Source organism: Hesperophylax consimilis, chromosome 20, assembly GCF_061612785.1.
Source record: "Hesperophylax consimilis isolate HC1 chromosome 20, BYU_Hcon_1.0, whole genome shotgun sequence".
Classification (NCBI taxonomy): domain Eukaryota; kingdom Metazoa; phylum Arthropoda; class Insecta; order Trichoptera; family Limnephilidae; genus Hesperophylax; species Hesperophylax consimilis.
Genome location: NC_142855.1, coordinates 2,336,847 through 2,408,935, shown reverse-complemented (window position 1 = coordinate 2,408,935; position 72,089 = coordinate 2,336,847).

Here is a 72,089-nt window from a genome sequence, read left to right as displayed (position 1 = left end):
CGCGGCCAGATAAATACTAAATTGTCGAGGTGCGCGTCTAGCTCGCGAGCCCCGTCCCCCGTTGTCCAGAGTTGCCATAGATGCGGAGTTGTAAATAGAGATGGGCAGTGAATAATGCTAATGCTCTGTAGCGGGCAGGAAATGACTGCTACAACTGATATTGTAATCCACAGTACATAGAATCATCCATTTACACCTAAGCACTCCACATTCCATTCAATGGTCCATCGTTTGGTCACAATTCCAATGTCAGATAATAATTTTGCTAATGAACTAAAAATACTTAAAAAAAAATAGCGGAAAATAAGGGCCAAGAATCATCTTTTATACTAACTAGTAATTATAAACTAAGCTTACACTTCTCAAATTATACCGAATCCATTAAATTTCATAATTTTAACTCCCTCCAAACACGACGTCTAATTTTTGATCAAAACTTATTATTTAAAATCCTAACTAATGGTCTGGACTCACCAGAACTTACCAATTTAATAAATCTTCATATTCCTTCTAGATCAACCCGACAATCTGATTTATTTTATCTACCCTCTTGTAGAACAAACATTCGAAAAAATTCCCCAATTCCTCGTATATGTGCACAATATAATACAAAATTATACAGCATTGACGTTTTTGGTAATAACCTAAATAAATATCGATATAAAGTAATGCGTACGATCGATTATTACTATAAGAGTATGGAATGTATCGGAAGGATCTCCTATCCTCTTCCTATTTTCCCCTTCCTCTCCCTTTCCTAACACCAAATTAATTTTAAGATACTAAAACTTCATTTTTTATGCACTCTAACATAAGAAACTTCTGTGGCTTGACTTCAGTTAACTAGTATATTTATATCTATCGTTGTATATTATATAAAATCTGTTTGTTTCTTACAAAATAAATAAATATATTAATTAATTAAATAATTTTTTCAAACCATTTTGGCAGACCGCCTTTATTAGAGTTTTATGTCGCCTCCACTAACCCAATAAGTACACTAAATTAGGGAATACATTTGCTAATATTAATCTTGACTGAGCGAGTGTGGCGACTACGTCACATCTCGCATACCCAGTGACCACTAGCAACCTCAGTCAATATATGAACGAGCTCCTTAACAGACGCGTCATTATTATTACTCCCCATTTTGTATTGACTCCCACATACATCAACTTAATGCATACCTGAAATGGAGACCCTGACGCGATTACAAAGAGTGTGTGCGAACCATGGAGTGATAATCTTTTGTCAAAACGCACATTTCTTCGATATTGTTATCTAACTGAAGTCGCTAGTGGTTACTGGTTAGTTGCTGTACAGACAATGTTTATGTAGGTGTAGCGAGATGTGACATAACCGCCACACGAGAAATGATTGATCTCATTTTCACTTATGAAGATACGGAATAACGTCTTGGGGAAACTCGTGCAAGACAAGTATAGGTTACATTCTAACATTCCAAAACTACGACTAAGCTTTTGGTAAGCAAAGTATTTTGCACAAAGCAGAGATATAAAATTATTAAAATTATTTAGTTTTTTATTTAGTTATAAAGAAATCCGTTTTATATCTTTTATAAACCATTAAGAATTACTTGTTGATACCATTTACTTCTATTGCGTTTAGGCACACTTAACACTTAATGTAAAACTTATTGTTTTTACCATTAAGGCATAATCCAAGAAAAGCTGCAAAGCTTTTAGGTTCTTTAACATCCGTCGGAAGTGCATTGAATATCTTGAACCTTTGAAATAGAGAAAGTTTTGGGTTCTCAACAAATTTGTTTGCGGAAGTCGAAAATCTCCACAATTTTTCTTTATTTCGAAATTAAAATTTACTATATAACTATATTTTTGAACTTAATTATAATTATTTAGCTCAAAAATAATGGTCTCACATTTAACAAGGGATTTTAGCAACTGTTCGTATTTTGGTAAGCAATTTATTGGTCTACACCCTTCAAATTGTTTTTCGTGTGATTTTGGGAATTGGCGATGTAAAAGCAGTGTGCAGTATGCCAAGAGTACTGTTCGAATGGTCCCTATGGTCTTGGATGCGGACAAATGCATATAAACGACACGACCTCTTGTCATTTATTGGTAAATGTTTTAGTTCGATTAAGTAGATATTCCATTGACCATTACACCGTGAGCTCGTTTGTAAATCTGTTCGAGAATCAAAGGTTTTTTCGTCGGTGAATACATCGATACCAGAAACGGGCATCTGGACTCCTTTTTATTAAAAATATTAACCCTTTGTTAACTTTCCATAAACCTTATATATCGTTTGTTATTACAGGTAGCACTGACTTGGAGACTGTTCCCATGAAGGAAGAACCAAGACAGGATGAAGGGGGAACTTCTTATACGGAAATAGACATAGATCTGCCGGATGTTAAAAAAGAATGCTTAGAGCACTCTGAAATAATTGCCCAAATAGCAGGTAATTCGACTTTCAAACGAATCTTTGTAAATTCAAAATTTTTGTCCTTCATTTAATGTCTGCTGTTATGATTTGATTTTTTTAACATTTGTAAAACTTTGTCCGGAATCTTTTTTAGACTTAGTACCAAACCTGAAGAGGCATCCCGGGATAGAACGATTCTCTTGTAGCTATTGTAACTACTCTTGTTCAAGTAAGTCAGTGGCAGAATGGCACTTGCGTACCCATACTGGAGAAAAAACATTTTCATGTTCCGACTGTAAGAAATCATTTTTACAAAAGGAAAATTTGACAAAACATATGTTGATTCACAGTGGAGAAAAACCTTTTTCATGTTTCGACTGCAAGAAATCATTTTCTCTTAAGGGAAATTTGACTAAACACATGTTGATTCACAGTGGAGAAAAACCTTTTTCATGTTCCGACTGCCGCTCTTCATTTAATCAAAAGGTATCTTTGAAGAGGCACATGCTGACTCACAATGGAGAAAAGCCTTTTTCATGTTCCGACCACAAGATATCATATTCTCAAAAGGAAAATTTGACTAAACACATGTTGATTCACAGTGGAGAAAAATCTTTTGCTTGTGTTCAATGTACATATTCATTTTCTCGAAAGCAAGGTTTGATGAGGCATATGCTGACTCACAGTGGAGAAAAACCTTTTGCTTGCTTGAATGTACAATGTACATATTCATGTTCTCGAAAGCAAAGTTTGATGAGGCACATGCTGACTCACAGTGGAGAAAAACCTTTGCTTGTGTTGAATGTACATATTCATGTTCTCAAAAGGAATGTTTGAAGAGGCACATGCTGACTAACATTGGAGAAAAACCTTTTGCTTGCGTTTACTGTACATATTCAAGTTTTAGAAAGCAATGTTTGAAGACGCACATGCTGTCTCACAGTGGGGAAAAACCTTTTGCTTGCGTTGAATGTACATTTTCATGTTCTCGAAAGCAAGGTTTGAAGAGGCACATGCTAACTCACAGTGGAGAAAAACCTTTTGCTTGCGTTGAATGTACATTTTCATGTTCTCAAAAGCAAGGTTTGATGAGGCACATGCTAACTCACAGTGGAGAAAAACCTTTTGCTTGCGTTGAATGTACATATTCATGTTCTCGAAAGGAAAGTTTGAAGACGCACATGCTGACTCATAGTAGAGAAAAACCTTTTGCTTGCGTTTACTGTACATATTCATTTTCTGAAAAGCAACGTTTGAAGAGCCACATGCTGACTCACAGTGGAGAAAAACCTTTTGCTTGCGTTTACTGTACATATTCAAGTTCAAGAAAGCAATGTTTGAAGTCGCACATGCTGACTCACAGTGGAGAAAAACTTTTTGCTTGTGTTGACTGAACATATTCATGTTCTGGAAAGCGAGGTATGAAAAGGCACATGCTAACTCACAGTGGAGAAAAACCTTTTCTGTTGTATCGACTCCGCATATTCATGTTCTGAGAAGGGACAGTTGAAGGAACATATGATGACTCACAGTCGAGAAAAGCCTTTTACATGTTCCGACTGCAAAAATTCATTTTCTCAAAATAAAAATTTGAATAAACACATGTTGATTCACAGTGAAGAAAATCCTTTTGCTTGTGTTGAATGTACATATTCATGTTCTCGAAAAAAAGTTTGAAGACGCACATGCTGACTTACAGTGGAGAAAAACCTTTTGCTTGTGTTCACTAAACATATTCATGTTCTGGAGAGCGAGGTTTGAATAGGCACATGCTAACTCACAGTGGAGAAAAACCTTTTGCTTGCATTTAATGATCTTATCCGAAAAAACATAATAATTCAAATAATAAAAGAAAAACAAAATCACAGTTTTTCAACTGAAAGACGTACTCGTAAAAAACATATATTTCCAATACAAAAATGTAACAACTCATTCGCACAACATCATTTCACATTCCTAGGCAAAAAAAAACTTTAATAACCTACCTGATTATATCAGAAAAATCGAAGACGACAAAACCCTACTCAAAGCGATCAAAGAACATTTCAACGTAAAAAAATCAAAATAACGAAATTCGTCAAATAAATAATGTAACGTTGTAAATCGTTAAATTGTGCATTGTTGATATACATTTATATTTTTAATTTTATTAACTCCTTAAATTATTAATAAGAATACTTACATAAATACTGTTCATCTCGATACTCAGCATCTCTTTTAAAGACAAGCGTCTGCTTCCATAAAAGAGTAACATCAAAAAATTTAAAAAAAAACGTGAAAATTTATATTTTATATATCATTATTGTAAGCAAATATTATTATACATGGTCAACTGTTTAATTATTAAATAATTAAAAAAAAAAAATTAAAAAAAAAATTATTTAACACTGCAAATTATATTAATTTGCAGACTTATATATGTATTTTTTCATTATTATTCTAGTACTCCATAAGTTGAGCTCCAGGAGCTCGTGTTTATTGGGAGGAGTATTTACCTTTAGAGGAAAAATAATGATTTTTGAAACATTAATCAAAAATTTATGAAATAAATACAAACATAATATTAACATAGGTACACAAATAAGAAAAGTGTTTTTTAAAGACAATTAAAATAATATATCTTTATACAGATAAGTAAGTGTAAGGAAATTAAGGGTTGAATATATCAGGTACACAAATAAGAACAATAGTGTTTCAAAGAATATTAAAATTATATATCTTAATATTTGGCTAATTTATATACCTAGCGCCATTTTTGTGAGAAAAAAAAACAACTCAAGGTTACAGATTAAGTAAACGCAAGCAAAATTAATGGTACAATATATCTTGAATTAGTTTTGTATGGGAGATACTATCAAATGCCTTACGTAAATCAATAAAATGCCCAGGCATTTGTGTTTTTATCTAATGCACGGTATATAGTTGAAGTTCTGCAATGGCATCATGAGTGCCTAGTTTCACTCTAAATCCAAATTGGCTTCGACTAATTATTTTATTATTTTAAATATAGAACAAGAGTTGCTTTTTTACGATCTTTTCGTAAATTTTCGCAATGTTTGAGACAAGAGATATAGGTCGATAATTCGATATCTCTTCAGGGCTGCCAGATTTAAAAACGGGTGTTACAATAGATTTATTATAAACGGAGGGGAATATTCCTCTATTCAAACTCATGTTTGTAATTGGAAAGCTTAATAACTCATTGTATTTTTTCAATATTTCTACTGTGACTCCATCAAACCTTGGTGCAGATCCACTTTTTAATTCACTAATAATATTTTTTATGTTATCTGTTATTACCGGCTGAAAAACTGACAGATTATTATGTTTAAGACAGTCCTTAGCGAAATTATCTATTTTATAATTTTCATCATTCATTGTAGCTAAATTTTGACCGACGTTAGTGAAATATTGATTGAAAGCATTAGCACATTTTGTTGGTTCCATCAATAGAATTTTTTCCGATTTTAATTTTTTTAATTTGATGTTGTTTGATTTTCTACTGTTTATTTCATTTGTTGTTTTCCATATATGTTTTACACCAGAGGTTCCCAAACTTTTTGTGTCGTGGACCCCCATTTTCATTTCATGGACCCCCATTTTTTTCGCTGACGTAGACCCCTTACAGGTTGTCATAGACCCCTGGGGGTCGATATAGACCACTTTGGGAATCACTGTTTTACACTATGTTTAGCCGCATGAATTTCATTTTTGTAAAAGTTTTCTTTAGTTGTTTTTAGAAAAACAGTTTAATTTGTTCCTAATTTTTTTAATATTAAGTTTATATTATTTTATCTAAGGGAAATTTCTTTGTCTAGCGATATAACTCTTCTTTTTTTCTAATAGACACGATTAAGAAAAATAATAATATCGAAAGAAAGTATCAATATTGGATTCACAAGAGCACACGTAGAAGACTGTGACCCACTGATGCAATGCTATCATTGCCTTGGTTACAGACACATCTCACTGAGATGCCTCGAAAACTGAAGAATCCCATATGCCTCAACTGTGCAGAAGAGCACAAAATACAACACGAAAAACAAGAGCCTGCCAAATGCCACAACAATGATCATGCAGCTAACAGTCCCAATGTGGATTCCACAAGAAAATGTTACAAAATGCGAAATTTCACTGAGAAATACGATAAAAACCTTCATATTTCGGAATATTTTTGTCATACTTTAACACTAGAAAGACCGAAGCGGTCATTTTGACCGCTTCGGTCAAAATGACCGCTGTTTTTGTCATTAATTTTACATATTTGGCTCTACAAAAGGCCGGGAACCTCGGAGCATAGTGAATCTTTCCTCTTTCGGAGCGCTATGTTACTAGAAACCTCGGAAAAATACTGTCCAAACATTTTTAAACATTTGATCGCTCAAGATCAAATTTATAATTTTTATATACAAACATTTCTTATTTTTTGTCGTATCTTGACAAACTAATAATCTAGTTGTCAAGATACAAATTGTATTAACTATAATGTCATTAACTATATGTAAATGTAATACAGGCGAGCTTGCAAAATCTTTTGCAAATCTCAAATTTAAGCGTCCACCTTCGGCAAGCCCACCGCGAAAATGAATAAGCAACATTATTCGGTGGCTTATGTACTCTCATGTAAAATCCCTTTTCGGTCGGCAGCTACATGTCGCATGAGCGTCAACCGAATAAGATATAAGCGGGGGCATAATTAACAATAAATCCTTTATAAACAAACAAGCGTTTTATTACCTTTCTACAAGTGACTCCTGCCCTTCACCTGCCTCGCCTTGCCAAGTCTTCTGCTCCAAATCTTCTGGTGTTTACCGCCTCAAGATAAGCCGGCCCTGTTAGGCGACCGCAAAACGCGAGCAGAGACAACAGCACACTCAGTGCCCACCATTCACCGAGCACCGGGTAAGGGAGGCAGACAGCAATAAAGTTCATTCACTTTTTTTTAAATATAATATTTATTCAAGAAAAATTTTTACAATGTGTGATATACATATATATTTCAGTAGTAATAAGATAAAAGATATTATGATACGATTATTATTTTTCAATGTTCTCCCATAATAAGCAATTTATTTTATTTATTTTATTTTATTTTATTTATTTTACATTAGATACATTCAAAGGATACATAACAGTAATAATATAGCATAATGAGATCATATATTTAAAATGAGTAGGTAAAAGTGTTATTACGTTTTTTTGGGTCGAATTTAGTTCCTAGCTAGGCAGATTGCCTGTTCTAAGGAACCAAATGTTTTTGAAATGCCAAATGTAATTTAATTTTTACTCTTTTTTTAAATAAAGTATACTTATATTAAGTTTTTACTAAATGTGACATTAATATGTAAACATGTATAGTTTTAAGTGACATTAAATAATAGTTTTTCATTCTTATATTAAGTTTTTACTAAAAGTGACATTAATAGTTAAACATGTGTAGTTTTAAGTGACATTATATAATAGTTTTTCAGTCTTATATTAAGTTTTTACTTAATGTAATAGGTAAACATTTATAATTTTAAGTGATATTATATAATAGTTTTTTAGTCTTATTTAGTCTTATATTAAGTTCTTACTAAAAGTGACATTAATAGTTAAACATGTATAGTTTTAAGTGACATTATATAGTACATAGTTTTTCAGTCTTATATTAAGTTTTTAATAAATATGACATAGGTAAACATGTATAGTTTTAAGTGAGATTATATAATAGTTTTTCAGACTCCTCCCTACCTAAGCCAATCAACCATTTAGTTATTATTGCACCGATGTAGGACATTTTGCATTTTTTTATATTTAAATCTGGGGGGATTTTATTATATAATCTCGGTCCCAGATATGTATATGTTTTTTGATATGTTGCCGTATTGCTCCCTGGGACCACGAGATCTTTTCTGGAGTGACTTCTTGTACTATATTTATGATCAATTTTATTAAAGTATTATAGATTTTTGTGCACATGGATAGTAATCTTTTTTATGAAGTTTTGACGAATATCAAGAACATTAAATTTTTTGTAGAGTTCATCGCTTGAGAACCTGTAGGGTTTACGCATAATGACTCTAATTATGGATTTCTGGGCCTTCACAAGCGGATCTAAAATTGTTCTTCCTGACGCTCCCCAGCCAATGCAACCATACGTTAAGATGGGGTTTCACAGTCCGAAATAAATTTTTCTTAGGTCTTGTTGTTTAATTATGTTGCGTAATGCTAAGAATATGTGAATTAATTTTCTTACCCTAATTGAAAGGTTGTCAATGTGATGTTTCCAATTAAGATGGTTGTCTACAATAACACCTAGATATTTGATGTTGTTTACACATTCCAAAGCTTCACAGTTGCAGTTAAAGTCCATATTATATGAGATACAATTAGTCTTATGAGTTTTTATTATGTATGATGTACTAGGTAGTCCCTTTATAGTTGAGCTGAATCTTATGTATTTAGTTTTTGCTATATTTAGTGTTAGTAGATTTTTGTCAAGCCACTGCTTTATCGCATTGATTCCACTTTCAGCATGTTTATGAGTTTCAGTCCAATCTTCTCCTTCAAATATAGCTACCGTATCGTCTGCAAACGTAATAATTTTTCCGCCTACTGGTAGCTCGCATAACTCATTGATGTAAATTATAAATAGAAGAGGTCCCAGTGTGCTTCCCTGTGGTACACCAAAGTTGGTGTCTAGTGAGGTACTCACTGTTTTGCCTATTTTGAGTTGTTGGCTTCTACCCGTTAAGTAACTCTTTAACCATTCGTACGGCATACCTACCACACCAATATTTTGTAATCTTTTGAGAAGTAATTTATGAGAAATTGTATCAAAAGCCTTGGCTAAGTCTAAAAACAGTGCAATATTTTTCTTTCCGCGATCTATATTTCCAGAAATATGTTCTGTAAGTTGCGCTATAGCGTCGTCCGTTCCTCTCCCCGGCCGAAAGCCAAACTGATTTTTGCTTAAAAGTTTTCGACTCTCTACATAATTACTTAATCTATTTTTAAACATTTTTTCTATAATTTTTGAGATTGCGCTCAATAGGGATATTGGCCTATAATTGCCCACTTGGTTTTTGGGTCCACTTTTGTAGATTGGTACTACTATAGATTTTTTAAGATGGTCGGGGAAAACCCCAGAAGAAAAACTTTTATTGAAAATGTTTGATAAAGGCGACGCGATATTGTGTTTGATGATTTTTAGTATATGAGTGTTAAGACTATCAGGACCTTTTGAATGTGTAGTGTTAAGATTGTCAATAATTTTTATAACCTCTTCATTTGACGTAGGTGGGAATTTGAAGAAAAAAGGATTTTGTTTTGGTTCTATTGCAGATGCCAGTGAATCTTCAGTTTCCTTGGTGACACTTAGGATGTTTTCCGCAAGCTTAGACCCAACCGTCGTAAAATATTGGTTAGTGTGGCAAGCAATTATGTCCAAATCAGTGGTGGCTGTGTTTCCAATCAAAAGTTCGTTAATATTAGCTTCAATTTTATGTTTAGTATAGGTAATTTGTTTAACGATGTTCCACATATTTTTACTAGATGGATCTCGGTCAAGTTGAGACTTATAGTACCTTTCTTTCGCATTACGCATAACATTTTTACAAATGTTACGATATCTACGGTAATTCTGTTGTTTAAGGGTGTTTTGTGGGTCTTTTTTTGCCACTTTATGTAAATGATTTCTTTTGTGTATAGCTTTTACAATACCACTACTAATCCAAGGAGTAAGTTGTATTTTTTTATGTGCAATGCGTTTATCTTTTGAATTTTTGGATATGTACTTGTTAATTTTATTAATAAATAAGTTGAGTGCATTGTTAACTTCAGTCTCTCTACATACATCTTGCCATGTTTCACCATTTAGATCCTTAATTAATCCCCATAGCAGATGGATGATGTAGTGTGGTTAGTTTTTACTTGTTTTTTAAGAGATGTGTCTGGAATGCTTATTGCGGTTGTATAGTGATCAGTTATTGTATTGTGAATAACAAATGAGTTGGAGGCCGTAATATTTTTGGTATTTATGTGATCTAAACATGACATGCTATTATCTTGAACCCTGGTAGGACCTTTAATATTTATTTTGAAGTTGTTTTCTGCCATGGCGCAGAGGTAATCGTGACATTGTCTGTGTATATTTCCAAAGGTGTTAATATTTATATCCCCCATTACTATTTGTTGTTTGAAGTAACTACACTTTTTGAGTTCAGATTGGAGATTATCCAGAAATTCATGAATGTCATAGAATGATGGTGATCTATAAATGGCTAAAATACATAAATATCCATTAATGACTAATTTCAGACAATTTGACTGACTGATACGAATTTCTTTAACTTGAGAGTGGATGTCTTCGCAAATGTAAGTTACTACTCCACTGTTTTGATTTAATTGTTGTGTTGTATGATATTCAAGATAACCTGCAATTTGTTTTGTGAGATATGAGTCATTCAATCTGCATTCTGTTAGTATTATTATATGAAATCTCACAGTCGACTTAATACTGTCTAAAAATAAAAGAAAGTCATCAAGATTTTCCATTGTACGGATATTTTGATGTATAGTATTTATTTTGTTTAAACTCCAGTTAAATTCTTTGACTTTATCTATTTCATCTAAGGTGAATTCAGTGTTTGATTCTCCAATACTATCTATTTCTAAATATGCGTTTAAAACCATTTTATTTGATGTTTATTATGTATCTTAAGATCATTGAGTACTAGGCATATAGTTACAATTGCAAAGGGGAAGATTAAACAATAATAATATGGTAATTTATGTTGTATGATGGAAGTAGATGGAGATAATGCTTGTGTTTGGTTCATATTGTACAATGTTAATAATAATAATAGTGCAATAATTGATTCGTGTGTTCTGTAAATGGCAATAATGTGATATATATATTTATCGAGTTTTATTTCGGTTTGAATACAGTTAGTGTGTATTATTGAGTGTTCTAAAATCGTAACAATACTGAATTTCCTGTGGACGAATACTGAAATTCCACTATTTTTATTTGTATTTATTTTTGTCGGAATGTATGTATAGTTAGGAAGTTGATAAGCTGGTGACTCATCATTTGTGAATGTCTCTGTTGATATTATACAGTCTGGTTGAAATATTAAGTTATTGATTTTAATAATAATAATAATAAATTCATCAAAGTTCCAGAAAATACGAATATTTTGGTGTAGTATGAATAAATCGTTAAATTTGTTCGATGTAGTATTTGGTAGATAAATGGTTTGAAGATTTTTTAGTTTTTTTTGGTTAGAATTCGAGTGGTTTGTACATTCAGGGGGGAACGTACGGTCCAGGGATTTACATTTCCAATATTCAATACATATTCTCAAATATCCGATGTTAATCTGTTGTTGAATTATAGTTATTACACATAATAAAAGTATAACAGTATAAATAATTATAATATAAGAAGAACCTAAGAAATAAAATTGTTGTTTATGATATATATTATCTGTTCGTATTTCGTTTAGTTGATGTTCAGGATGTGACAGCTGTTTAGTTCGGTTGAAAGTGGTAATATCGTACGAAAGAGTAATAAAATGACAGATAGTCATATTTTTGATAGAGCCAATTCGGAATCTATTAGGAACGGCCGTGTATTGTCATCCTTCTTAATGAATATTTGACCGGCTTTAGACCAAATGTATTTGAACTTACATTCTGCTGTGAACTGTCGTGCTAGGTACCATAATCGTTTAGCGCGTAAGGTAAGGAGTTCAGAAACATAAATTGGCGAGCGGGGACCCGATAATCCAATTATAACATTATTTAGTTTATCACTGTTTTGTTCACAAGATCTGTTATATGTTTTAATATCGTTATGTAGTTGTTCTTTTAAAGCCGTTGAGTTACAACGAATTATCACTGTTCTGGGTTTCACTGTTGGAGGTATATTTTTATTTCGCGGAGTGACTCTGTATATATTCTCTATGTTGTTAGTGTTGAGGTCGCATTTCACTAATTTGCTGATGTTGAAGATTATGTCCTTCAGGGATTGTGTTGTTTCCTCTTTGAATTCCGGAATTCCTCGGAATTCTAAACATGTTTTATTGGATTCTCTATTTCTTCTTTCTTGGTCTTTTTCTATTTCTGTTATTCTTTTTTCTAATTCTTCATTTAGTTTGAATTTGGATTCATCTTGAATTGATTTGATTGTTGATTTCAGGGAGGATACATCTTCTTCCAGTCGATCGATTTTGCTCATCGCCTGTTCCAATGATTCGAATCTAAGCAGAAGAAAGTAGATTACGAAGAGCTAGAAAGCAAACTAGAGATATGTTATTAAATAGCCGTAAATTGACAAATATCGAAGGTTTATTTTTCGATGGGCGCAAGGACAAAACAATGTTTATTATCAAGAAATGAAGTAAATTTTATCGACGAATAAAAGTTGAAGAACACATAACGCTTGTGCAGGAGCCAGGATCAGTGTATCTCGGACACGCTACGCCATCATCTGGTACTGCTAAAGACAGCAAAAATGCCATATGTTCTCTTTTGGAAGAGGAAAATCGTCAAATGGAGAAAATTGTTGCAGTTGGTTGTGATGGAACAAATACAAACTGGCCGGAAAAATGGAATCATTTCAAGAATGGAACAGAGACTTGGAAAGCCATTGCAATGGCTTATCTGCCAGCTGCACGCCAATGAACTACCATTGCGTCTGCTATCTTCATTAGATGGACTGACTAGCGGACCTGTAGCTTTCTCGGGACCAATCGGAAGAAACTTAAAGAAATTGTGAGAACATGAAAATTATTCGGTTTTTTCCATTCAATCATCCATACCGGAAAATATATCAGAAAAATTAAGCACGGACCAAAATTATTTATATGATATGTGTGAAAAGGTATGATAACTGTAGATTTGGCAAGGAAACAACCAGGGAAAATGTCTCATGGCAGGTGGCTAACAACTGCAAACAGAATATTACTGCTATATGTTGCAACGGAAAACCCAACAGAAAATTTGCTGATATTGGCCACTTTTATTGTGAGAGTATATGCTCCAACATTGTTTACCATAAAGTGCAATAGTTCTTGTATAGATGGAGCCCGTAATCTTTGGAAAATGGTTAGCATTTCCAGATATCTTTCAGCAGAATTAAAAGCTATTGTCGACCCCGTGATTCAGAGGAACGCATATTTTGGACACCCGGAAAACATTATTCTATCAATGTTAACCGACGACAATAAATGTATAAGGGAGCTAGGATGTAGAAGGATCAATAAATATAGGGCCCTTCAAACTTCAGGAGTGAGAGAGTTCATAATTCCAAAAATTAATTTCAACTGCAATAGCTACATAGAATTAATTGACTGGCAGGCCACAGATTTAATTCTGACAGAACCTCCACTCCTGAGCAACGTAAAAACGGACGAAATACTTAAATTGTGTGATGAAGGAAATGTAAAAAGGTTCGATTTTCCTAAATGTCCTTGCCACACACAATCAGTGGAAAGGTGTGTGAAGTTGACCACAGAGGCGTCTTCTTTTGTTGCTGGTTACAATGCTAGAAAGGTTATATTTACGCCAAGCAACATTCAAGAAACATAATGCCAAATTTTAATTCTATGCAATATTTTAAGTAATTACTGTTTTAACAATATGTTATCATTCAATTTTAAGCATCCATTATTTTTTATTCGTTGTATTTTGGTCAAAAATGTTGTTGTACGTTATTGTTTAGTATCTTGAATTTAACCATAAAAAGTGTTATTTTCCCCTTTTATATTTTTAACAAACACATCACATATGTATAAAAAATATTTATTTTTCGTTCTTTGTACTGCAGTTATGGAAATAAAATTAAGTGTTCTACAAAATATAAAATATGGACCCATTGTTTTATTTTTTTCCCAAATCACGAAATCAAATATTTTTCAAAACTTCCGGCCATTTTAGCGAGCTAATAGTGAACACCAATTTCATTTGTTTTTACGTTTTCGAATAGCTACAGATCAAACGCAACTTTTGAGACCCCAGGCGTTTAAAAATAAGGCAATTTTTTTCTCTCTATGGAGAGCGACACACGCTAGCGTACGCCCCACCGGTGGGGCATAACGCCTCAGAGGTGGGGCACCACGCTTCAGAGATGAGACAGGTAGCCATTCCACATATAAAGGGGAATACTCATCGGTCATACAAAAAAATGTTTGAGATGTGCAAAATTGAAATATACGCCAAATTGTACTAAAAATATAATGAAACCCGTTACAATTTTAATAAGTATCTAAAAAGACAGAAACTGTGCAGGGTGTAGATAATATACTGCTTAAATGTTTAATACACAATGTACAAGTATATTGACGAAATCTATAATTGGTTTCTCAGAAAATTAAATTGCACATGTATTAAACAACCAAGTTACTGTTAATTTTCCTTAAATAAAATATATAATTACAAAAAGAACATGAAACGTGATTTTTCCTAAGCATGAATGCGAATTTGTAACAATAGGCTGGATATCCGTGAACATGAATGATCGCAGTAAGAACATGATAATGGGTTTTGCTTAGTATGAGTGCGAATGTGTCTTCTTGACTTTTGTGAGCATGAATAGTTATCCTAAGAAAATGGGAACGGTTTATCAGATAAAGAAGGATAAACTTAATCCTAAATATGAGTGAAAATGTGTGTAATAATTATAGTAAGAATGTTTTTTTTTAAGAACGAGTGTTATTGTGTCTCATTAAACGTGACTTCCGTGAACATGAATTATCGCAGTAAGAACATGAAAATTGTTTATCCTTAGTGTGAATGCAAATGTGAGTCATTAAATTTGTCTTTTGTGAACATGAATAGTTACAGTAAGAACATGAGAATGGTTTTTTTTAGTATGAAAATTGCAGAAATTTAATTTCAGTTATAATATATGTATTAGAATTGGTTTTATTTAATTTCATTAGGAGTTCATATGTTTACAACCATATTACAATATGATTTGAAAATTTACCTGCTGTTTAATTAAAAAAGATGCCGGTGGGGCATCTGACTTTTGAAAAGACTACGGTGGGGCATGGCACAAAGAAGGCTGGGAAACACTGAGTTAGGCCATTCGGGTATCTATTCACCTTCTAAATTCGCCGACAGGACGTACGTGTTTTATGCCGCGCGCCGTAATTTTAATTTATTAAATACTTTACAAGTTTACAAGTTTATCCTAATGGATATCAACGAGGAAACGAATGCGCTTCGTTTGCTAACGATGGCCATTGAAGTTCTCTCGGTTAAAGTGGATCATTTAACTAGTGAGTTGAATGTTGTTAAAAATATTCTAAAAACGTCACCAGTAATTGTCGGTAGTTTGTACAATAGTGAAACTGCGGTTGCAGGTACATGTGTGCACAACATTCCCGTTCTCGCTACAGGCGACACACTCGGCCCGCCCGCGCCCCTCGTCACCGCCACCTCACCGCCCCCGCCCGATACTACCGCAGACAATACAACTGCAACTGCCGGGGCCGGTCCCTCCGTTCCGTTCCCCCCGCACGTCGCCCCGTCTACTAAGCCGACTCCTACCTCAGATGACGCTACAAGTTTGGCCGTCGGAAATATAATAACCCGCTCGCAGGCTGCAAAAGCCTCCCAAAGAGGGAAAAAAACGAGTAACGTTTCAGACAAGGGACCATCTTCCGCTTATGCTTCATTTCGAAGTACTCCTGATGTGACCCCCGTTGCATCTACCTCCACAGCGCCTACCTCCACGCCATCTGATAGTGATGCGCTGCCCCCGGTCGGCGGAACTGATGTGGATGCACCACCCCCGCCCGATGGAGCTAAACCAGATGCACCGCCCTTACGTCAAACTCCAGGAAGTCAACCTTGGACTTTGATTGATCGTAATCGTAAACGGCGTCCCATCACCGTACGAGGAAGTCAAAAGGACCCTGAGGAAGTGAAATACTTCCATCTTTACCCCTTGCATCCGGACACTTCAATTGATAACTTAACATCGCACCTAAAAACAATAAGTAAATCTGTCAGTATCTCCTCATTTAAGATAACGAAAATCAAAACGAGGGGACAATATGCATCATTTAAAATCGGTGTACCCGGGTCAGCCGTGGCAGAATTACTGCAGTCTAAGAATTGGCCTAAGCATTCATTCTTAAAAGAATGGGTCAATAAGGTAATAACACCACGGCTACCAAATATTAAACCTAGTTGACAGTAGGTACAATAGTTTTCATTTCTTTTACCAAAACGTTAGGGGACTGAAAACTAAATGTTCTCTATTTTATTCTAACGTTTTGGTAAACAATTACGATGTAATAGGGCTCACTGAGACTTGGCTAAACTCCAGTGTGTGCAACCAGGAGTTATTCGATGACAGTTTTCAAGTTTTCAGAAAGGACAGAGATAGTGGTAGTGGCCACAGACAAGGCGGAGGCTGCCTTTTGGCTGTCAAAACTAAGTTTAAGGCCGAACACATGCCTGATCTGGAAGCTGACATCGAAGACTTGTGGATAAAAATTACAATCGATTTATTTGTTACTTTTACATGTGTAATATATTTTCCACCGGCATCAACTCTGGAATCATATCAACTATTCTTCGATAAGTTTCACGAAAACGTGGATCTTCTCGGAGGAAGGAATATTATTGTTTTGGGAGATTTCAACATCCATTCAGCGCGTAGCGGCAAGGATGTTGAAAATGACCTCATTTTTTTATGCGAAGTGTTTGGGCTCTCCCAGAATAATGGCATTCCCAATTCTGAGTTGAGGATGTTGGATCTCGTTTTGTGTAACATTGAATTAAAATAATAATAAATTAAATAGCGATTCTCCCCTCGTATATGAGGACAAATATCATCCCGCATTGGAGTTCCGGTATTCTTGTAAAAAGCCTCCGAAGACTACCAAATTACCTAAAACTACAGACGGCAGGCACTTTGCGTGGATGGATTTTTGGTAGGGGTGATTTTGTCAAACTTTATCAGATGATGAGCCAATTGGATTGGCATGAACTTTGTAAATTCGATACCGTTAATGAGGCGCTACACCATTTTTATTCATGTATATATCATGTATTTGACGCTTGCTTCCCTAGGAAACCTCCCAACAGAGGTGGACGTAGATATCCGAAGTGGTTCACTAGAGATACCATCAGGAGCATTGAGATAAAACATGCTCACCATAAAAAAATGGAAAGCTACTGGTGACCAAAATGAGTATGAAATGTTCAGTAACCTCAGAGCAGTTGTTAGAAGAAATGTTCATATAGCATTCCGAACGTATGTCGACTCAATAGAGATGCATGAGAGAGAGCATGATCCCAAGGCATTTCGGGACTACGTAAAATCACTGCGCAAGGATGGTGGTATAACAGACATCATGATGCATGGTGATCGGGAAGTTAGAGGAGCGGATGTAGCCAATGCATTTGCAACTCATTTCCAATCAGTGTACAGTAATGAGCCTCCATTACTAAATCCCATTTCTGCTTCCAAGATGAATGTGAAGGGAGCTCAAAACATTGATATAAGTCATATAGACGAATCTGATGTTAAATATTCAATCAATAACATGAAACATACACATTCACTTGGCCCAGACTTTCTTCCAGTATTTTTTTTAAAAAGGATGTGTTGAATTTTTAAAAATGCCACTAAGCTTTATATTCAACCTATCTTTAGAAACTGGTATATTTCTTGATTCCTGGAAAGTCTCAAAAATTTGTCCTATTTTCAAAAGTGCATCAAAGACATCTGTCGAAAATTTCAGGCCAGTGGCAATACTTTCCGCCCCGGCTAAGTTATTCGAATCAATAATTCATAAACATGTGCTGTTTCAAGTAGAGCCTTTTTTAATATCGGAACAGCATGGGTTTAGGAAAGGCCGATCAACAGATACTAACCTACTGGTACTCACAGATTATGTTTCCAAATCTTTAGATAAGATCTTTAGATACCAAGTAGATTGCTCATATAATGATTTCTCGAAGGCATTTGACACCGTAAACCATGACATATTATTAAATAAATTGTCAACTATAGGTTTTTCTTGACGGTTTCTCATATTCTTTGCCAGCTATTTTACTGGAAGAAAGCAATTTGTATCTCATGGAATATTCTTGTCAAAATTATTCCTTGTACTCTCAGGCGTTCCACAGGGCTCTAATTTAGGACCGCTCCTCTTTCTCATTTTTATTAACGATAATACAGAAAATATTCTGCATTCCAGGTCACTTCTTTTTGCGGATGACCTAAAACTATTCTTGGAAATTAAAACTTTAGAAGACTGCATTCGACTCCAATCGGACATTAATAGAATTGTTGACTGGAGTAAAAATAATCGGATCGAATTCAATGTTTCATTCTTTCTTTCACACGGGCACGTCATACTTGATTTTACCGGTATACCATGAATGCCCGAAGTTTAAAACGTGTCTCCACTATGAAGGATCTTGGCATCATGTTTGATAGTAAGCTGACATTTCATACTCATATCGAAATGACGTGTAGTGCTTCACTGAAAATGCTGGGCTTCGTCCTACGCACTGCGAGGAATTTTAGAGACACCCGGGTTCTCCAAGTGCTATACATTGCATTGGTTAGGAGTAGGCTTGAGAGTGGGTCGGTGGTTTGGAGCCCACATCAGGTGAAGTATTCCCTCATGTTGGAGAGAGTGCAGAAGAAATTTCTGAGATTCCTCTACCTGAGGGAGTATGGCTACTACCCGTGGCTCTATCCTACTGACTTTCTCTTGGGCACGCTTGGTATGAACCATCTGCAGGTCCGAAGAGATGTGCATATTGTATCACACTTCTTCAAACTGATTCGTGGATGGTTTGAAAATCCGACTATCATGGAGAGTATTAGTCTCTATGTTCCTAATGGTTATCTCCGTCACCGACAGCATAGACTGTTTTATCTCCCGGCCTGCAGGACTAACTTGCCAATGGTCATGCCGGTGGGGAGAGCAGTCTTGCTATTGAATAGAATCAATTCGGATATCGACATATTTAGCATCGGTGAAGCTGCCTTTAAAAGGCAAGCTCTATTGATGCTGGTTTAGTTGATACACCGCTTACTTATTATGTAAAACCATTTTACAAACGTACTTAAAAACGAAATAAAATGTAATTTTGTAATGTTTTTAAAGGAATAAACTAATTGAATTGAAATGAATAAACTAAAATGCAACGATTGTCCTGCTTTCTACATAGGGAAAACAGCACGAAATGCCAATGTCAGAATAAAAGAACACTTACGATGTTTAAATGGCAAGGGTTTCTCTGAATTCGTAAACCACTTAATCTAAACAGATCACACATTTAATAAAATCTCAGGCACTTCCATGTTACATAAAAACAGTTTAGGTATTAAATTAGACAATTTAGAAGCTTTAGAAATTAGGAAATCCTTAAATACAAATATGTCTGAATTTTTACTTAATAACCAAATTAATTTATTTAATCAAAAAAATACACCCGATCTTTAACTTGTTTCCGACCATTCATCTCAGCCCATGATACTATGTATTGTTGTTCCGAGATGTTTAATTAGTACCCACTATTATTATTGTGTTTAATTTCTATGATAATGTAAAAAACCTCTATAATCTATAACCATTAATTGTTTGTAAAATTACTTGTAATTACACGTATATTGTTGTCTCCCTTCCATTTATTGATTATCCTTTGTATCTCTTTCAAATAATGTTGTCTTTGTCTAATTATATTATTACTCCCTCTGTCTGTCAACCTATATATATTATAACCAACAACTCTGTCTTAATATTTAGTTATTATTATATCTTGAAGAAGCTTGGTTTAAGCGAAACCGGTCGATGTGTAAAATAATAAATATTCGTGGTTAAATACAAAGTGTTTGTTTTATTAAAAAAAACATTATTTACATCTGGGAGGTCAAAATTCATATCCGTATAAGGCATTTCACCGCCATTGTATTCCCGGGGCACTGGTTCCGTCTTGATGGAAACACTCTCTGGATAAAGTAGATCCATGGCTCTGTTGTACACAAGACATATATCTGTGAAACTTCGTAAAACAGTACGTAATTATAACGGAACTCCAATTTGTATGAGCTATGATTATTGTTCTTAGGTTTTAATACTGTGCCAAGCATTGGAGTCTACAGTAAAAATATTTTCAAGTAGGGACATACTACTGACATTTATTTTATTTATTTGTTTATACGCCCATTGGGCTTTTACATAAATATTTCATAAAAAAAATAATATTCTGAAGATTGCAAATTCACAATAAAAACAGTAAAAATACATATAACCATGTCGATTTGACAAATTATAACAGCAAGTAAATAGTAAATGCATACAATAATTATTTGTAGGTAAAAACCTGAAGTACAAAAATAAGAATATGCCTACTCCTAAGGTATACAAACGTAAATTAGTTAAAAATAAATGTAAAGTTTATATGTACATACTAGGTAGTTGCAGCAGTAACATGATATCATACAACACATAGTGTATGAGACCTTTGAATTAGAAAGTTAACAAAATAAAAAAAAAATTGGCGGTATTGTTAACAAAATATAGAGCGTTTGAAAGGTTGTCGTGGCCTGTTAAATCGAGGGCGTTCGGTCTGCCATTTTAATTACATATTTTATGTAAAAAAATATTGTGAAGATTATAAATAGAGAATAGTAAAGTAATAATATAACCTTCACCATTTGAAATATAAAAACAAGAAGATAAGACGATTGAAATTCGACCATTCATCTGTTCTGAATGCAATTACTAATGTTATCCAAATTGACCCTGGTAATAAATTACATCTTTGCGATTTTTTCAAGGATAAAGAAACCATCCTGTCACTTCGAATGCAATCAACAATGTTCTCAAAATTTGTTTTGACAGCATCACCATTGCATTAATACAGTAAGAATATTATGTACTAAATACACAATTTGGCTGTCCTGAAACGGGAATCCTTCCCAGTTGGACAGACAAAGGTTCATTTTGTTCGTAATTTATATATATATAATACAATAAATAAATCGGTTGAGAGAATCGTTGTCAAACGTCGGTATACAGTAATATAACCCTGAATTTCAATATATCTTTATATAAAACGGTATAACTGTTTATTGGATCATGAATCTTCTTGTTAAATGTAGTGAATTTTTGTTGAATTAAAGACAATTCAATCAATGCCTACGTAATACAATGTAACTTTAATTGTCACCGCATATATTAATCTTACCATATTCCGGTGAAGAGACCATAGCTTTCAGCAATCATGGGTATTGAAATGAACACTCGGAATATCAATTGAGATATAGTAATATGTTGTATATTTAATTTAATACATTAAATACAAGAGCAAGGACTCACATTTAGAAAACAGAGGTGGTTGGCTATTAGAAAGCACCAACGTAATATGAATTTGGCTATGACATTTACTTGTAAAATTATATTAACTGAACATCTTAAAATAAGACATCACCAATGAGCGCCAGTCTAGAAACTAGTCTAAACAAATTTATAAACATGGTGATATCTAAAAAAATATGTGTCTATTTCATAAGGATTATTAAAATGTCTCACGTGCGTGAATAATCTCCCGACAATCAAACAGCTCGCCCTCAGGTGTGTTCCCCACCAGCCTCGAAAACCAACTGACGACTTCTCTGGAATTCAACGCCCAGAACAAATTTTAATCCTCCGAGTGACAGCTGTAATTCAATGCCAACGCGTGTCTAGAAGTCAAAATATGTGAGCGGACGGTTCCTACCGCTATAATAATTCTGAAAAAGGTAGACGTCGAATTGGCAGTTCAAACGTTCCTCAAACAAAACGTCACTTGGCGTCGGTCGGCGGTTTTGCCTACACACGAGTGGTTTATTTATGCTACAAACCATCCTGTTCAGTAAGTCGGATTGTGTCGCGCGCCTGATATTGCGCGCATACACTACCAGTGTTATTGTGGGAAAGGAACAAACCTACTGAAAACTGGGGTTTGCGTGTTCGTATAGACATATCGCAGTTGTGCATTTGTAGAAAATATCAACATTAGAACTTACCAATAACTAACACACGGGATGATAAATTTAACTGCTTCAGGAAAACTGAATTAGAGTTTAAAAATAAGATGTAACTATTAGCAATGAAAAAAGCATGCGTCTGCGGTAATTTTTAGGTTATATCATAAATAAAACACTCACTAGATCGATATCTTCGGGCTTTTTGTATGGAAAAAGTTTGTACACTTCTTAACCACAGATATTGCTAACAGAGCGGTGATGATAGACAAAGTAGTAAAACTAAAGTCCATTTAAAAAAGGTGCGACCATAGACAATATAATTGAACTCAGCAAATCATTATATTGCCCCAAAAACTATTTTAAAAATGAAAATGTCCTTGTAGCAGAAAAATATCGGTTAGTCTGTTAGTCTGACTAAGAAAATTAACTTTTACGCCTTATTTTCTGAAGATAAATCTTTTGTGTATATGACCAATGAAACCGATATGTCAGAAAAAACACAAAAAGACTTTTAAAAGGAAAAAAAAATTTTTTTTTTAAAGAAACAAGAAATTAAATTAAAATTAAATTATTATGCATTAATTCAGTCCATATTGCAGTACGGGATTATCGGGTGGGGACGGGCTTTTAAGGCTTCTTTACAGCCCATAATTACAATTCAGAGAATAATTATAAAAATCATCCTTAGGAAACCATATGACTCCCCTACTTTAGAGATATTTCGGGAATTTAATGTACCCCCTATCACAGAATTGTATAAGAGAATCGCCTTATATCAAATTTATAAAGAATATTTTATTTATAAAATTCACCCCTCAGATAGCATAAGCAATAGATTGAAAACTAATGGCTTAATAGCCATTCCTATGCTTAGAACGACCACGGCTCAGCACCACCATTCGTATTTAGGTGTAAGATGGTACAATATATTATTGTCCAAAAATAAAATTAGTGTAACCGAAACTGTGAATTATGAACAATTCAAAAAGTTAATTAAGTCCCTAAAATTGGATACTGATATATTGTACCCCTAATTTTCCTAATTTTCTTACACTTACTCAATTTGTACAAAAATATATATTAATTTAATTGTCTTTAAAAAAATATTTTTCTAATTTGTTTACCTGATATATTGTACCCTTAATTTCCTCACGCTTTCTTAATCTTTAAGAAGATATATTATTTTAATTATCTTTAAAAAGACACCTTTCTAATTTGTATACCTATGTTAATATTATGTTTGTATTTATATCAAAAGTTTTTGATTATTGTTTAAAAAATCATTAGAACTAAATGTAAATACTCCTCCCATAAACACGAGCTCCTGAGCTCAACTTATGGAGTAGTAGAATAAAAAACGAAAAATTATATATCTGTCTGCATATTGTTATCATTTATAATGTTAAATAATTTACAAGTAATAAATAAAAAATAAAAAAAATAAAATTTGAATTAATTAATTTGAAGAAATTGAAAACCAAGAACAATAAAGAAAATTTGTAAAACATGATTGTGCGACAGAACGACAAATGAATTCCGATAGATCTTGCTTATTTTTAACAGAAAAAACTCATTGTTAAATATGTTAAAAAATATAAATTTCTCCAAAACAATAAGATGAATAGGATTTTTTCAGTATTAAACTATTGTAGTACGCTTCTACCGCGAAAGCTTCAAATTTGATAAACTTACTAATTGCTTGCTTTGTATGTATACCTAACCAGAACCATAAATAATCTTAAATAAGCCCATGTACTCTCGTGTATCCTCGCTAACTTGGTTGTGTTGGGTAGATCAATAATTAAATAAACATTCCGTATATATTCTTGTTCAGTGTTGAGCTAAAACCTTGTAAACTCTTTGTAGGTTTCTATGAATAGCTCATTTATCATCCACCATATTTAGAGAGAGGGTCGCTCTCCCAGAGAGTTAGTGAAACAGTTTAACAATAGAACATGTTAAACACGTGGGCAAAGAAGCATCGTCAAAATAACCTCGTGTTAACAAACCTTGCATATTGTATGCATAAGCGCCACAAAATAAAATAACACTCGAATGAAAATATAAATGACACATTATAGTCTATGACTTTAATTTTGTCTATGTATTATCAGTATAACCGTTGCATCCTGTAGATAGCGCTAGATTATTGTATTCCGACGATTGACGAAGATTCTCTAAACCGATTTCAATCGTCTTATCTTCAATGTCACTAGTATATCCTAATTTGAAAATATTTTTATAGTAGATTGCATTGCTTGGGAAAATATTAAAACCTAAAGATAATATTCATATCTCATACAAATTGGTGTTCCGTTAAAACAACGTTCAGTTTTGGGAAGTTTCAGACATATGTTTTGTGCACAACAGAGCCATGGATCAACTTAATCCAGAGAATGTATCCATCAAGACGGAACCAGTGCCCCGGGAAGACAATGGAGGTGAAATGCCTTATACGGATATGGATTTCGACCTCCCAGATGTAAAGAAGGAATGTTTGCAGAATGCGGAGAGTGCTCGGACAGCCAGTAAGTTGCGTTGCACATTATTTTTGAAATGTAGCTTTTTAAATACTGATTTTCGGAATCCTTGTCCGTTTTGAAATATTGCACAGACAGGACATAATATACTTGTTCATAACATCCTCTCTTGCTGTATCTATATAAGTACTACAGCAATCTTTTAACTTATACTCACAAATCTCATGTTGCAACCTTACCTTATTTGGGATATAATAAAGTTCAATTAATTAAAATGCACTGAAAACACAATATTGATGCAATAAAGCATTATTCCAATGGCTGCAAACAACAAAACGCCGTACTGAAGGTGCTCAAGACGTTTTATCCTTCTTGAAGGATCACTCTTGAAGTTGAAATCTGGGGTCCTTCATATTTCTTAAATTAATTTTTATTATAACAGTTTTAGTAGTGTGCTCCTGTAGAAAAGGACATTGCCCACGTAACATGTAGATTGTTTTTTATAAAAATTATGTGATGTAAACAAATTTTTTTGTCCTTTTAATAAAGCAAAAAACTTTTTCACAAAGCAAGAAAAGTTAATTTGTTTTTAAAGATTATTTTATTTTAAAATTATTTATTAAAACCAGTATTGTTTTTTTTCAACATTAACAATTAGTCCTACATCATGTGCCCATTTAAGCAGTTATTTAATCTCTCTTTGTAATGTAATAACCAATTCTAAATCTACCAAAGCTACAACAATTGACTAGTTCAATATAAACAATGACCCCATGACATACGCTGATAATTCTGACCAATTTCTTGAATTTCTCATTAATTTTATAATAAATATAAGATCGAATTTAGCAAAGTAAGCTATGCAATGTGATGAAGCAATACAAATAAACGAACCTTCTGAGCAGGGAAAGAAGCTCCAGTCATAAAAATCACCACCGATGAAATCGAAAACACTATTTCTTCCCTAAAATGAAATGTATCTTTGGAGCACTTAATCACAACCAATGCATTGAAATATCTCTGTAAAGTGCTTATCGTACCTCTCACATACCTAGTCAATCTGTCTATAACTGAAAGCATTTACTTCAGTTGTATTTGCAGATGACACTGTTTTGGTATTTGCTGGTGATGCGTGGGATAAAACTTATGCTAAGTGCGAGGCGGGATTGAGTGCAGTCAAAATTTAACTTTATTAAAACCTGTTAACCTTAAACATGACCAAAAACAAAATATACAACTTTTAGCTTTTCCTCTGTAAATCAGCCATCTTTGGACCGTTCCTGAAAAAAACATGATTTTACGCAGGAGTGTAATTGTCAACCTTTAGAAAGTGTAGACATTATCAAATATCTCGGTTTGATAATTGGCCATCTAAAATGGAACAATCAAAATAAGAAATATTCTATGTAAACCATCTATGTATGTGTTATGTACTTAACTTATTTGATTGAATATTATTGTAAAGCTGCTCATCTCGACGCAGGAATTCCCTAGTAATATGAGCAGCGGAGGAATTTATTATTCTTATCTTACACCAATGTAAGTCTATATCGCATTATTCTAGATAGGGATATAAACTTACATTGGTCCGGTTTTATTTCTCATTTTCATCAACGATATGACAAATACTTAACTTTACATTTTATCCATAAACTTTAAATGCTGTATATTTTGTACCTTGTAGCTTTAAGTACTTTAATTTCTTATACTTTTAACTATATTTTTATATTTATGTTTATGGCACATGTCGTGCCGTTTGTATTTCAATAAATAAATAAATGTTTTATGTTCGCTTAGTGAATTTTGTGGGTTATATTATAGACCTTCTTTGCAAATCTGACTGATCATAAATTTTTTCTTGCAATTTTATTTTTATTATTTCTTTCTCATGTTCAAAATTAATTCACATTTTAAAATTTGAGAACCCCGTAAAAGCCCCGAGTGCGTAAAATTAATGTATAAATATATCACATACAAATTAATTTTTGTTTTTACAGGTAGCATTAATGTGAAAAATATTTCAAACAAGGCAGAACTAGAACAACAAGAAGAATATAGTGGGGGGATTCCATATATGGAATTTGAAATTGACCTGCCAGATATTAAAAAGGAATGCTTAGGTCACTTTGAAAGAATTACCCAGACAACAGGTAAAACCGATTTTCTCTGTTACAATGAAGAATTCGTGCTTTTTATTTATTTGAATGTTATATGATTTATCTTTGTTTACACTAAAAACGTTATATTTCTAATCTTTTTCTGATTTATTGACAGAACTGAAGAAGCGACCCGTAAAAAAACGATTATCCTGTTCTCATTGTAACTATTCCTGCTTTTACAAGTCAAACTTAGGACTTCACTTGCGCATCCATTCTGGAGAAAAACCCTTTTTATGTGCCCATTGCAGTTATTCATGTTCTCAAAAGCGATATTTGAAGTTACACATGATGACTCACAGTGGAGAAAAACCTTTTTCGTGCTCTGACTGTAGTTATTCATGTTATGTAAAAGGTTATTTGACGAAACACATGCTGATTCATAGTGGAAAAAAACCTTTTTCATGCACTGACTGTAATTATTCATGCTATCAAAAGGGATCTTTGAAGGTACACACGATGACTCACAGTGGAGAAAGACCTTATTTATGCTCTGACTGTAGTTATTCATGTTCTGTAAAATGTAATTTGACGAAACACATGCTGATTCATAGTGGAAAAAAACTTCTTTCATGCTCTGACTGTAATTATTCATGTTATCAAAAGGGATCTTTGAAGATACACATGATGACTCACAGTAGAGAAAAACCCTTTTCATGTACTTACTGTAGTTATTCATGTTCTGTAAAAGGTAATCTGACGAAACACATGCTGATTCATAGTGGAAAAAAACGTTTTTCATGCTCTAACTGTAATTATTCATGTTATCAAAAGGGATCTTTGAAGGTACACATGATGACTCATAGTGGAGAAAAACCTTTTTCATGCTCTGACTGTAGTTATTCATGTTATCAAAAGGGATCTTTGAAGGTACACACGATGACTCACAGTAGAGAAAAACCTTTTTCGTGCTCTGACTGTAGTTATTCATGTAATGTAAAAGGTTATTTGATGAGACACATGATGACTCATAGTGGAGAAAAACTTTTTTCATGCTCTTACTGTAGTTATTCGTGTTTTTCAAAGATTAATTTGACGAGCCACATGATGACTCACAGTGGAGAAAAACCTTATTCATGCTCTGACTGTAGTTATTCATGTTCTGTAAAAGGTTATTTGACGAGACACATGATGACTCATAGTGGAGAAAAACCTTTTTCATGCTCTTACTGTAGTTATTCGTGTTTTTCAAAGACTAATTTGACGAGCCACATGATGACTCACAGTGGAGAAAAACCTTATTCATGCTCTGACTGTAGTTATTCATGTTCTGTAAAAGGTAATTTGACGAAACACATGCTTATTCATGGTGGAGAAAAACCTTTTTCATGCTCTTACTGTAGTTATTCGTGTTTTTCAAAGAGTAATTTGATGAGCCACATGATGACTCACAGTGGAGAAAAACCTTATTCATGCTCTGACTGCAGCTATTCATGTTCTGTAAAAAGTAATTTGACGAGACACATGATGACTCATAGTGGAGAAAAACCTTTTTCATGCTCTTACTGTAGTTATTCGTGTTTTTCAAAGATTAATTTGACGAGCCACATGATGACTCACAGTGGAGAAAAACCTTATTCATGCTCTGACTGTAGTGATTCATGTTCTTTAAAAGGTAATTTGACGAAACACATGCTGATTCATAGTGGAAAAAAACGTTTTTCATGCTCTAACTGTAATTATTCATGTTATCAAAAGGGATCTTTGAAGGTACACACGATGACTCACAGTAGAGAAAAACCCTTTTCTTGCTATGACTGTAACTATTCATGTGTGCGAAAGGGTAATTTGACGAGCCACATGTTGATTCATAGTAAAAAAAAACCTTTTTCATGCTCTGAGTGAAACTATTCATATTCTGTTAAAAGTAATTTGACGAGACACATGATGACTCATAGTGGAGAAAAACCTTTTTCATGCACTTACTGTAGTTATTCATGTTTTTTAAAGAGTAATTTGACGAGCCACACGATGACTCACAGTGGAGAAAAACCTTATTCATGCTCTGACTGTAGTTATTCATGTTATGTAAAGAGTAATTTGACGAGACACATGATGACTCATAGTGGAGAAAAACCTTTTTCATATTCTGACTGTAATTAATCATTTTCTCAAAAAAGATATTTATCTGTACACAAGATGACTCACAGTGGAGAAAAACCCTTTTCATGCTCTGACTGTAGTTATTCATATTCTCAAAAGGTATCTTTGAAGCTACACATGATGACTCACAGTGGAGAAAAACCTTTTTCATGCTCTGACTGTAGTTATTCATGTTCTGTAAAGAGTAGTTTGACGAGACACATGATGACTCATAGTGGAGTCAAACCTTTTTCATACTCTGACTGAAGTTATTCATTTTATTGTTATTAAGTTTAATTTGTAGAACTCCATTTTTTTTGTTTTTATATATTCAATAATATTGTTATTGGGTTTATAAAAACAGTTTATTTTTAAACAAGTTCTGCTGTGTAATTATTATTACGCGTGACAGCTGTTTTGCCCTCTGAAGGCATTACCAAACTGTGGGTAGCCCACTTACAGACTATACATTTATATTATTTCTAGGTAGGTATTTTAATTTCAATTACTGATTTCTTAATTGATTTCTGAGTAAAATATTAGAAATTATTAATGGTTATTAACCAAGTAAAGTTTCCCCAATTAGTGTTATGTTTAAATTTGACTGAATGTCTTTATGTTAGTTATTCCCAAACGATGACTCATAGGGTTATTTTAATAGCATAATTAAGTACTTCATAGTGCACTCATATTTGTACTAGGTTTGAAGATATCTAATAGGGGTGAACGAATTAAATATATATATATATATTTTATTATTGATACATTATTTTACAGTATTTCATATTTTAATTCAGTAATGTTGGCCTCACTGGGTTGTTTACCCGTGCTGAGGCCCCCATTGTATAATATAAGAATTTATACATTTAAACAAAAAAAAACATTAAAATAAAGATAAATTTAAACTAAGAGTAAAGATTAGAAATTAATATCTAATTATCACACTAAAAGAAAAATATTAAAAGCGAATGGAAATCGGCATTTATAATGATTTATGTGTTTGTGCGTGTTGCGTGTTTTATTTATTTTTTTGTGTTGCGTGTATATGTTTTATTCTTTTATGTTATAGAATTTTGGAAATATTGTCTTTTTTGTTCTTTAATCCATTTTTTTATTTTGTGTTTGAATTTATTTTTATTTTCCTCAATTTTTGTTTCAAGTGGAAGACTGTTGAATGCTTTAATAGCGTGGTATTTATGGTGCCTTTGTCCAAAGGTAGTGTTTACCGTCGGAGTTTTTATGTTTTTTTTATACGCTTTTCTGACCGGTCTATTAGTGATATTTTGTTTTTCTTTTTTTGGTCGAAAATGTAGTTTAGTAGTGTTTTTACATATAATTGGCGTATATCAAGTATGTCACAGCTTTTAAATATTTGGTCTGTGTCGGTTAGTTTATGTTTTTTGAGTATTACCTTTAATATCGTTTTCTATGCGATTTCTATTTGAGCGGTGGCTGCGTTTGTTGCTCCTCCCCAAGCAATTATTCCATATTCTATTATTGATTGGCATAGTGCATAATATATTGTTTTCAATTCTTTTATTTTATATATGTTTCTTATATACTAGCTAGAGAGCGCATCGACTATGAATAATACGGTAAATTTCATTTCTTTAAACTCTAATCTAAAACTTAAAAAATGAATGATTTTTTTATGTAACGCATTAGATAAAAAAATGTATATTGAAGAAAATTTATGTCAATCTATGAAAGATTTTAACTTAATTTGCACTGAAAAAGGATTTACCCTATTTCATGTAAATATTAGAAGTTTAGAACGAAACATGGATGAATTAGTTATAACATTAAAAGAATTAATTTTTTTCCCGGGCCTGATTGTCTTAACAGAGACACATTCTGCAGGCGAAATCAATTACACTATTCCAGGCTACACATACCATGCGACAATAAACAAAATAAACAAAAACTCAGGTATCGGATTATTTATTTCTTACCAGTATAATGTTCTCAATATTAAAGAAATAATTAATGTTAGTAATGTTAACATATTAAATATAGAATTTAAAGACGTAAATAAATATTATAACATTATTGCTATTTATCGTAAGCATACATCGATAGTACCTCAATTTATAGATGAATTAAAAAACATTCTGTTAAATTTTAGAAATAAAAATACTATTATTGTTGGAGATATGAATTTAAATATTGCAAATGACTATTCTAGTAAAGATAAAGACTCATATCTAAATATGTTAGCAGAACTCAATTATTTATCGTGCATAAATTCTTATGCTAGAAATGTTAAAGGTCAACGCCCCTCATGCTTAGATCACATTTTTACAAATATTCCTGATATCCAAAATATAAAATCAGCTGTCATTCATACAACTATCACTGATTATTATTCATGTATTTTTAACTATATATTAAGCAATCCAACTTTGCAATTATTTAAACAAAATAATTCCTCAAAAAAAGTACTTAATATGGATACATTAAAACACCAAATAGAATCAGACAATTGGAATAAATTATTACAATGTAATGATGTCAATATATGTTGTAAAATGTTTGAAGAAAAAATATCTATATGCATAAATGACTCGACAAATAATAATATAATAACCAAATCCAAAGTGTCGAACTTGAAACCTATAAAACCATGGATTACTCATGGTTTAGTAGTATCTGTACGACATAAGCAAGCTCTTTACAAATTAACTACTCAACAACCAAATAATAAAAATTTACTGAATCATTTTAAAGCATATAAAAACAAACTTTCATAAATTATAAAAAATACAAAACAAAAGTATTATAAACAAAAGTTGAATCAGGCTGAAAATGATAGTAAAAGAGTGTGGACAGTTATAAATGAAATAATTGACAAGAAAAAAAAACAAGAATAACGACATCGCTACTATATTTCATGACAACATGAAAACATAGTTAATGTAATAACACTAATAACAATGTATGTAAAAGCCCAATGGGCGTTTAAATAAATAAATAAATAAATGTTGTAAAGAAAATCCCTCAAAAGCTGCAAACATATTTAACACCTTCTTTGCGAACGTAGGGGAAAATCTTGCCAATCTTATTCATACTGACCCAAATATAACATTTCCAGACTAGTATTGATACTGACAATACTAGTCTGGAATAATAATATAGCAACATTCCAAGTCACCACAGAGAACGAAATAATATCAATTATAAACGGTATGCAAGGAGGTTCTGCCCCGGGTTTTGATGGAATAACAGTTAATATTTTAAAAAATATTAAAAATCAAATTTCTACACCGTTAAAACACATAATAAATGTTAGTTTCCAAAGCGGAGTGTTTCCATCAATCTACAAACATACTACCATTACTCCAATATTTAAATCTGGTAACCCAGAAGAAGTTAGCAATTACCGACCCATATCAGTAATCTCGAACATAGCAAAAATTTTTGAAAAGATAGTTAAAAAAAGGATAAACCAATTTGTAAAATGTAATAAATTAATTAATGAAAATCAGTTCGGTTTTATGGAAGGTAGAAGCACTCAGGATGCAATTGCAAAATTAACTAGTCTTGTTCATAATTCATTAGATAAATCATTAAAATGCATTGGAATTTTCATAGATCTAAAAAAAGCTTTTGATAGCATATCACACGACAAACTTATAAGTAAATTAAGAAACATTGGATTAAGTGGTACAGCTATATAATGGATAAAAAGCTACCTTTTCAAACGCCCTCAAGTCGTAACAATCAACGATCAAATCAACCTGGGACCGTTAGTGTTTATAATTTATGTAAATGACATATTCAATCAAAGATTAAATGGAAAAATAATATCTTATGCCGATGACACTGTCATAATAATTGAAGGTACTGATTGGAATAATGTTAATAACAAATACTGATATTAATATACTGAAAAATTGGTTCGATAAAAACCTCCTCTCATTAAATACTGAAAAAAACAAAATGTATCCCATTCTCTATCAACAAATTTAAATTAATACCAGAATTAAAAATTATAATACATCAACTTAAATGTAACAGAACTAATTGCAATCAAGAATGTTCTATACTTAGTCTAACTTGTGAAATTAAATATCTTGGTATATACAGGGTGCGGCACGGAAACTTGCTGATTTGAAAAGTCAATAAAAGAAAAAGTACTTTATATATCGATTTAATTCTTTTTGTATCGTCTAGTACACACTCTGAATTTTTGTTTTAACTAGTTTTAAAAATGACATCGGGCAAATGGCGGCCCTCATTAGTGATACACTGATCTACCCTAGATTTGAAGTTTCGCTCCACTCTTTCGAGCATATCGACGGGAATGTTGGTGATGGCTTGGCGGATGTTTTCCTTCAGGTGTTGCAGGGTCCGGGGTTTGTCGTTATAAACAATGGATTTGAGATATCCCCATAAAAAAAAAAATCGCATGGTTCCAAATCGGGGTAGCGCGCCGGCCACGGTACGTCACCCCTCACGGAGATAAGGCGCTCGTGGAAGTGTTCCCTCAAAAGCTCCATCGAAGTTCTCGCTGTGTGCGCTGTGGCTCCGTCCTGCTGGAACCATACGTCCCCAAGTTCCATTTCTTCATGTTGTGGAAGAAAAAATGTCTCAATCATTTCTCTGTAGCGAACTGCATTGACAGTAACAGTGCGTTTATCTTCCTCGAAAAAATAAGGCCCAATTATTGCAACTCTCGACAATGCACACCACACTGTAACCCGTTCACAATGATGTGGCGCCTCATGAAGTTCTTGGGGATTGACATCACTCCAATACCGCATGTTTTGTTTGTTGACACACCCGGAAAGGTGGAAATGAGCGACCACCGAATGACCGCTAGAAAAGTAAACTTCGACGGCAAACGCATGCTGTTCCTATGTCCAACGCATGACGCCAACTGGCTTGTAGTGTAACAAAACTTCAAGACCCCCTCTTTCCAATGAGACCCTCCCCACCCCTTTCTGACCACGCCTCGCTCGTCGGCGTCCAATTCAAATCAGCAAGTTCCAATTATCCAAATTTGTTTTTTCCACAAAATGGAAAAAACAAATTTGTGAACTTGTCAAAAGAATTAGAAAATGTATTTATATATTTATAAGACTTAGAAATATTCTTAGACTAGAAAACCTAAAAAGAGTGTTCTATGCGATTGTACAATCTATATTACAATATGGTATTATTGGCTGGGGAGGAACTTATAACAATATATTAAATCCTCTTAAAATAGTTCAAAGATTGATAATTAAAGTAATATTAAAAAAACCATCCAAATTTTCTACTGAGATTCTCTTTTCAATATTCAATGTACCCACAATAGACAATATATATAAAAAATATTCAATTCTACAAATTTATAAAGAAATACAGTTAAATAACTTACAATTCAATTCATCAGCAGGATATCAAAATCCCAAAACTTAATACAAAGCACACGCAAAATACCTATCTCTATCTTGGTATAACATATTTTAACATCCTTCCATTATATCTAAAAAATATTGAAGATATTCAGGAATTTAAAATAAAATTAAAAAATTACCTAAAACTACTATAAAAGTCCATATCTTACTCTTATTATTATTTCCTTGAAATCTTGAAACTGTATTATTGATAAATCTTGCCTATTTCTTACTTATCCCTTTGGTTTTGCAAATATATTATTTACTTACTTACATGATTCCATATAATTGAGCTAGGATTCACTCACAAAACACAAGAGCCTCGTCTCTTTATGGTGAGGAAAAACTATTATTATTACCTTTATAACACTGTATAATATGTATAAATTGTATATTTATTGTAAAATAAATACAAATATTAAATAAAAAAATAAAAAATGTATTTAGGAAAATGTGTATTGTTCTGAGGAGTCTATTTGTGATTTGTTTGATGTGATGTGTCCATCTAAGATTATGGTCAATTACGATTCAATATAATATAATATTTGTTTGTTCATTTATTAGAATAGCTTTCGGATTATTAGTGTTAAGTTTTGATTGGAAGGAACTTGTAAATGATAACACATCAGAAACTTCAAAAGGACTCTTGACTTTTATTTGCTCTATTCCCAATTACATTGTGAATATCAGGAGATCCAAACTACCCAAGACAGACCAAGGAGGTTTGTCTTTACTTATTAAAAGCGTTGGCGAAGAAGAGGAAGGTACAATGAAAATCAAATCTTTTATAATCACAAAATAATTCACAACAATAACAATCACGACGTATTCTGTCAAAACTCCTTTTTATAATATCTAAAAAAACAACAAAAAAACGCAAATTAACAAGTGAAAAGTGATACTATTGGATAAATCGTCCACGATTTATTCTGTGGAAGTGTTATTTCAGTTTGAAATTGATGTTTTTATACTCAGTTGTTTAGTTTTATAATTTAAAATCTTTGTTTTTATTCCCAACACTAAAGTTTTACTAATAAACTGTCGTAACCTCGATTAGTCAAAGAAATTAGTGGATGTGAAGAATACAGTGAAAGTGAATATCATATAAAACAAACAAAAAACAATAGTTAATTGTTTATGAAAAACTGTTGAACAGTGAAAACTAAAAATCTAAAATAACATTGTCATCTTCCAAAGGCGATTTATAATATGTAAAGGACTATACTGTCGCTAACTGTTAACTCGGGATTAGTCCTGTGGATAAATCGGTCACACCAGTTCAAATTTATATCGACGGGGAGGGCGGACGTTCGAAACTCAACCAAACCAACAGGATTTTTATTTTTATTTTATTTATAATCAAAAGCACTACAGTAAAGTCTTGGCCACAGATGTCACTACAAGTTAATAAATAAATCAAAAAAAGCTAAATTATTCAAATAAAAATTATAAATAACCTATTCCAATAAATAACTCACTTAGGGCCGTCTGTTTCAACGCTAGCTATAGTAAAAGTAAGAATAAAAGTAAATGCTAAAGTTAAATTTCACCAAAATGCGTTTTTCAATCAATTTAACTCCTGGTTTTACGTCACTTTTAACTTTTGTTTTAACTTCCCGAAATCCGAGAGTTACTCGCGAGTTATTCGCGATTCTCGAGTTACTCCGCCATTTTGATATATTTGACAGTTCTATACGTAAGGTTCTTCTGTTGAGTGTTGTTACGAAACGATTATTAATCATGATTAATATTATCGAAGATGACAGCAGTGAAGATGAATTCGAAATGCAATATGTTTTACAGCGAAAGCCAAAAACATTTCGACCCCGTGTTAATAATATGGTCATTTGGGATGATTCCGAATTTTTGGCACGGTATCGCATGTCGGAAGAGCTTGCAAAATTTGTGACGGATCAAATTGAGGGAGATATTACGACTACTGGAAAGTAAATTATATTTTTTCCGTGTAATATCGTATATATTATAACAGGTCGTCATTTATTTTTAAATACCCACAGAAATATTTTTCTAGGAACAAAACAATGTAATAAAAGTATATCTTTTTTCATGAACTTTGGTATTAAACTTATTATTATATTATACCCTGTAAATGATGTTTCAATATACATATTATAATTGAAAAGAAACTATGTAATAAATTTATAACTTTTTTTACAAAGTTTGGTTGGAATTATTAATCAAAGGAAACTAGCCCCTCCAATACTCTCAAGAAATTATTCCTAAAACTATAAATCGATCTACATCATGTAAGTAAAAATTAAATTCTGAAATAAAAAATTCGAACACAATAACAAACAAGAAGTCAGACGCAATAATGAAGCAAAACAAACTTCTGTCTTTTGACAGTCACTTAACCAGAGATCATATTTAATCTTCGGTGTGGCCGTACCAAAAAATAATGCCGTGCGTTTTTCCACGTAATTTCGAGGAATATTCTGCTTTTTAGACTGGCCACACTAGTAACTGTTACTTTTGCACAAAGGCACTTGAAACAGCGCGCGGTCCGTTTTAACATCCTTGTTACTTTAACTGACAGTTAAATTTTTAACTTAGCTCACGATTTAGCATTCTGTTGAAACAGACGGCCCTTAAAATTTAAATCAACTTCACATTACCTAATATAACAATGACAACTAGAGGTAAAAGTGCGCTTGAACTCGATGAAATAAAAATTTAAAAAATAACTCAACACATCGATAAAAAAATGGATAACATAAAAAACGAAATCTTAACACAAATCGAATTATTCAAGGGAGAAACGCAAAAAAGTATTGATTTCATCAGCAAACAATACGATGACCTAATAAAAAAAAATCGATCTCACCATAATCCAAAACCGAAAAATTGAAAATGAATTCGAAACATTCAAAAAAGAACAACAAGACCTCAAAAAAACAGTGGAGTACCTTGAGAATAAAATTGATAATCAGGAATACGAGTCTCAGTCGAACAACCTAGAATTGCGCAACTTCCCGGAAAATCTACATACCTACTATATTTCACAACCTATCCACAAACGTCATAAAATCGGTAGTACAGCCCGAAGACGCGACCTCTGTGGTGCGGGTGGGAGGCAGAAACCGCTCCGATGATTCTCGTTCAAAACCAAGAGATATAATAATCACCCTCAGCTCTAAACTAATGCGAGATTTATTCCTGGCTAAACTAAAAGAACACATTAAAACCAAAGGCCGAATTACTGCTTCATCCATAGGACTACCACATACTCAGATGGGTCACAGTACACCCATCTATATATCCGACCACCTGACTTCAAGAAAAAAATTCCTCCTGGTTCAAACAAAACAACAGGCAAAAATAAAAATAAAACTATAAATTCGCATGGACGAAAAATGGTCAGGTGTATGATCGTAAGTCTGAGGACTCTAAAATCCTTAGAATCTCGTATGAGTCGGACATTAAAAAAATGTGACTGGAAGTCAACAAAAAAATCCATTAACTAATCTGCTTATCTGTAATAATTAAATAATTTTTATTTATTTTCTTTTCTCAGTCAACTTTGCTCACATCACAAATCTATCTATAATTATTAATAATCTTACTAAACTTATCAACTTGCTTCAAATATTTATCGTAACTTGCTCCATAATTCCCCTTTATCTGATCATTTTAAATCACTCAAATATGTTCTATTCTATATTCTATTCTACAATTATTCCTATTCATCCATTTATTTCCACTGTGTTCATTTATCGAATTATTATACCAAACTTAATTTACTTCAATATTTTTAATTTTTTAATTACTTTATGTCGTATGATACATGTGATACATTCAATTGTTTTAAATTATAATATAATTTCAACTTAATTAACTCCTTATATTTACATGATAATCCTAATCCTATCATATCATCAAATAAAATTATGTTACTTAAATCAATTACCTCACTTAACTTCTCTTAATAATGCTATTCAAAAATTGGATACAACTATTCTAATTAATTTCATAATTTCAAACCACTTGATTCCGTCTATCCTAGTGATTGTTTTTATTCTTGCACTTTTTTCAATTTTATTTATAATTTTAGTTTTGCTAATTCTCTTAAATGTGGTATATTTATTAATTTTCTTACATCCCTTGGTAATTATTATACTATTAATTTTAAAAACTCTACTTCTCCAAATAACTAAAGTCTTCTATAATTCTCTTAACTGTCGCATGAACTGTAATTATAACAATTGTTTCAACCATTTCCTATGCATTATTATTTTAAATCGTGATATCTGTTTTAACTATTTTGATTATTGTGTCTCTTATTTTTCGATGAATTTAAATTGTTCCATTTTTATTTTTATACACATCTGTTTTAATTATTTTGTTTATCTCAACGTCTCTTATTTTTCGATGAATTTAAATTATACCAATTTTATTTTTATAAATACCTGTTTTAATTTTTTCAACTATCTCAATGTCTCTTATTTGTCGATGAACTTAAATTATTCCATCTTAATTTGAATATACATCTCTTTTAACTATTTTGATTATCTCAATATCTCATATTTTTTGATGAATTTAAATTGTCTCATTTTTATTTTTACAAATATCTGTTGTAACAATTTAGATTATCTATATGTCTCTTATTTTTCGATGAATTTAAATTGTTCCATTTTTATCTTTATAAATATCTGTTTTAACTATTTTCATTATCTCATTGTCTTTTATTTTTCGATGAATTTAAATTGTTCCATTTTTAATATATTATAATAAAACAAATAAAAAACTTTATTCCACTTAATTTTATTTTGACCGTAACCGGTTTCAGCTCGTCAAAGCCATCTTCAGACTGGTACACAAAATTCTTAGTCTACGGTTTATATACACAACATATGGGGGAGGGGGGAGAGGGGTAGTTTATAGGGTTTTAATCAATTTTATTTCTTACTAAGTCGTTTAAGATTGTCGAATTTCTAAATATTTGGTAATTCCAGTAAGCTAATTACCTTGGGTTTGTAGCTCATTTCAATATTTATTAGGGAAAAAACCTCACAGGTAATATGCATTATTAATGACCTAATTTTATTGTCAAATCATTATTTATGATGGGATTATATTTGCTTTTTGAAAAGATACATGTTTACATTTGAGAAATTATTATAAGAATTAAGAAAATAGAGACTTAGCAACTGATACTAATAGCTTATTAATTACAAAGTTACTTATTGAAGGGGTACATGTTTACATTGAAGTAGGGATGGTCTAACCTAACTACATATTTTAATTCGAAATTATTATGAAAATTACAATGGATACAAGAGCGGAGACTTGGCAAATGATTCTAATTGTTTATTCATTACAAAGTTAGGGTCTATTTTATTAATTAAGCGAGTAATTTCTAAAGATTCTAGTCTATCAAGCTTGTGGCCTTTATTGCAAGTATGGAGGACTTTAACATCTCTGTCTTTATCAAACGAGTGTTTGTTTTCTAATAAATGTGATGTTACATTTGACAATTCTCCTTTATTATTTACCCAATTTGTAAAATGTTCTTTAATTCGGGTTTTGAAAGATCTCCCTGTTTGACTAACGTAATATACTGGGCAGTTAGCGCAGTTCACTTGGTAAACGTCTCTCTTATCTTTGTTGTTAATTAAAATTCTACCTAGAGAGTTTACATTATAAAAAGCTGTTTTGCATTTATCATTATTGGTTAATCTAGATATTTTTGTTGATATTTCACCAATATAAGGGATTTTAACCCATTGTTTATTACTCTCTTTTTCATTTTTATTTTCAAGGCCTTGTGAAATGATTGTTAATGTAAGTTTTTTATCCTTTTTCTCTATTAGCCTATCAATAGTTTCGCTTTTGTATCCGTTGTTATTGGCGATAGTTTTAATAATATTTAATTCATTATTATAATTTATATAATTCAAAGGCACGTGTAAAAGTCTGTGAATGAGTGAATAAAATACTGATAATTTATGTGAAATGTGGTGTCTAGATGTATTGTGTATGATATTATCACTATATGTAGGTTTTCTATAAATTGAAAATTCTAATTTATTGTTAATGATTTCGATACCTATGTCGAGAAAGTTAATCTTATTACCCCCCATTTCCATTGTGAACTGGATTGATTTGTTAATTTTATTGATTTCTTTTAGAAAAATATCTAATTGTCTGTTTGTTCCTGTCCAGATAATCAGAATGTCATCTACATATCTACGGTAGAAGGCGACTTTAGTTTTTCGATGGATTCTTCGATATAATCCATGAAGAATTCAGCTAAGACCGGTGAAATCGGGCTCCCCATAGCTAACCCACTAGATTGGATGTAATACTTATTATTAAATCTAAACAAATCTATGCATGTATTTAGTAATCTTGTTATTTCGTTACGTTTTATTAAATTAATGTTTATTTTTTCCATGTAATTATTAATATTTATTTTTAATTCGTTTGTTGGTATGTGGAGAAGCATTAGATTTAAAACTTAATTTAAAATTATTTTTAATAAATAAACATAAATTAATTAATTAATTTTTAAGATATAGAATGGACAAAAAGAGACATCTCTTGTCAATTTCGGATAGTATTTTCTCTGCAGGTGAATGATAAGCAAATTGCGGCCACCTTTTACATCTGTTCAGTAGATTCATCTGAGATTGTGATATTTCGTCAAAAGAGGTCTATTTAAGACAAAAATTACTAAAACAGATTTTTTTGTCACAATAAGATGTCACAAATATCGGCTGTGTGTTATCAAATCAATGTGCTGATTCATCTTAGACATTAATAATTCTTCTCTCTTGTGAGCTGGTTATAACCTTATCTAGTGCAAATGCAAAGTGATTGCTGATTGCTGCTTGAAACCGAATCTGATGACAAAAATAGAAGACCTCAATTGTGAATGCCATTCTTGGGTGAGTTTTTCTGTTCATTTGTATTTTGGTGACTGGGTTTGAGTTGTTTTTCTCCCTGCAGAGATAATTTATTAATCCACAATATATTTTCATAGGGAAATATAATATTCCCTAGATGATCTGTGCTACCTACACGCCAGATCATCATCCATAATTTTGGTCCCACGTAGCTCGGATATATTGCTAGCGAAGATTAATTCATATTTAGTGATTTAGATTTGGACACATGATAAATGGAAGTTCTATTCACGTAATTTTTTTGGTGATTTAAGAAGTACCTATCAGTACCAATTTCTAGCATACATAAATAATTTTTCTAGCATTAGAAATTTGCGTATTTTTTTTTGGTAAATTTCATTAAAGCTCAAATTACTTAATATTATTTAGGTATAGTGAATTTAGTTTCGTTTTTTTACGTATTCTTTGGTAGATTCGAAACATATAATATATTGGAATTGTCGTAATTTTTGGAGAATTCTAATTTACAATACTTACAACATTATTGTATACTTTTTTTGGTTAAGAATATTTTGTCATCTCATTAAAAATGCCGAGAATTGCTGAAGAAGTTTCTGGAGATATTCAGGATAGAACGTTGACTCTTTTGACGGCAAAAAAGGAAAATCTTTTTTTGCGGATGAATGAATTGTATAATTTATCAAATAATTTAAATACCTTCGAGTCAAGAAAAAATGAAGATTTCATGACAAAGTCGGATATGATTGAAGACTTGAGAGTTCAGTTTGAAACTGTTATTGATAAACTTAACGACCGTCAGTTGACTTTGGACGACTCATTTAAACCGGATTTCCAACAATTAAATGCATTTGATGATATTTATTTGAAGGTCAAACGAAGTCGATTTAACCTTCAAAACGCGTCACGCAACGATTCGCGGGATCATTGTATTATTAAATTGCCACCTTTGGAATTACCATCATTTGATGGTTAAATGGGAAATTGGCCTACTTTCTACCAAGCTTTCAAATCTAATGTACATAATAATAGACAATTAACCGACGCCCAGCGTGTTCAATATTTAATTGGTAAATTGACACACGGCGCTTTAAAGGTTACTTCAGGCATTGTACCTGGAGGTGACACATACAATATAATCTGGAATGCTTTGGTAAACAAATTTCAAAATAAACGTGCACTAGGCACACATTATTTAAATAATATTCTTGATGCAAAAAATTGTACAAATACATCTGGCAGTCTTGACTTTTTTATTGAAAATTTTTCTGCATCAGTAGCAGCGTTAAAACAATTAGAGATTGAAAATTTAACTGATTTTATCTTATTTCATTGTGCATTTAGAAAAATTGATTTTCAAATCGCACAGATTTTCGAGCTGTCAGTCAGGAATAAAGAGATTCCGACATATGACGATTTAGTCTCGTTTGTTCAAGATCAGGTTAAGATTTTAGAACGTTTAGACAATTCAAATGAAGCCGGTAAAAAACTGTCCACCACGTCGTCATTTCGTTCTAATAAAAATTTTAAATCGTTCCTTGCTAGCAACGAGAATGTACCTCGGTTTACGGCTTCGCGCACAAATTGTTGTCTTGTTTGTAATAAAACTAATCATACAATTAAAGATTGCGTTAAATTTAAAAATATGAGCTCTTCACAGGCGCGTTTTGAATTTATAAAGTCAAAACATGCTTGCGTAAATTGCCTTAGTGGAGGGCATACAATAAACGCGTGTAAATCGGTTTTAACTTGTGAGTTTTGTAAAAAACGTCATCACACTTTGTTGCATTTTGGCAGTGCTGATAACAATGCTAAAACTCCATCAAGTACCCACGCACACACGTTGCGAACATCTACAGGGACATCTGAAAATTGTGATACACAATTAGAAGAACCTCCGCTAAACATAAATAACTCATGTTCCCTTTCTGTGAAAGCGACACATAATACGATTCTATTATCAACCGCGCAAGTATTCGCAAAGAGTAAAAATGGAAATAAAGTTATTGTTCGGTGCTTAATGGATAACGGTTCACAGAACAATTTAATTACTGTTGATTGTTGCAAGATCCTTAACTTACCAATAATTCCTTTAAACAATTCCTTTGTAAAAGGAATCGGTTCAGCATCCAAACCAATTTTGGGTTACGTTTATTTGGACATTGAGTCCCGCGTGTACCCGAATAATAAATATAATATTTATGCGCTTGTCATTGACAGTATTACAGATCAGCTACCTAATCACTATATAACCAAGGGTGATATGAGTTACTTAAAGGGTATACCTCTCGCTGACTTAACGTGGAATATTCCTGGATGCGTGGATATAGTGTTAGGTGCACAACTGTTCCTATATATTTATTTAGGGAACAGGGTTGAATCTGGTAACGGCGAACCTCCGGCATTAGCGACTACTTTCGGTTTTGTGTTAATGGGTGACTACCCTAGTAATGTGCTTAATACAAGTACGTCATTTTCGGCACTTGCGCTTAATGACTTAGTACAAAAATTTTGGCTGTTAGAGGAAATACCCAACATGCAATTTCTAAGTCCAGAAGAGACGGAATGTGAGAATTTATTTATATCATCCATTTCTCGCACCGTCGACGGAAGGTATTCTGTTGCTTTACCTTTCTGTAAAGACCCGAAGCAATTGGGTAATTCCCTTGCTACTGCTCAGCGCCGATTTATGGCTTTGGAGCGAAAATTTAAACATTCACCGGCTTTGCGGGAGAATTATAATAAAGTTATTCATGAGTACATTGAAAACGGTTATTTAGCAAAAGTTTCAAGGTCGGATATTACCGATGACGGATATTACATTCCGCATCACGCTGTCACTCGCCCGGATAAACCTATGCCTCGGATTGTACTTGACGCGAGCGCTAAGACACATACAGGATTGTCATTAAATGACGTGATTTATACTGGTCCGAATTTGCAAGCCGATCTGTTTTTGCTTCTGTTAGACTTTCGTCTTTTTCCCATTGCTATTACTGCAGACATAAAGCAGATGTATTTGCAGATTGAGGTTCCAAGTCAGCATCGCAAATATTTGAAAATTCTATTTCGATTCGCGGACAACGATCCCATACAAACCTTTCAATTCAATCGGGTCCCTTTCGGACTAACAGCTAGTCCATACTTGGCAATGCGCACTGTTCGACAGTTGGCCCAGGATATGAGACAACATTTTCCGGACACTGCCAATGTGGCAGAGTCTAAGTTGTATATGGACGACCTGGTATATTCTATTGTAGATGAACCCAGTGCCGTACGTCTGTCGCGAGAATTGATCTCGTTGTTTAAGTCCGGTGCCTTTGATTTGGTAAAATGGACTAGTAATTCTTCAGTGGTACTTGAGAATCTTCCAGATTCGCACCGAAGCCCTGTGGACTTTACTGTTGGTTCTAACAATGCCGCTAAGGTGTTAGGCCTTTCGTGGGAACCAGCTGATGACAGCTTCTTCTTTACGTCTTCTTATGTTCAGGAGAAGTGCACGAAGCGGAACATACTCTCCATAGTAGCCCGCTTGTTCGATGTTCTCGGCTTGGTCGCCCCTGTCATTCTGTATGCGAAATTACTTATTAAGGAGCTATGGCTGTGCAACAATGGTTGGGATGATATACCCCCTGAGAGCGTTATTCAAAGGTTTTCGGCTCTCACACAGGAATTTCCTTTAATTTCGACAGTAAAAATCCCCCGCCATGTTGGCGTCCTAAAGGACAGTACAGTGCTCGTTGTCGCCTTCTGCGATGCGAGCATGAATGGTTATGGCTGCGTGATTTATTTGCACACCACTGATCTCTCTGGAAATATTTCAGTGAGGTTATTGTGTGCAAAATCAAAGGTTTCTCCCACGAGAGTGACAACTCTCGCTCGTTTGGAGCTTTGTGCCGCAGTTTTGATGTCAAAGTTGATACGGACGGTTCAAGATAGTTATCGTGCGCGTCTTTCTATTGCAGGAACATACGCGTTTTCAGATTCTACCATTGCGCTCTCCTGGATACATTCCTCACCGCATCGTTGGTCGGTGTTTGTTAGCAATCGTGTAGCTCAGTGCCAGGAAAATTTGTCTCCGGAAAATTTTTACCATGTCGCCGGTAGTGAAAACCCGAGCGATTGCCTTTCTCGTGGCATGCTACCCTCTCAACTCGTTTCACATGATTTATGGTGGAACGGCCCATCATGGATTCGCTACCCACCTTTGGAATGGCCAGTAAAACCGTTTCGCCCCACCAATACCGGTGAAATGCCTGAACACAAAGTTAATGTGCTCACTGCAATGGTTCTGGGTGAACAATCGGTTCTGGGTGAACTGGCCCAGCGTATATCCACTTGGGATAAATTACTAAGGAGTGTCGTTTATATTCTCCGATTCATAAAAAAGATATCACCTTCCTCTGGAATTGTCAATAATCTTGTGACTGCTGAAAAGGCTGTACTTCGTTCCGTGCAAAATGCTCATTTTTCAAATGATATTGCTGCACTTCAGAAAGGCAAATTCCACTCCAAAAGGCTTCAGGGTTTGTCTTTATTTCTTGATGAGGACAATTTTTTACGTATCGGGGGACGCCTTTCTAAATCGGACTTACCTTTTGAGGTTAAACATCCGGTATTACTACCTAAACATGACTGTGTTGTAAATCTTATCATAGATCACTTTCATGTCATGAACTGTCATACCGGTCCAGGACTTCTTATGTCTATATTACGTCAGCGCTATTGGATATTAGATGCTAGGACGGTTATTAGGTCAAGGGTGCGGAAATGCAACTGCTGCTTCCGCTCAAATCAATCACATCCTACCCCAAAGATGGCAGATTTACCTTCATATCGTATTACTGAAGCAAAAGCCTTCGTTCACACCGGTGTTGATTACGCGGGTCCTCTACGTATTACGCTTGCTCGTCGGAGAGGACAACATTCGCAGAAGGCATATATTTGTCTGTTTGTATGCCTTGTGACTAAGGCCATTCATATTGAGTTGGTCTCTGACTTAACTTCAAATGCTTTCCTGGCTGCTTTCAGCCATTTTATTTCACGGCGTGGCCCTGTGTCGTGCTTGTATTCGGATAATGGTACCAATTTTGTGGGTGCAAAGGCACAATTGGATGACCTTTACAAGTTTTTAGTTGAATCGGAATATGAGCCCGCGTTAAAACGAGAACTCGCCAAGCGTCGTATCGAGTGGAAAATGATTCCACCCCGCGCACCCCATTTCGGAGGTATGTGGGAGTCTAACGTGAAAAGCATGAAAACTCACTTATACCGAGTGATCGGAAGTCAGCTTCTCACTTATGAGGAGCTTCAGACTGTGTTGGTGCAAATAGAGTGCATAATGAACTCTCGCCCGCTCACAGCCGTATCTTCCGACCCTGATCCGGAAATCATAACACCTGCGCATTTTTTAATGACTACACCATTACAATACTTACCTGCATCTATCCCGACGGGCAGTAAAATTAATTTCGCTCAGCGCAAACGATTATTGGATAATATGGTTCAGTCTTTCTGGAAAAAATGGCGTGTGGAGTATCTGCACACTTTGCAAGTCAGGCAGAAGTGGGCTACCCCTGATCATCCGATTGAGATCGGAACTGTCGTTCTAGTGGGACAGGAAGATTCCCCTCCGTTGAACTGGCCTTTGGGTGTAATCACTGAGGTCCATCCCGGATTGGACAAAATTGTTCGCGTTGCGACGGTGAAGACACGATTTGGGTTCTTCAAACGACCGGTTATCAAGTTATATCCCCTTCCGACTCAATAATTTGCTTACTTCTATTTTTTGTTTTTATTTTTGTTATTTTTTTTTGGGTAGTTCAAATTATCTCCGACTATGCCATGATATTCCGTTACAGTTAATTGTACTCTTGTCAGTTGAACTTTATTAAGTTTATACTTTTCGTTATGTTGAAAGCTAAGTACAATTAAAATTAAAGTGGTCTAAAACAAATTTATAGGTATATATTTTATTGTATAAACTATCATTTATATTTTCATTCGAGTTTTATTTTATTTTGTAGCGTTTATGCATACAATATGCAAGGTTTGGTAACACGAGGTTATTTTGACGATGCTACTTTGCCCACATGTTTAATATTGTTTAACATGTTCTATTGTTAAACTGTTTCCGACCTAACTCTCTGGGAGAACGACCCTCTTTCTAAATATAGTGGATGATAAATGAGCTATTTATCGAAACCTACAAAGATTTTACAAGGTTTTAAGCTCAACACTGTACAATGATTTTTTTTTTTTTTTTTTTTTCAGTTTCAGTGCCGGCAACCCGGGCGTTTATTTAATTTCAAGGTTGTTTACATTGTTTTCTTTTCTTTTAGATATATACGGAATGTTTATTTAATTATTGATCTACCCAACACAATCAAGTAAGCGAGGATACACGAGAGTACATGGACTTATTTAAGATTATTTACGGTTCTGGTTATACATACAAAGCAAGCAATTAGTTTTATTTTTTTTTTATTTTTTTTTTTATTTAATATTTGTATGTTTTTTACAATAAATATACAATTTATACATATTATAAAGTGTTATAAAGGTAAATAATAAAAGCTTTTCCTCACCATAAAGAGACGAGGCTCTTGTGTTTGGTACAAACACAAGAGCTTACTCTTTTGTTAGTTTATTAAATCTGAAACTTTCGCGGTAGAAGCGTATTACAATAGTTTAATACTTAAAAAATCCTATTTATCTTATTGTTTTGGTGAAATTTAAATTTTTCACCATATTTAACAATGAGTTTTTTCTGTTCAAAATAAGCAAGAGATATCGGAATTCATCTGTCGTACTGTCGCACAATCATGTTTTGCAAATTTTCTTTAGTGTTCTTTGTTTTCAATTTCTTCAAATTAATTCAATAATAAAATAATTCAAATTTCTTGTTCCTTTGAAAAAAATTTTTTTTCCTTTTAAATGTCATTTTGGGTTTTTTTTGTCATATTGGTTTAACTGACCATATACACAAAAGATTCATCTTGAGAAAATAAGGCGTAAAAGTTAATTTTCTTAGTCAGACTAACCTTGCCGTCAGGAAACATTCCGATATTTTTCTGCTTCAAGGACATTTTCATTTTTAAAATAGTTTTTGGGGCAATATAATGATTTGCTGATTTCAATTATATTGTCTATGGTCGCACCTTTTTTAAATTGACTTGAGTTTTACTACCTTGTCTATCATCACTGCTCCGTTAGCAATATCTGTGGTTAAGAAGTGTACAAACTTTTTCCATACAAAAAACCCGAAGATATCGATCTAGTGAGTGGTTTATTTATGATATAACCTAAAAATTACCGCAGACGCATGCTTTTTTCATTGCTAATCGTTTCATCTTGTTTTTAAACTCTAATTCAGTCTTCCTAACGCAGTTAAATTTATCATCCCGTGTGTTAGTTATTGGTAAGTTCAGATGTTGATATTTTCTACAAATGCTCAACTGCGATATGTCTATACGAACACGCGAACCCCAGTTTTCAGTCGGTTTGTTCCTTTCCCACAATAACACAGGTGTTATGTACCTTATGCAACCCATGCTATCATTTGTTATCAATTCTCTTGTGCATGCGTATTTGTAACAACAATCAGTTGGACCCTACTAATAATAAGTAAATAGTTATAAGAACAATATTTATAACAACTAGTTAGTTGGAACCTAGTAATCAATAAATACATAGAGATTGCAATAAACCTACAATCAGTTGGACCCTATTAATAAATAAGCACATAGTTATAAGAACAATTATTTGTTAGTTCTAATATTAGATAATTATTTATTATATAAGAGAGATATAGAGAAGTAGAATGAGAGTGAACATTGTGGCCGGACCAGACAGTATCGCTGTCCGTGCATTCCAGTAAAGTAATACCGATAAATAAACTGTTGTAATATGGCACTGAAATAACATTCAGTTGGTAACACTACATGCACAGGAAGTAGGTGTCAAAAGTATAAGTCTCTGCAATGGCTGTAATGTGTGTGCTCTGTTTCAATAAACGTTATTTTGGTTATTAAAGATCACCATCTATTATTTATCAATACTACATAAACTATATACAGAATTTATACCGAGTACTGAATCAACATTGACAATCACCTACCGGACCCTAACACAGGTAGTGTATGAGGGCAATGTCAGACTTACTGAACAGGATGGTTTGTAGCATAAATAAACCACTCGTGTGGAGGCAAAACTGCCGACCGACGCCAAATGACGTTTTGTTTGAGGAACGTTTGAACTGCCAATTCGACGTCTACCTTTTTCAGAATTGTATTACGTAGGCATTGATTGAATTGTCATTAATTCTAAAAAAATTCACTACATTTAACAAGAAGATTCATGATCCAATCAACAGTTATACCGTTTTATATAAAGATATATTGAAATTCAGCGTTATATTACTGTATACCGACGATTGAAAACGATTCTCTCAACGGATTTATTTATTTTATTATATGTATATATAAATTACAAACAAAATGAACCTTTGTCTGTCCAACTGGGAAGGATTTCCGTTTCAGGACAGCCAAATTGTGTATTTAGTACCTACATAATATTCTTACGATGCTGTCAAAACAAATTTTGAGAACATTGTTGATTGCATTCGAAGTGACAGGATGGTTTCTTTATCCTTGAAAGAATCGCAAAGATGTAATTTATTTCCAGGTCAATTTGGATAAAATTAGTAATTGCATTCAGAACAGATGAATGGTCGAATTCCAATCGTCTTATCTTCTTACTTTTATATGTCAAATGGTGAAGGTTATATTATTGCTTTACTATTCTCTATTTATAATCTTCACAATATTTTTTTACATAAAATATGTTTGTAAAATGGCAGTCCAAACGCCCTCGATTTAACAGTCCACGACAACGTTTCAAACGCTCTATATTTTGTTAACAATACCGCCATTTTTTTTATTTTGTTAACTTTCTAATTCAAAGGCCTCATACACTATTTATTTCTATTCATACATTACAGTGTGTATGATATCCTATGTGTCGTATGATATGATGTTACTGCTGCAACTACCTAACGCCCTCTCTTGCCGTGCCTACATAAGTACTACAGCAATCTTTTAACTTATACTCACAAATCTCAAGTATTGATGCAATAAAGCATTATTTCATCGGCTACAAACAACAAAACGCAGTACTGAAGGTGCTCAAGAGTAAACGGTTTATCCTCGGATCGGTCTCGAACTGGATATCTGGCTCCTTCATATTTATATAATGTCTCTACTTTAAATTCTCGATTTGACAAGTTTATCAATCACAACCCTAACCATCAAAATTAAATGTTTTTTTTTAAATTATAGTTTACTCCTGTAGAAGAGGATATCGCCCACGGAACATGTAGATTGTTTATGTCAATATTAAGTTATGTGAAAAACTCTTTCACACAACAAGAAAAGTTGTTTTATTTTAAAAGTTGTTTAACTATGATGATATTTTTCTTACACTAGCAATTAGTCCTATCATGCATTTTAGCAGTTGTTTTTACTCTCTTCGTAATGAAAGAACGTTAAAACAATTGGCGAGCTAAATATAAGCAATGTCCCCATGATATACAATTTCTCCGCTGACCAATTTCTTGAATCTGTCAATATTTTTAAAATAAATATAGAGACAAATTTAGCAAAGCAAGCAATGCAGTGTGCTGAAGCAATACAAATTAACGAACCTCCTTAGCAGGGAAAGAAGCTGGAGTTGAACAAATCACAAATAATGAAGTCGAAAAAACTATTTCTTTTCTAAAATGTTAAATGTTTGTTTTAAATATTGAACTTAATCACAACCAATGCAATGAAATATATCTTTAAAATACTTATCCTACCTCTTAAATACCTAGTAAATCTATCTATAACTGGAAGCGTTTTCCCCAATACTAATTTTAGTTTATTCCAATACTTAAACAAGGATGTAAAAATGGCATTAACAACTACTTACAAATAAACCTACTTAATACGTTTTCCAACAAAATATTTTTACAAAATACTAAAAAAAACAGCTCCTATCATTGCAATTGAAATTCGGCTTGATTAAAACCTGTTAACCTTAAACATGACCGAAAGAAAATATATTACATATAGCATTTCCACTGTAAATCATCATCTTTGGACCGTTCCTTAAAAATAAATAGTTGTGTGCAGTAGTGTAATTGTCAACCTTTGGAAAGTGTAGACGATATCAAACATACTAGCTGATTAATTGATAGAAATCTAAAATGGAATATTCGTATTACTATATTAACAAACAAAATAAGAAATATTCCATGCAATCCATATATGTGTATGTGTTATTTACTTAACTTATTTTTTAAATTTAATTGTAAAGCTGCTCATCTCGACGCAGGAATTCCTTAGTGAAATGAGCAGCGGAGGATTTTTTTTAATCTTGCTGCGACTATTCACGCTCTTTGACATCGCATTATTCTAGCTGGGCATATAAACATACCTTGGTCCAGTTTTATTCCTCATTTTCATCAACGATATAACAAATTGCTTCGACGATGTCGAGTTATACCTCTTTGCTGATGATATCACGCTATACAAAAAATACAAATGAAAATCATTGTCAAACACTACTTATGCGTATCGACTATTGGTACTTAAATGGACCGTAATTTTAACGAGCGAATATAAAAAAACATATACCATTCATATAGTTGAAATGAAGTATTTCACTAGAAAAAATAAATTATCATTTCCTATTAAATACTCTACGATATTAATACATTAGTAGACAGAGTAAAAATATCTGATTCAACTTTCTTTCTTTCTCTCGACACAGTATGTGAAAGCGCATTACATTGTGAGTATGGAATAATCGCATGGGGAGGTGCAACACTATCAGCTATAGATTCATTATCGAAGGCACAAAAATTAATTATGAAAGTTATTCTTAAAGTTCCTTTAGAAACAAGTACTGCAGATATATTCTACAAATTCCATGTATTAGATATTCGACAAATTTACACAAAAACTATCTTAACTCATCTGTTTAAAAATAAAACACATCCATTTTATGAAAATACCCAAAATATTGTAAACACGAGGCACAAAACCAAAGAACTTATACAAACACCTAAAACAAACACAACATTTGGTCAAAGAAATTTCAAATACATTGCGTCAAAAATATACAATAACCTACCTGAAAAAATAAGAAAATCGAATAATATTAACAAATACAAAATCCTTATCAAACAATGGATCATCGAAAAAGGTCGTGCAATAATTAGTCACCTCACCCAAATATAATCCTCTATCTCATTATTGTTACCACTACCTACCAACCTGAAAATTTTTGTCAAATATTTTTGCTTTACTGAAAAATGTACTATACTTTAATATTATAAAATATTTGTAAACTAGTCTGTCTCGGCACAGGATTTCCTAGTGAGACAGGCAAAGTAAAAAAAAAATATGTAAACATTTTTATATAGATTCACATAATAAATAAATAAAAATAAAATTGTCCACTTTCGGGTACAGTGGTTTCACACATGGAAAACCAATACTTTGGTGATATCGACATGTTTTATGTTAGCTTGGTGAATTTCGTGGGTCGTATTAAAGACCTATCCCAACCCCACTCTTGACAATTTGGTTGGCTCTCTAAATCTGATTTATCATAAAATTTTGTTTCGTGTATTTAATTCTCGTGTTAAAATTTACTACCTTTATTTCGTAAAAGCCCCGCGGGTGTAAAATTATTTCACATACATGTTTCTGTTTTGTTCTTACAGGTAGCATTTATGTGAAAACTGTTTCAAATAAGGCGGAAACGGGACAACAAGAAGGATATTTTAGAGGAATTCCTTATACAGAAATTGACATAGACCTGTCAGATATTAAAAAGGAATGCTTCGATCACTTTGATAGAATTACCCATACAACAGGTAAAACCGATTTTCTCTGTTAGAATGAAGAATTCGTGTTTTTTTTTAACTTTCTATGATTTAACTGTGTTTACACTTTACACATTATATTCTTAATCTTTTTCTGACTTATTGACAGATTTGAAGATGCAACCCGTAAAAAAACGATTCTCCTGTTCCCATTTAACTACTCCTGCTTTTTGAAGTCAAACTTAGGACTTCACTTGCGCACACATACTGGAGAAAAACCCTTTTCATGTGCCCATTGCAGTTATTCATGTTCTCAAAAAGTTGTCGAAGGGGAGATTTGAAAAGACACGTGCTTACGCACAGTGGAAAAAAAACAAGGTTCATGTTCCGATTGCAATTATCCATGTTCTCTCAAGAGTAATTTGAAGATACACATGCTGACTCACAGTGGAGAAAAACCTTTTTCACGTTCTGACTGCAATTATTCATGTTCTCTTAAGAGTAATTTGAAGACACACATGCTGACTCACAGTGGAGAAAAAGCTTTTTCGTGCTTGGACTGCAACTATACATGTTCTGAAAAGGGATCTCTAACGTTACACAGGAGGACTCACAGTGGAAAAAAACCGTTTTCATGTTCCGAGTGCAATGTTCTGTAAAGATTAATTTTAAGATACACTTACTGACCCACTGTGTAGAAAAACCTTTTTCTTGTTCCGTGTGTAATTTTTCATCTGCCCAAAAGTGTAAATTAAAAAAAAACATGTACGTTCTCATTTACAAAATAGCCTCGCTTGAAACTAGCCATTATTAATCCTATATCCGATGTAACTCCAATGAGTTTCCAGTATTCAAAATAAAATAAATATCTTTAATAAATGGTTCAAATTGTGGAAGCTTTTGTTTCTCAATAAATTATCCTAAATCGCATGGTGAAATACCCCTTTCCTTTAATTTGGTTCTTTTTAAAACGAAATTTGAATTTCAAAAACTCATTTTTATGTTTATAAAAAATATATTTTTACCGTAATATTACAATTTAAAATTGCACTTCTGAATTAAGTCAGCAACTGTTACTTGTTTTAATGATGAGAACTAGTTAAGATAGTTTGCAAATTATTTCGTCGAATGAAATGCTCGCGGAAAGGGTAGGTACATTGAAAAAAAAAAGATTTTACAAATTATTCCAGCACGTCAGTTTCCCTGCGAATGATTGTTTGATTAAAATCATGTTTATGATAATAATTTCTATTAAAATGTTTAATTCACTATTCTATAAGTATAATTAAAAATATTTACTATTATTTGTGTTATTTTTGTCAGTTTTAATCCATGAATAATTTCATAATGTGAATAATATAGTGTCATCTTATCGCGGGGTTAGGCAATCTAACTATAATTGACTTTTAGCGCGTGAATATAATAAAACTTCTATGAACGCCTTATGCAAGCAAAGTTGAAAACAAAAGTTTTAAATAATCAACGTTTATATTGATAACAAAATGCATCCAAAGTGTCTGGTGTTTTGTCTATCCTCTGGGAATCTGGGGAAAAAATGATGTTAAATATATGTGTAGCAAATCGTATTTCTTAGTCCTCCTCACTTCTCTCTAGGGTGATCTGTGCTGAGGCGGATTTTCTATTCGTTTTCTATCAGGGGGAGGATGTTGTGGAGTTTTTTCGCAAAATAAATATAATTTCTTTGCCCGAATGTGATTTTATGACCTGGAATATTTTTTATGTCATTGTTATTTTAACTTGTTTGATGAACACGCGGTAGTGTAGAGGATTCAGTATTTTTGAATAGTTTCAATAATTTATTTCGTCGCTCTAGTTCGTTTTTATCCAACAGACCAAAAGGTAAATCGGGAGAAATAGCACTTCAATTTTTTTTTTACGAAAAACGCATATAAAATGAAATTAGATAAATTGTAAGCTTACTAAAATGATAGAAATTATTATTTTTCAAATGTTTAAAATTACGCAGAAAACACGTTTTTAATTTGGATGTACGACAAAGTGACGAAATCTTGTGTGTTAAAGTTGGATATTGGATAAAGGAGACTGGATGTTGGACAAAAGCGCGCACTATTGCGTGACTTTTGCTTTATCCAAATTGTTTGGTATTAGAGAAAGATCGGAAAGCATTTCAAAATAATATTATTATTAAATACACTCAATATAGGTCGGTCATTGAACGATGATACTTACATGATTTACGTTCAATAGTATTAACTTATTAGTTATATTTTGGAGGCGAGACCGAAAAAATTCAGATGTGATTCTTAAATAATTTTATGTGATATTTTTTCAAATGATTAATTTCTTGATTGGGAATCAAATGTTAAGACTGAGCTTTATCCAATAATAACGTCGTTAAATCATAATAGAAAACTTACCTTTTCAGACAATTAGGTCAATTTATCGGGCGATTTATTGCATTTGTTATTGTTGATTGACGAGCAGCAGCCAGTGAATGCAATTAGTGTATCAAGTAGGTCATCAATCTTTAACTAGATCTAACTTAAGGCTGTGTATTCATTAATATTGTAAAACGCCTTAAAGGTTATTTTACACTTAAACGACGCCATAGAAATTTTGAAATTTTATAATTTTTATCATATTATTATAAATCAGAGCTTTAAAAATAGTAAGATAATTCAAAGGATCTGGAAACACAATAGATACCTACAAGTTCTTAAGAAATGTGTAAAACAATAGACGATGAGTCGTTTTTAAAAATGATTTGATATCGGAACACATGGGGTAGGATTTATATCTATTACACAATATAGACTTACTTGTAAAAAGAGGTCATAAAACCTTCTAACCACATTTAGCACCGTTACAAGTGTTCCAGTGTTTGGGATATCGGCGAACCATTGTGTATTATCATTCAGTTGGGCATGGGTTACAAAAGTGGCTGAATGAAGGGATTGGAAACAGAGGTAGGTAAATAAACAAAATAAAAAAATGTAAAGATTAAATGTACGAAAAAAAAATACGTTTTTATTGACATTCTATTAGTTCTGCGATAAATACCTATTTTTCCAAATCATAATTCTTGAACCAAAAAAAAGAACATGTAAGAAACAAACGAACCGATGACAAATATTAGGTACTAAATGTACAAAATAATAAAAACCTTTCATTGTCATTCTATTACGTTTTTGATAATAACTGTCTTCTTTTAAACATCACAAGTACAATCTGTCATAAATAATTATTTATTGTATCATTTAAACAAACTATCAGATTTCAAAGATCTAAATCCATTTTTACTTTGTCAACTCTGTAACAAACAAAAACACAAATAATTGCAAAATTATTCTGCTGCGTTTAAATATAAATTAAATTTAACACATTTTTATATTTTTTAAAAATCATTGCTTATAATATACCTTTACTGTTATTTTATGCACATGATTATGAAACATTAAATTGCTTATAATACGATAAATGAGATTCCCTAACTATAATGAGAATTATAACTAACCATCACGCCGTTGCTCCTCAGAAGTAGGCAGAGTGGATGGATCGCCAAGCAACTGTGTTTTGGCCCCCAATCCTTGCTCCATCCATATTCGAACATCAACTCAGATACTCTTTCATTATCACAACTTTTAACATGATCCACTATAATTGTTTATTTTTGCGTCATACATTCCCATGCACTGCATGTTCCCAACTATTCAAGCACCCCTTTCCTTATATTTTTCATTATACTTTCGTCGGCAATGCATTTCCTTTGGAAGTCTTCGTAATACATTTTCCGTACATACGCCTCAGGGATCTCATTTTCAATGTGTTCAGTTTAATTTCGTCCTACTCTCAGTAACATGCCTCACTGTTTGCGATTTATTTTAATTAATTGATTGACTGCGCGATTAAAACAGCAACGACGTTTTGTTATTTCAATTTTTAATACGAAAGTGCAGTACAAAGAGTGCAGGGGATGATGTAAGCGTAGTGAATTAGATTAAGAAAGGGACGCTTAGATGGTTTGGGCATGTAGAGGGAATGAGCGAAGAAAGGAGTATAGAGAGGACATATGATGCAAATTCGAATGGTGGCAGAAGTCGGGGACGCCCGAGAAAGACACGATCAAGTGAATCAGATACTCGAGTCAGGCCATGTCAAGAGTCAGAATACTAGAAGAGTATGTATGAGACGATGTATAAATGTGAATGAGCCAAGGAGTGTGTGGTGTGACCGAGGTGTTTGGCGGTCTGTCCTCTCTGCCAACCCTTGCGGGGAAATGTCGTGATCTTAAGTCGGTTAGTGAGTACGATATTTAACCATAATGTAGAAATTATTTTTTTATTTGGTTAACTAATGTTTAAGACAAGATTTTTATGCGGATAAGAGATAAGCCGCCATAGCTCAGTGGTCAGAGCTGTCGACCGGAAATCGAAAGGACACGTGTGCAAGTCCCGTTGGCGTCATGTATCTTTTATCAGGAGATTTTTCAATGTGGATGAGTGTTTCAGGCTAATAATTATTGCTTATAAATAATTGTTACATAATGTAGAACTTGCCACATATTGTAAAATGTTATGTACAAAACATTCGAAATACACAATGTTATTATGACCACCCTGTATGGAGCTGTAACGGGCGATAAGTTGAAACAATTTGCTGATAAAATAATGAAATACTATTAACCTGTTGCATTTTCAATGTTATTTTTTATCGTTTTCTACAGCGAACCTATTTAGGCACTGAGTGTTGAAATCTTCCGGAAAACCACTAAAATAACTTTGTAAATAGCAAAATCACACGTGAAGACATTTACTTTTTAGGCGCTAACGAACGAATGTATGGTATAACAGCGTGGTGTTACCGCTGTGCTACCATTGGCTGTTTGGTCTATTAGAGTAATACGCCCGTAACGGAGAGTTTGAATTACAGGCTAAGATATGGCTTGGATGTTGGATACATTTATATGTAACATAACGGCCGGTTTAAATATCAGAGGTCCTTTTGGCCAACGTGTGGATGTTGAATACATTTATATGAAATGTAATATAACGGCCGGTTTAAATATCAGAGGTCCTTTTGGCCAACGTGTGGATGTTGAATACATTTATATGAAATGTAACATAACGGCCGGTTTAAATATCAGAGGTCCTTTTGGCCAACTTGTGGATGTTGAATACATTTATATGAAATGTAACATAACGGCCGGTTTAAATATCAGAGGTCCTTTTGGCCAACGTGTGGATGTTGAATACATTTATATGAAATGTGACATAACGGCCGGTTTAAATATCAGAGGTCCTTTTGGCCAACGTGTGGATGTTGAATACATTTATATGAAATGTAACATAACGGCCGGTTTAAATATCAGAGGTCCTTTTGGCCAACTTGTGGATGTTGAATACATTTATATGAAATGTAACATAACGGCCGGTTTAAATATCAGAGGTCCTTTTGGCCAACGTGTGGATGTTGAATACATTTATATGAAATGTAACATAACGGCCGGTTTAAATATCAGAGGTCCTTTTGGCCAACGTGTGGATGTTGAATACATTTATATCAAATGTAACATAACGGCCGGTTTAAATATCAGAGGTCCTTTTGGCCAACTTGTGGATGTTGAATACATTTATATGAAATGTAACATAACGGCCGGTTTAAATATCAGAGGTCCTTTTGGCCAACGTGTGGATGTTGAATACATTTATATGAAATGTGACATAACGGCCGGTTTAAATATCAGAGGTCCTTTTGGCCAACGTGTGGATGTTGAATACATTTATATGAAATGTAACATAACGGCCGGTTTAAATATCAGAGGTCCTTTTGGCCAACTTGTGGATGTTGAATACATTTATATGAAATGTAACATAACGGCCGGTTTAAATATCAGAGGTCCTTTTGGCCAACGTGTGGATGTTGAATACATTTATATGAAATGTAACATAACGGCCGGTTTAAATATCAGAGGTCCTTTTGGCCAACGTGTGGATGTTGAATACATTTATATGAAATGTAATATAACGGCCGGTTTAAATATCAGAGGTCCTTTTGGCCAACGTGTGGATGTTGAATACATTTATATGAAATGTAACATAACGGCCGGTTTAAATATCAGAGGTCCTTTTGGCCAACGTGTGGATGTTGAATACATTTATATGAAATGTAACATAACGGCCGGTTTAAATATCAGAGGTCCTTTTGGCCAACTTGTGGATGTTGAATACATTTATATGAAATGTAACATAACGGCCGGTTTAAATATCAGAGGTCCTTTTGGCCAACGTGTGGATGTTGAATACATTTATATGAAATGTGACATAACGGCCGGTTTAAATATCAGAGGTCCTTTTGGCCAACGTGTGGATGTTGAATACATTTATATGAAATGTAACATAACGGCCGGTTTAAATATCAGAGGTCCTTTTGGCCAACGTGTGGATGTTGAATACATTTATATGAAATGTAACATAACGGCCGGTTTAAATATCAGAGGTCCTTTTGGCCAACGTGTGGATGTTGAATACATTTATATGAAATGTAACATAACGGCCGGTTTAAATATCAGAGGTCCTTTTGGCCAACGTGTGGATGTTGAATACATTTATATGAAATGTAATATAACGGCCGGTTTAAATATCAGAGGTCCTTTTGGCCAACGTGTGGATGTTGAATACATTTATATGAAATGTAACATAACGGCCGGTTTAAATATCAGAGGTCCTTTTGGCCAACGTGTGGATGTTGAATACATTTATATGAAATGTAACATAACGGCCGGTTTAAATATCAGAGGTCCTTTTGGCCAACGTGTGGATGTTGAATACATTTATATGAAATGTAACATAACGGCCGGTTTAAATATCAGAGGTCCTTTTGGCCAACTTGTGGATGTTGAATACATTTATATGAAATGTAACATAACGGCCGGTTTAAATATCAGAGGTCCTTTTGGCCAACGTGTGGATGTTGAATACATTTATATGAAATGTGACATAACGGCCGGTTTAAATATCAGAGGTCCTTTTGGCCAACGTGTGGATGTTGAATACATTTATATGAAATGTAACATAACGGCCGGTTTAAATATCAGAGGTCCTTTTGGCCAACGTGTGGATGTTGAATACATTTATATGAAATGTAACATAACGGCCGGTTTAAATATCAGAGGTCCTTTTGGCCAACGTGTGGATGTTGAATACATTTATATGAAATGTAACATAACGGCCGGTTTAAATATCAGAGGTCCTTTTGGCCAACGTGTGGATGTTGAATACATTTATATGAAATGTAACATAACGGCCGGTTTAAATATCAGAGGTCCTTTTGGCCAACGTGTGGATGTTGAATACATTTATATGAAATGTGACATAACGGCCGGTTTAAATATCAGAGGTCCTTTTGGCCAACGTGTGGATGTTGAATACATTTATATGAAATGTAACATAACGGCCGGTTTAAATATCAGAGGTCCTTTTGGCCAACGTGTGGATGTTGAATACATTTATATGAAATGTAACATAACGGCCGGTTTAAATATCAGAGGTCCTTTTGGCCAACGTGTGGATGTTGAATACATTTATATGAAATGTAACATAACGGCCGGTTTAAATATCAGAGGTCCTTTTGGCCAACGTGTGGATGTTGAATACATTTATATGAAATGTAATATAACGGCCGGTTTAAATATCAGAGGTCCTTTTGGCCAACGTGTGGATGTTGAATACATTTATATGAAATGTAACATAACGGCCGGTTTAAATATCAGAGGTCCTTTTGGCCAACGTGTGGATGTTGAATACATTTATATGAAATGTAACATAACGGCCGGTTTAAATATCAGAGGTCCTTTTGGCCAACGTGTGGATGTTGAATACATTTATATGAAATGTAACATAACGGCCGGTTTAAATATCAGAGGTCCTTTTGGCCAACGTGTGGATGTTGAATACATTTATATGAAATGTAACATAACGGCCGGTTAAAATATCAGAGGTCCTTTTGGCCAACGTGTGGATGTTGAATACATTTATATGAAATGTAACATAACGGCCGGTTTAAATATCAGAGGTCCTTTTGGCCAACGTGTGGATGTTGAATACATTTATATGAAATGTAATATAACGGCCGGTTTAAATATCAGAGGTCCTTTTGGCCAACGTGTGGATGTTGAATACATTTATATGAAACGTAACATAACGGCCGGTTTAAATATCAGAGGTCCTTTTGGCCAACGTGTGGATGTTGAATACATTTATATGAAATGTAACATAACGGCCGGTTCAAATATCAGAGGTCCTTTTGGCCAACGTTTCTAACCAATGTTTCTAACAACAATACTTCTAAGCGCATTTACTTACTGTTAGCTGTTCTTCTTACGTGAAAAAGTGCAGTAAAAGAGTGATATCTTATATATGTGATACATCATTTTGTGGAGAAATATTCGTTTATTCTCCTGCGAAAATTAGTTTTTCGCTATCTTAATAATCTACGTGAATTTCAAGTTCTAAAAGTGATTTTGACAGTTGAGTTAACCATAGACACTTTTTGAAGTAGACGGTGATTCAAGCTGTGATAAATAAATTTTTCGTAAATTATTATTTACAATCAAAACTCAAGATGGATCCTCAGATATACATATCCAAAGCTACGGAAGCGGTAAAACAGATGCAAAACTGTATTAATGATGCTACAACGAAACTGAGCAAAGAACAAATGAGTAAATTGAATCCAAAGACTATAACTATATTAGGTATAATTAGCGAAATGGCGGCAAAAATGGCTGAAATTTCCGGTGAAAATAGAATTTTAAGGAAGATAAACAATCGTGTTCAAATCTCAACTGTAGAGCATCAATCGAGAGCTGAACTGTCAAATTTTCCCAAACTGCCACCTATAACCAGAAATAATGCTCCTCCAGGACCTGCCAGACCTTCAGTAATAATTCACCAGTCAACAGACAATTCCGAGTCGACCCTAAAATCGCTGAAAAATGCCATCAATCCCAGTAAACTGGGCATCCGAGTCACTGGAATGAGAGAACTAAAAAATGGTGGGGTGTTAATACACCCCAGCCCTTCTGCTGAGGCAGATAAACTCGCGAACGCTCCGGCGCTTAACGAAGCGGGATTAAAAGCAACCATTGCCCCAAATCGCCTCCCTCGCATCGCCATCCACAACCTCCCTCAAGACATTTCGGCAGAGGAAATTATAAGTGCCGTTCATCTTCAATCTTCCAACGACACTGGTCTATCTTTGGAGAACTTAAAATTGAACATGTCTTTTTCCCATAAATCTGGCCCACGCACTGGAAACTGCATCCACATTTTTAGAGTCCCTCCATCTGTGCGTCACTCTTTAATATCGCGAACTAAACTTGCCGTAGATTGGCAACTACACCGAGTAAGAGACTGGGTAGATAGTTTAAAGTGTGGCCACTGTCAATTATATGGTCACACAGCTTCAAAGTGCCAAACTGACTTACCTACCTGTCCCCACTGTGCCAAAGTTGGCCACAACCGTGATGCCTGCCCCAATAAGGTGAAATCACCAGTATGCGCCACCTGCACCTTCTTCAGGAAACCGGCTTCTCACAATACTGGAGCTCAGGACTGCCCCGCCCGCCAGGCTGCTGAAAGACGTGAACTTTCTCGGATTAATTTTTTAGGTTGAACCTGATCAATCGTTCTGTGAATAATTCCTTCTCAATGTACTACCAAAATGTTCGTGGCCTAAACACAAAACTGAACACCATTCGCTGTAACGTCAGTGTGTGTCAATATGACTTTATATTTTTTACTGAAACATGGCTCTCCGATAATATCTCATCTGCTGAGCTGGGATTTTTTGACTATAACATTTTTCGTAGTGACCGTTCTACTTCTTCTGCGAAATGTAAAGGTGGTGGAGTGATGATATGTGTAAACAAAAAATACCATTGCTATATTCTAGAGTCATCTAACAATGTGTCTGATCAATTTTTTCTATGTGTTCTATTAGGTAACAAAAAACTTGTACTCGGTTGTGTTTACATTCCTCCATCCTCTTCGATAGAAGTCTATAAGTCACATACTGCTTTAACTGAACATGTTTCTAGAAACGCTGATTCCTTATTTATTTGTGGCGATTATAATTTACCTAAAATATTGTGGCTGAACGACAACCAAGGTGTCAAAACTCCTACTAGTAATCTTTCCCCACAAGCTACTGAAATTGTAAATTTTTTTGCCTACTTGAATCTGTTTCAAGTAAATCCAGTCACTAACTATCTAGGTTCTTGCCTGGATTTAATTTTTTCTAGCATACCAAATGTCATAGTAAGTGAAGCTGATGTCTCTTTGTTACCTATAGATAAATATCATCCACCTCTCTCTATTAACATCACTAACACTGTTCAAAAAATCGAATCCAACAGTATAGGGTGGACAAACTGAATCGAAAGTTCTCAGTATTAGGTGGACGATTCAACACGTTTTCCGTATTCATCTCCTTTGGAGTTGCTCCACAGATTAGGCACTTAGACGTGGAGTTTGTACCGGATAATATGTTGCTCACACTACCATCCATCATAGTGAACAACATCTCGCAGTTAACACGACATCTTTTACCACTCTCGGTAGCTAGGTCACAAGCTTGCAGATTACTGATTTTCTCATTCATCTCCTGCTCCTCATTGCGCACAAGCTCTGCGTTTTCTTTTTGGAAAATAAACTTTACTGGTCTGCAGTAGAGTGTCAATGATGGTCTTGGATTTACCCAAACGTCTCGTCCAGAATCTAGATCAATCAATTTTAATGGCACCAATGCTATCAGAAACAAATATTTATCAGTGCTTGAAGCATCCGTGAATATTTGTTTATACTGGCTGTGACCCGAACTGCCATCGAAACCCCATTTACATACAAGTTTTAAGTTATCGCTACCCTCCTTCAATGTAGCCAAATTGATAATACTCCGTGCAGTTAGTTGCAGAAGTTCTTGTAAATTAACTTCAGCTGAAGTTTCAGTGACTGTGATTAACGATGGCAGGAGAACATTCTTCGTTTTGTTAAGCTGGTAAAGACTTGGAAAGCAGTTTGGGTGCACGGCATTTACTGCAGCTCTTAACACTTTGTATTTACTTTCTGATAGATCTAGATCGAGATACAGGGCTAGTGCTTGATGAGGAGTTAGTGAAAACGTCCCATCCTTTTCTGGTGTACCCCTAGCCACATCTGCAGCAAACTGCAGCTCGTCTGATTTTCTTCCAGACACGAGCTCCGATACGCGCCTTTTTTTGGTCTTGAGCGAAGCTTCCTCGAATGGCTTGAGGGGTCTTCCGCGGGTACGAATTGGTCCAGGCTAATTGGTTATATCTTGTAGACCTTTTAAACCCAATGGTAACTGTATTTGTTGGTTTAGCCACGTCTCATTGCGTGCACGAAATTTCTCTCGATTGCGTGAAACGTCATTCAGCAAATTGTTGAATTTTAAACAAAAAAGTCTGCTGAAAGTCCTTATCTTGTCCCGATTTTCATCATCGACGTCAATAAAATTCATAAGCAAACATATTTTCTGAAAAACAGCCAGTTGTCTATCGGATTTTTCGCTTTCGAAGAACACTTCTGCGAGTTCGAAATTTTTGATAGAATTACCTCCGTCTGAAAAAAAAATCTTAAAATTCTTAGTTGCGCACAGACGCAGCCAATTTTTTGGGGCATGAAAATTTATTAGTTGAACATTAATAAATCGTAAAAAACACGAGGTGATAATTGGTGTTATTTTTTAAAATGCCTTCAAAGTTGAGTAACGCATTAATCAGGCGTGAAATTTAGGTGACAACTTTGAGGACACAATACAGAACAACTAAAGAAAAAAAAAAAAATTTAAAAATCAATACATTGTACATACCTGTGCCAGTAGATTCCATTGTGGTTTGATAATAAAAACGTGGTATTTTTGTATAAACGAAGCGTCTTACTCAAGTGCTAAAATGCAACTGATAATGTGATTAGCGCATCGCTGTCGGTAATCCCTAAGTTGAGGGCGCATTACTAGCCAATGACGTCATCAAAGTAATTAAGATTAATGTCATGGCAGTTATGACTCATCATCTTTACAATAGCAAAATTAAAATTCATAAATTCGAATGTCAATTTTTGTATTTTTGTCCAAGGGACAATACATTGTGGGCCGGTTTAAAAATCAGAGGTCCTTTTGGCCAACTTGTGGATGTTGGATAAACACGCTCGGAACGTTGTTTAAACTTGGTGAACTTAAGACAAACTGCGTTTTGAAAACAAATTTTAAAAAAATATATGTTTTTTTCAATCTTATAAATAAATGATTTTTTTTTTTTTTTTTTTTTTTTTATTTATTTAATATTTGTATGTTTTTTACAATAAATATACAATTATACATATTATACAGTGTTATCAAGGTAAATAATAATAGCTTTTCCTCAACTCATGATTTCTGAGAACATCTGCATACTTAACTCAATTTTGCCAAAAATGGTCTGTTGGACAATAATGAACTAGAGCGACGACATCAGTAATCTGTGATCTATTAAAAATAATTGGCATCTGTCGAAAGGCCGCACTAGAATAGCTTTAAGGCCGCAGGTTCCCCGCCTCTGAGGTAGACCATCGTTACAGTATGGATACGGCCGGGTTAATAAGGTAGACCATCGTTACAGTGTGGATACGGCCGGGTTAATAAGGTAGACCATCGTTACAGTGTGGATACGGCCGGGTTAATAAGGTAGACCATCGTTGCAGTATGGATACGGCCGGGTTAATAAGGTAGACCATCGTTACAGTATGGGTAAGGCCGGGTTAATAAGGTAGACCATCGTTACAGTATGGGTACGGCCGGGTTAATAAGGTAGACCATCGTTACAGTATGGATACGGCCGGGTTAATAAGTTACACCATCGTTACAGTATGGATACGGCCGGGTTAATAAGGTAGACCATCGTTACAGTATGGATACGGCCGGGTTAATAAGTTACACCATCGTTACAGTATGGATACGGCCGGGTTAATAAGGTAGACCATCGTTACAGTATGGATACGGCCGGGTTAATAAGGTAGACCATCGTTACAGTATGGATATGGCCGGGTTAATAAGGTAGACCATCGTTACAGTATGGATACGGCCGGGTTAATAAGGTAGACCATCGTTACAGTATGGATATGGCCGGGTTAATAAGGTAGATCATCGTTACAGTATGGATACGGCCGGGTTAATAAGGTACACCATCGTTACAGTATGGATACGGCCGGGTTAATGAGGTAGACCATCGTTACAGTATGGATATGGCCGGGTTAAGACGATCTCATATTCCAGATGTCCTTCGAATTTGGAAGGGGCGCGGCCTATTGGCATGGGTTATAAAAAACTTGATAACCAATAAGAGAAAGCCGAACCCCAGACTTATATTTACCCAATTACGCCCATAAATGCACACTGGTAAAATTTGTCAAAAATCCGGTATAATATAATATGGGCATAATGCATAACTCTTCCATTTATCAAATTTTACAGGAGGCACAAAAAACTGTTTTTTAAACTCTTCGTTTTTTTTATGTGACATCTCACAAAAGCGCCTCTGTCTGTATATATATATCGCCATTAGTTGGGCAGGGTTGCGGGGCGGATTAAGGAAGAGGTTCAAGGAAGGGTTTTATTAATGCGGGTCTTGAAGAAAGAAATGTACTTAAAATTTCTACAGTTTGTGTAATAAAATTATGCAACAATTTTTTATTAAGTAAATTTTTAGGTGGGTCCTAGTATATAAGGTAGGTTATCTTTTTTTTTTTTTTTTTTTTTATTTTTATTTTTTTTTATTTATTTATTTATTTATTTATTCAATAACAGCTTTTACATAAAAAAAAACATACTCTGCACATCTCACTAGGGCATTCTTGTATCAAGATGTGCAGCTTTACAATAATATCATTTTAAAAAATACATATATGTAAACTTGAAATAATAAACACATTAAATTTAAACTAAAAAAAGAAAAGTTTATGACACGTTCGTTTCGAGACCTTAGACAAAATAAACAAAATTTTAGTAACAAATGTTGAAAAAATAAAAACAAAAATGTCAACAAAAGAAGCATTGGTAAGTAAGTTGGCAACAATAATATTCTTCTGTTAACTAAAGTACAAGGTACCTGTGCTGGCTTATTAGACACAAGCATAGAGTAACCATACTAACAATTACAACATGGATAGTATGAATAATAAATTATAAGAAAAAATAAAATAACTAAATAAAAATAGGTAAATAATAACCGATAGGTAAGTAAATAATATTATAATAAAAAGTAAGTAAGTAAATAAATTAGCTAGACAATAATTAAAGTAAATAATAATACGAGAATTAAGTAGATAATAATAATAAGTAACATAATAATAAATAACCAAAAGTTATTTTAGAAGTATATAAGTACATGCGCAGTAAGTAAATAAGGATTGTATCGAAACAGAGCTTCCACAAGGAATTATGATATAAGCGACAACATGGGTGATCCAGAATCATCACTCTCAGCTAGTACGGAGATTTTGACCATTTTCTTGAATGAATTTAACGTACCTATAGTTTTTATATTTTCTCCAAGCATATTATATAGCAACGGAGCTTTATATGAAAAACTCCTTTGTCCGAAGGATGTTCTGGTATACACCGGCTGATACATTAAAGAAGAACCCATTCTAGTGCTGCGCACTTGTTGAGATCTTTTAGCAGTAATGGTGTTATTGAAAAATTTACAGAGAGCCTGTATTATGTACAACTGCCTTATTGTCATAATTTTGCTTTCACTATATAATAACTTTGATGGATACATAAAATTTCTCTTATACATAATTTTTAAAATTAATTTTTGCGCAACATTCAAAGGCTCTAAGGTAGTCTTGTTACAAGAACCCCAACAGACAACATTATATGAAAGCATTGATTGAACAAGAGCATAATATACAGTTTTTAATGTAACTTTGTCCAAAATGTTTCTTAGATTTTTAAAAATGTAGGCTAGCCTTCTTATTTTGTTTCTTAATATAGTAATGTGATTGTTCCATTTTAAATTTTTATCAATAATTAAACCCAGGTATTTGATGTTGTCTACTCTTTCCAAAGATTGACAGTTACACTCCTGCACACAACAATGTATTTTTAATGAACGTTCCAAAGATGGTTGATTTACAGAGGAAATGCTAAAAGTAATATATTTAGTTTTGTTCATGTTTAAGGTTAACAAGTTTTGATCAAGCCAATTTTTGACTGCCCTTAATCCTGCCTCGCACTTAGCATACGTTTCATTCCATGTGTCAGCAGCAAACACCAAGACAGTGTCATCTGCAAATACAATTGAAGATCCAGAAAATTTCAATTTACAGAGGTCGTTAATATATAACAAAAATAGAATTGGACCCAGAACACTACCTTGAGGAACACCATATACAATTGATTTATTTGAGCTAATGTGATCATTAATTATTACTCTCTGTGTTCTATTTTCAAGATATGTTCTGAACCAATCTAAAGATTTATTAACAATACCCATTGAACTGAGTTTTTTTAAGAGTAAACCGTGGGATACGGTATCAAATGCCTTAGACAAGTCTAAAAAGACGGCCATTGCTTTATTGCCAGTATCAAGAGCTTCTACAACGGTGGTGATCATTTTTAATGCAGCATCACTTGTTCCCATGTTCTCTCGGAAGCCAAATTGATTATCTGAGAGAATTTCATATCTTTTTACATAAGACATCAACCTAATTTTAGCTAATTTCTCTATTATTTTTGATAACGTATTTAGCAAGGAGATAGGTCGATAGTTATTTACATCTTTGTTATCTCCTCCTTTAAATAAAGGAATAACTTTGGCATTTTTGCAATGATTAGGGAACAAGCCATTCTCAAAACTAACATTTACAATGTGTGTAATAGGTATAACTAGTTCAGAAGCATTTTGTTTGTAGACCATTGCACTTATACTGTCATTTCCACTCGAAAAACCTGATTTTAGTTCATTAATCACATTTAAAACTTCATTACAATTCGTTGGTTTGAATTCAAAGCAGGCATTTTGCATAGATTGTGTTGGATTATAATTTTTTACTAAAGATTCTTCACTGGTGTTATTTGCACTACACAAAAGATTAGCAAAATTTTGTACTATATCACTAAAAAAATTATTCACATGGTTAGTAATGACTGTTGGATTATCATTTATGGATACAATGTTATTATTTACTTTCAGTTTATTTTATGGGCACTGATTCCTTTTGCAAATCCAATGCTTGTTTTATTATTTTCCATTCTTGTTTTATGTTTCCTTTTACCTCGTGAAGCTTCCCTTTATAATATGTCTGTTTGGTCGTTTTTATAATTTTAGAACACCAATTTCTGTATCTTTTATAATGTGCAAACAGTTCGATATTATTTGGTTCTTTACGACAACTCTTGTGTAATTTGTCACGTTTAATGAGACAGTTAACAATTCCAGAAGTTATCCATGGTTTCAAGTGCTTTTTATTACAATGGATTCTCTTAGTATATGAGCAATTTCCAATATGTAATTTTAGACGCCTTATGAAATTATCAGCTGCAGTATTGACATCACTGGTAGATAAGACTGTATCCCATGTTTCCTCTTTCAGTGTCGAATTTAGTAGGTCATTATCCACAGTTAGTCTAAGCTTTACGTCTATTTTTTTTTGATTTTGTTACTCTAGATTTAGGATATTTCAATAATGTAGCAAAATGGTCTGTAATACTGGTCCTGAATACAGCACTCTGAGGATCGTCTTTTGACTTAACCATAATGTGATCAATACAACTCTCAGTACTTGATGTTACTCTAGTCGGTGTAATAATAAATGGTTTTAGACCGTGGTAAATCAAAAGTGAAAGATATTGTTCACTTTTTATGTTGTTCATATCCAAAATATTAATATTTATATCACCACATAAAATCACTTCATGGTTATGTGTTGATACAGAACGTAGTAAGTCATTTAGGTGGTCAAAAAAGGTATCAATGTATGCTTGAGAAGGAGATCTATAAACTGCTAAAACACACACATTATAAGGTAGTTGTAATTTAAGACAATTGGCATGTGGAATAGTTATTTCTTCAACAGAAACTATGACATCATTCCGAGTGTAAACGACAACTCCATCATTTTGTAAATAATTTTTTTTGGTGCTTTGTGATGAATATCCAGTAATACTTGGGATATAGATTGAATCTTTCAACCAAGCCTCACTAAAAATGATAATGCCAAATCTATGTTGTATTGCGTCGAGAACAGCTATAGTATCATCGAAATTTTTTTTTATGCATCTTATATTCATACAATATATAGAGAGAGCAGAATCGTTAAGAAATTCATTACATACTGATGGGTCATCTATGTTGATATTGATTTCCTTGTCGTCATTCAGTTCTTGATCCAATAAAGAATCCATATTATATTAAAGAATCCATAGAATATTAAGCAATTACAGCACGAGAATTAAATATTCTGGGAATAATAAATAATACATCGTTTTTTTTTGCGCCTAAGAAGAGAATATCAAGAGCATAATTTGTTAACAGGAAATATTGTTGCATATAGAAACATAAGGTTATAATAAAATAAAATAAATATATATAGTTAGAACTCATTACTAAAGCTTGACAGTTAAAGTTAATAATATTAAATAGTTGCCGTATTGTCAGAAAACACGCACAACAACTAAAATAGATCGAAATAAGTGCATAAGATGTAATACAATAGGGTATGTGAGATAGATACTCAACAATTTTGAAAGGTAAATACAATAGGTTTGAAGAATAATTTATACGTAACATGATATGAAGAATAATTTTAGCAGGTGTATAAAATATATAACAAGTTTTTTTAATAGAGTAGTTTTGAAAGTATGTCAGATAATAATTAAGTATAACTAGTAAAAAAAATAGATAAAATGTAAAATAAGTAACAAATAATTCAATATGGTATAGAGAATAGAAAATCAATAGTTTAAATAAATAACATGAGATAATAAGATAATATAGAAGAAGTAGATAACAGATAAAATTTAATTTTAACAATAATTGAAAACTGATTGAATGTAAACTTAACTGGTGTAAAGAATGAATAAAAAATAACTTTATTTGATAGGTAAGACCGTTAATATATATTTTTTTATATATATATAGAGACCGTAATAAAAAAAATAAAGTACTTATATAAAACAGATTAAAAATAAATTCAACTGGTATGTAGAACAAATAATAATATATTTTTTTGACAGGAGTGTAAGACATAATCATAATTATATATAAGTTAAAATCTATACCAATAATATATATCTATACCAACATAATAGGAATAACATTCCAATAACATCACAGTAATGTTTTACAATACAGAATTAGAATCATTCGTTTTGGTTGGAGAAGTGTTCATTAATGCAAACATTTTGTTAGCAGTTATAATGGACGGAATGTAGCGAAGCCGTGTTTTAAGGAGATGCACTACGTCGTGTAATATTTTAAATTGAGCCGCTACCAATAACAACCCTTACTTAGATGGCGATAAGTTTTAAATTCCCCCTTAACACCCGTTTTGATTTATACAAGAAAAAAACATGGCCAAAAAGTGCCTTTTATTTTATTTTGTAGATGTTCAGGCATAAATATTAAATTTTTTTTCGATCATTTTATAAATAACTTAATTTGCCACATTATAAAATAAAATCATAACCGAAAATGGGTTTGTAAGTAGGAGATTTTGAACTTTAAAGCAGTTTTCATAGGCCTCATACATTATTTTTTTCTGGGCTTATAAAAAGATTGATCTAAAAA